This window comes from Triticum aestivum, chromosome 1D (genome assembly GCF_018294505.1).
Source record: "Triticum aestivum cultivar Chinese Spring chromosome 1D, IWGSC CS RefSeq v2.1, whole genome shotgun sequence".
NCBI classification, from domain to species: Eukaryota; Viridiplantae; Streptophyta; class Magnoliopsida; order Poales; family Poaceae; genus Triticum; species Triticum aestivum.
The window spans coordinates 36,786,143-36,858,231 of NC_057796.1; positions in this window are offsets into that span (position 1 = coordinate 36,786,143).

The following is a 72,089-nucleotide window of genomic DNA, read 5'->3' on the forward strand; positions in this document are numbered from 1 at the left end:
CACATCGCTCGGCCCCCGACCTCCCACCGTAACCGGGAACTCCCCGAAATTTTCCTCGCCCTCGATTCTACCATGGTTTTTTCCGTCATGGACGGCCCAAAGAATGTCATGCAGCTGCGTCTCCGGCCCGCCCAGGACGAAGAGCCCATTTTCTGTCATGATTTTTTGTCATAGAAGTAGGAGCCCACGACATCTATGATTATACCGGGTTTTGTCACAATTATCGTGATAGAAGTGTCATATGTATGACAGAAAAAAATTTCGTTCGGCCCAAAATGTCACGGATGTGTCTTTTTTTTGTAGTGTTTCCTATTCACGCGTTCTGGAAATCCTACAAATCAAAGAGGCCCTAGCTTTTTTATAAAAACTAATTTATTTTGAATGAGATGAACTATAAGAATTAAATGAAGGTCTACATCAGGCATATATGACTCAGAGCTTACATGCTATAGTGTGGTATTTATTCATAATTTGGTTGCCAAATCTCATGCGTGGAATGCACGTGTACCTTACTAGTACTTCGAGTATGTGCAAACACGTAAATTAGAATTCCAATGGCACACCACACAGTGTCTTCTCTTACAGTTCATGAAGCTACGTGGCACATGTGGAGGCGTTGTCGCGACCTCCTTGTGTGCATTGATCACAGTGATGTGCTGCTGCTTCCAGAAGAATGTACTCGTCCTCTCTGAGCCACACTGGCGGTACATGCACGAAGCGAAGCTGTGCACGCACGCCACGCACTCACTCATTCCCTCGCACACACACGCGGGTACACGGGGCGACACATTTTTGTATGAAGATCCACCCCATGTGATAATTTGACGTGTGTAAAGTCCTTCATTCCATTGATGGTGAATTAATACAGCGCATGCAAATTGAGTGGACGTGAGGGAGGAAGAAAGACATTACTACTCCACTGTGCGCATGCGAGTAGTTAAATCATGGGGTGCCAGTACTTCCATTGGTCTCCTTCGTATTTTGTGCCAATTTTTGACCATATTTGTAAGTAACATAATATTTATGCATGACATAAAAAGTGGCACAAAAAAAGGGGGCCAATAAACCAGGACGCAGGCAGCATGATCAATTTTTGCCAGGGCTACTGTTGGTGGCCTTTGTATTTAAATACGGATGGAGTGGAGTAGTACTATATTTATCTTAGCCTCGTAGGGCTCTCCCAGCGCCTAGGCTCGCCTCCCCACCTCGCCCACCGGATCCCGCCATGGGTAATCCCTTAGATCCCAGGATCCCGCGGGCTGCCCTCTTGCTGCGGCCGCAGCACTGCCTCCTTTGAGCGAAACCCACATGTGTTTTAGAGGGGATCTATTGCTCTGGAATCACAGATTGGTGGCGCCGGAGGACATGCCAGGGCTGCATTTCAGGTGGTGGGCATCATGGGCAAATCGGATCAAGGAAGTGTCGCATCGATTAGAGAGAAGTTCCAAGGAGCTGCGCATGGCGCAGCACAAGGCGGAGGCGCAAGTCGATCTCAGGGGAGAGAAGCTGAGGGATGTCAGCATCTGGCAGCGTCGCATTCATTTCGAGCTAGGGCTAATGGCAGAGATCATATTCACGAAGTCAACTGTGGAGGAAAGAACGTGCATGCCTGCACAATGGCAAGAGCAGCCGGTGCAACTCTTCAAATGGGCGGTAGGAGAAGCCAAATCCAGGGACCAGTTGCGGCGGCGCCGGTGGGCATGCATCGTAGCGAGGTGAGCTGCCCTCCTTCCCCGGTAGCGATGCAGTGACCTAGTCGGTTGCTCCTGCAGTGAACTTGCAACGGTATGTCGGTTTGCAACCTTGACAATCACTCCATCTATATGTATTGTTTTCCTGTAAAAAATAATTGGTCGTTTCAAAAAAGATGGTAATTGATTTATCTCTAGTTTTATAATGCTTGGTCGTGACAATCAACCGAAGCCACAACCAGAAGTCTCCATCGCGTAAGTACTTTACGGTCGCTCGCACCAACAGACGGTCCATCGGACCCGCGTCTCACCGAAGGGACATGCATCGGCTTGGTCTGACATGTACGACCAGTTACATCACTGACTTGTGCGACCGCATTTGAGTAGTGAAGTACTCCCTCTATCTCAGTTTACAAGTCTTGCATGTGTACCTAGGTCGTTAATTTGACCAACTTAATAAAAGGCATACATTACGAAAAATATATCATTACAAACTTCAAATATTCTATTTTTTTAATGATATATTTTTTATGTTAAACAATTTATGTTCTACTAAACTCATCGGGAGTACTTGAAATTTATGTTCCACTAAACTCATCGGGAACCGTTTCGGGCCTCGAAACCAAAACCATCAATTAATCTTTACCTTGTTCCCATCACATTCCAAAGTACTAGTGCTACAATTAAGTGCAAGCCTGCTCACACCTACCAGTACGTACCTAACCTGAACATGTTCCCACTATGCAGGTTTTAGTACTTGTGCTAGTACTTAGGTTATAAAAAGGGGAACTACCTAACCGAAAATTACTCTACCTTCCTCCTCATAAGTCCTCCTTCTTCGTCCGTCCTTGCCATGGCCGGTCAGAGCTCTTGGTCGAGAACTACTCGTAACAAGGGAGCGACAACCAAGGCTGCAGAAAAAAAAGAGGGCTCGCCGCCACGCAGAGACCTCGAAAGATCTCTCATGGGCAGGCGATGGATCCCAGGAGCGCCCTCACCACGGAGGCAAACATGCCGAGCTGGCGGCGCTGGAGTCATTATCCCTCGACGGCATGCCCGATCAGCTCAATAAGCACCTCAATAAGCAGAAGGAGTTCATCCACGGCTTGGTGGAGCTGCTGAAGGAGAGCCTCGACGACATGCCCGCTGAGCTCAATGAGCAGGGGGAGTTGGCCGCCGGCTTGGTGATGCTGCTGAAGAAGAGCATTGCCTCAGAGAACACTACAAAAAAAAAGACACATCAGTTACATTTTGGGCCGAACAATTTTTTTTCTGTCATACTATTGACACTTCTATGACGATAATTGTGACAAAACCCGTTATCATCATAGATGTGGTGGGCTCCTACTTCCATGACAAAAAATCATGACAGAAAATGGGCTTTTCGTCCTGCGCGGGCCGGAGACGCAGCTGCATGACATTCTTTGGGCCGTCCATGACGGAAAAAACCGTGGCAGAAGCGAGGGCGAGGAAAATATCGGGGTGTTCCTGGTTACGGTGGGTGGTCGGGGTCGAGCGATGCGTGTTTCTCTCATACACGCACGCGCGTGGGTGCGAGGCATTGGGCTCTAACTGAACCCGAGCGAGGCATTGGGCTCTAACTGAACCCGAGCGATTGCACTGCAGGCTACGCGTTACTGAACCCGAGCGATCGATTGATGGCTGTTAACTGAACCCGATCGAGCCGATCGATGCTGCTGCTAACTGAAGCCGATCGATGCTGCCTCTAGATGAATAGTGAGCATTGCTGGGGGGGTTGGATGAACAGTTCCCGGTGGGGGTGGATGAACCGGACCCCGTGGTGTTGCCTCTGGATGAACAGGACCCCGATAAATCGAGCCTATTGGGGCTGGATGAACAGGACCCCGTCGAGGGCTGGATGAAGAGGACCACCCCGTGGAGGGCTGGATGAACAGTAGACGGTGGAGGGTTGGATGAACAGTAGCCCGTGGAGGGGTGGTTGAACAGGAGCCCGTGGAGAGGGCTGGTTGAACAGTAGCCGGTGGAGTAGCGCGCGGTGGAGGCTGGATGAACAGGAGCCCGTGGATGAACAGTCACAGGTGGAGGATGGAGCAGGTCGACGGTGGATGAACAGTAGCTCGTGGAGGCTGGAGGGGCTCAACGGTGGAGATGAACAGTATCCCGTGGAGTCCCGTTTTGCGGTACGCCACACCCCTCCCGATGAAAAGGACCCCTGTTTCAACCGTAGCGCTCCAACACAAGTCCGTTTCCTCCGTGTTGCGGTACGCCTCACCCCTCCCGATGAACAGGACCCCCGTTTCGACCGTAGCTCTCCAACACAAGTCCGTTTCCTCCGTTTTGCGGTACGCCACACACCTCCCGATCAACAGGACCCCGTTTCGACCGTAGGAGGTCCATTTCCTCCGTTTTGCAGTACGCCAGACCCCTCCCGATGAATAGGATCCCGTTTTGAACGTGGCCGGTCAAACACAAGGCCATTTCCTCTGTTCTGCGGTACGCCAGGCCTCGTTTCCATCGGCTGTTCCATCCAAGCCCTCCTGATGAACACAACGACTCATTCCGTTCCGACCCAGCCGGTTGGCTCCCCATGAACACGACGACGCACCCCTGGCCGGACGTATGAGCGAGTAGGCGTTCGAGACCCCGCCCGTATGTATGCACGTGGCCGTATTTTCTTTCTTGCACACTGGCTGCTGTACGTACGTGTACATGCTACGTGCGCGCCTCTACTACGACACGTGCGCGCCTCTACATCGACCAGTATGTACGTACACGTTCGCGCCTAGAATGACAACACTACGTACGCTTCGACCAGGTGGGTCCCGACTGTCAGGAACTTCCTTGCGTGCGAAGATGTAGCTGGTGGGTCCTAGCAGTCAGGGGGGCGAATGGTTTTTTTTTTGCCCGGATGCACTTCCTTGCGTGCGAAGATGTAGCTGGTAGGTCCTAGCAGTTAGGGGGAAATGTTTTTTTGTGAAATACGGTTGCCCGTCCGGTGGGTCCCTGCTGTCAGGTGGAGGAATCATTATTTTCCGCGTAATAAGGAGGCACTTCCTTGCTACGGCTGTGGACCCAGCTGTCAGCCTCTCCACGTACAGTCCACGTCCGATGGAAGCCGTTCCTTGACCACGTTGACCACGCCGTGCCGAGAGCACCAGGGCGGTGGACGACGGCGAGGCCTAGGAAGGGGACGACGTGGAGCCGGGGAAGACGCGACAGTGGATGCCCACGCGTAGAGGAGTATGAGGGTTCACTGGTTCGCTGCGGTGTGAGGCTGTCGTCGCCGCAGAATAACAGGGGGTGTGGGTGAGTAGAGGGTTGGCCTGGCCAGCAGTGGGAGTAGTAGGGGGCGGTGTGGCCTCCACGGCATCGCAGCCGGCCACGGGAGGCAGGAGCACGAGGCACGACCGGCGCTTGTTTGGGCGGCTGGAGCAAGAAGACCAGAGGTTGAAGAAGCACTACGGCCATTGGATGGACATCGTACGGTCACTGGAGCTAGAATCGTTCATATTGACTAAGTTGACAAAGCCCTCCGTCCCCGTCAACTTAGTTGGCCCACAAGTCAGCCTCACACTATTGTGGGTCCCAGCTAGCAGGGGGAGCATTCATTTTTTTGTGCGTAATAAGGAGGCACTTCCTTGCGTGCGAAGATATAGCTGGGGGGTCCGAGCTGTCAGCGGGGGTAACATTTTTTCGCGAAATACAGAGGCCCTTTCGATGGGTCCCAGATGCCAGGTGGAGGAATCATTATTTTGCGCGTAATAAGGAGGCATTTCCTTGCGTGCGGCCGTGGACCCAGCTGTCAGCCTCTCCACGTACAGTCGACTTCAGATGCATGTCGGTCGTTGACCACGTTGACCAGGCCGCGCCGAGAGCGCCAGGGTGGTGCACGACGGAGAGGCCTACGAAGGGAACGACACGGAGGCAGGGAAGACTCAGCAGTTGTTTCCCACGCGGAGGGGAGTACGACTGTACGAGGGTTTACTGGTTCGTCTGCCATCGCCGGAGAATAACAGTAGGTGTGGGTGAGTAGAGGGATGGCTAGGCCAGCGATGGGAGTACGGCGGGGCGGTGAGACCTGCGCGGCAGCACAGCCAGCCATGGGGAGGAGGGAGCAGGCAGTCCTGCCGGCGCTTGTTTGAGCGGCTGGAGTAGGAAGAGCAGACATTGAAGAAGCACGACGGCCGTCGGATGGACATCCAACAGTCACTACTTGTGCGTCAACCTTTTTTTTAGGAAAGCCTCAAATCTATGAAAAATAGCATACAACCCATCTGCCATTATTTCTAATAATTTACAGCCCATTTGCTAATTCTTACGGTTTTTCTGGAGCCCATATTATTTTTGTTAGCATTGCAGCCCATATTGTGGCCACGGTTAAAAAATTGTACGAAATTTTGCATATTTCGGTGCCGTCCGAACTGTTTGTAATCCCGAAATATTGAGTCACATTCAAATTGATTTTAAAAATAAATGTATATCAATATAAAATCCAACAAATTGTCCACGCATAAAAATCAATGCAATTTAAAATCTCAAAATGAAAAAAAGAAATTTGAAACTAAGTGTCGGTTTGAGGTGTTTTAAAAATGTACAACCCATTTCTCATTACTGGCAGACCATTTTCTCGGCCAGCTGAATGAAGCTCTCCTCGTCTTGAAAGATTTGCAGCCCAACAGGCCTAAGAAAGCGACTTACTTGGCAAATCACAAAAAAACCTGGGCTGTGGCCGTGGACCCAGCTGTCAGCCTCTCCACGTACAGTACTCTTCCGAAGGAAGTCGGTCGTTGACCACATTGACCACGCCGCGCCGAGAGCACCAAGGGGGTGGACGACGGCGAGGCCTAGCAAGGGGACGATGTCGAGCCGGGGAAGACGCGGCAGTGGATGCCCACGTGGAGAGGAGTACGAGGGTTCACTGGTTCGGCTGCGGTGTGAGGCTGCCGTCGCCGCAGAATAACAGGGGGGCGTGGGTGAGTAGAGGGATGCCCTGGCCAGCGGTGGGAGTAGTAGGGGGCGGTGAGGCCTCCGCGGCATCACAGCCAGGCACGGGAGGCAGGAGCAAGCGGCACGACAGGTGCTGGTTTGGGCGGCTGGAGCAAGAAGACCAGAGGTTGAAGAAGTACTACAGTCGTTGGATGAACATCATACGTTAACTGGAGCTAGAATCGTTCATATTGACTAAGTTGACAAAGCCCTCCGTCCCCATCAACTTGGTAGGCCCACAAGTCAGCCTCCCTCTATGCTGCGTTCCAGCTGGCTGGGGGAGTATTCATTTTTTTGTGCGTAATAAGGAGGCACTTCCTTGCGTGCGAAGATAGCTGGTGGGTCCGACCTGTCAGCGGGGGGCACGTTTTTTTGCGAAATACAGAGGCCCTTTCGGTGGGTCCCAGATGTCTGGTAGAGGAATCAAAGACTTGAGAAGGCGTACAGAACAAGCTAGTGTACCAATAAAGAGACGTTGCTGAGTTTTAGAAAAAAGAGAGACGTGCTCCTGTAGCTGGTTCGAATCCAAACCTAGACTATGACTATATATGGTGCTATGCTACTCTACAAGTAATAAAACTGACGTATCCAACGTTCGCCTTCTCCTCTTCTCTACTTACTCTGCCTAGCATCAGAAGCTCTGGCCGCAACAACCATGTCCGCTGGCTGCTCGTCCACCTGCTCTTCAGCAGGCAACAACCAAATATGCGCCAAGCCGCCACCCGTACCATCGCCTGTGGGTCTCATCACACCCCCGCCGGCACGCGCATCACAGCCGGTTGCTCATCGCAACCCGCTGCCGTTGGTGTGGTGCCACTGCTGCAAATCACACAGAGTAATCCATCGCCTCTCAACCACAATCCTCAACCCTGGCCGAGTCTTCTACAAATGCCCGAATCAGGGGTAATAATATGTTGAAGTGTTGTTCTGCTGCTTTCAGTTGCTGATTTTTTTAATAGTTTGGTTGATGATCTTCCAATTTGATTCATGTAGAAAAGGGAAGATCCGTGTGATTTGTATTTCTGGGAAGTCGCTGATGTGGGGGAGTGCAACTACGCTGATTATTTGGTTAGCCGAGGAATCCCAATACCAGCAGGTTGGGGTGTTGGACAAGTAACTGAAGGAACGGCAGAAGAGGAAGATGTAGAGCAGAAGGTTAAAGATGCAGTTCCTCTGATCATGGCCAAGCAACAGCTGCTGAACGGCCTTGACAGCAATGAGGAGATGAAAGAGCTTGCGAAGATAATGGGCAAAATCGATGTGCTCTGTAGGATGATTGTCTCTTTATTTGCAGTGTATGTAGCACTCGTGATGTATTCATTGGCTATGACATGAGCACTTTGCTGAAACTAGTAATGAATGAAACTTGTGTAGCAGGCTGGGCGTAGTGTTGTGAACATCTAATGATTTCTATTAACGGAAATCATGGGGTATCCCCTTTTGCTCATAAATAAATAAATAAATAGTAGAGGCCCTTTTGGTAATAAATAAATAAATTAGCAGAGGCCCAGTCGGGTCAGCTTTGTTCTCATTCGATGATGTCGAGCAAATTGCAGTGCAACAACAAACCATGTCATCAAATTCAAGTTTCACAGCCAAATATGAGTACAACTAAACAACAATGTCATCATGTTTTAGTCGTCATACAATCACCAAACATAAATCAACATACATAACAAGTGTTGTTCTCACAGTAAAATACTAAACAACAAGTTCATCAAGTTTCAGTTGTCATTGAAGGAAATATGCCCTAGAGGCAATAATAAAGTTATTATTTATTTCCTCATATCATGATAAATGTTTATTATTCATGCTAGAATTGTATTAACCAGAAACATAATACATGTGTGAATACATAGACAAACATAGTGTCACTAGTATGCCTCTACTTGACTAGCTCGTTGATCAAAGATGGTTGAGTTTCCTAGCCATAGACATGAGTTGTCATTTGATTAACGGCATCACATCATTAGGAGAATGATGTGATTGACTTGACCCATTCCGTTAGCTTAGCACTTGATCGTTTAGTTTACTGCTATTGCTTTCTTCATGACTTATACATGTTCCTATGACTATGAGATTATGCAACTCCCGATTACCGGAGGAACACTTTGTGTGCTACCAAATGTCACAACATAAATGGGTGATTATAAAGGTGCTCTATAGGTGTCTCCGATGGTACTTATTGAGTTGGTGTATTTCGAGATTAGGATTTGTCACTTCGATTGTCGGAGAGGTATCTCTGGGGCCTCTCGGTAATGCACATCACTATAAGCCTTGCAAGCAAGGTGACTAATGAGTTAGTTACGGGATGATGCATTACGTAACGAGTAAAGAGACTTGCCGGTAACGAGATTGAGCTAGGTATTGAGATACCGACGATCGAATCTTGGGCAAGTAACATAACGATGACAAAGGAAACAACGTATGTTGTTTGGCGGTTTGACCGATAAAGATCTTCGTAGTATATGTAGGAGCCAAAATGAGCATCAAGGTTCCGCTATTGGTTATTGATCGGAGACGTGTCTCGGTCATGTCTACATAGTTCTCGAACCCGTAGGGTCCGCACGCTTAAAGTTCGGTGACGATCGGTATTATGAGTTTTTGTGTTTTGATGTACCGAAGGTAGTTCGGAGTCCCGGATATCATCGCGGACATGACGAGGAGTCTCAAAATGGTCGAGATGTAAATATCGATATATTGGAAGTGTTTCGGGAGGTTTCGGACATTTACCGGAGTACTGGGTGGTTACCGGAACCCCCGGGAAGTATATTGGGCTTAATGGGCCTTAGTGGAGAAGAGGAGGGGCGGCCAGGGCAGGCCGCGCGCCCCCTCCCCCTCTAGTCCGAATTGGACAAGGAGGGGGGCGGCGCCCCCCTTTCCATCCCCTCTCTCTCCTCCTTCCCCCTTCTCCTACTCCTACTAGTAAAGGAGGAGTCCTACTCCCGGTGGGAGTAGGACTCCCCCCTTGGCGCGCCCTCCTTGGCCGGCCGCCTCTCCCCCTTGCTCCTTTATATACGGGGGCAGGGGGGCTACTCTAGACACACAACTTGATCTGTGGATCTTTCCCAGCCGTGTGCGGTGCCCCCCTCCACCATATTCCACCTCGATCATATCGTAGCGGTGCTTAGGCCTAAGCCCTGCGTCGGTAGCAACATCATCACCGTCATCACGCCGTCGTGCTGATGGAACTCTCCCATGAAGTTCTGCTGTATCGGAGTTCGCGCGACGTCATCGAGCTGAACATGTGCTGAACTCGGAGGTGCCGTACGTTCGGTACTTGGATCGGTTGGATCGTGAAGACGTACGACTACATCAACTGCGTTGTTCTAACGCATCCACTTTCGGTCTACGAGGGTACGTGGACAACACTCGCCCCTCTCGTTGCTATGCATCACCATGATCTTGTGTGTGCATAGGAATTTTTTTGAAATTACTACGTTCCCCAACGGTCATAGCAAACACAATTTCACATAGTAGATAAAAAAACGTCTCCTGACAGGCAAATACGACAAAAGCAATGTAATCATCATCCGCAGCAGCAGCGTCAACAACTTCACCATGTGTATCAGTCTGAACCATAATTCCCCACGGTGTCATCTTCTTCGTCCTCAACGTCCTCGAACGTTGGCGTCTTCTTGATCAACTCTTGGATGTCCACAGCATGATAGGCAATCTTTTCGCCGGCATCATTGATGTGATGGTTCTCAAAGATATTAGGAACATCTGTGTTATCTTGTACACCAGGAGCAGTGTAAGCATCATCTTGTTGTGCAACTTCATTAACCGAATTCCTCTGCTCAAACCTTTGCAATACTCTCCAGTCATCGCTACGTGCAAATGTGTCTTGCAAGAAAAATATCTGTGTTGCTTGATTTGTCAAAATAAAAGGCTCGTTGGTCTGGTACGCCGCCTTGACATTGATGGATTTGAAATAATCATCAGCTCTGGGTTTTGCGATCCTGGAAAACAGGTTATACCAACGACAGCACAACAGAACCACACACCGATGATCCTCAAAACTGGAGATATACTACAACTGAACAATGTCTATTATGTTAGCATACATTTCGGTTGTCTCTTTGTCATACGTATCCGTGCTCAGGATGGCACTGTTTTGTGTCTTCCTGCCTTCGTCTCGTGCAAGGGTGTTGTAGCGCACATCTCCAACAAAGCAAGATTCATAATGTCTTACCCGAGTATCAGGACCCATTGCTAGTGAGTAAAGGGCATCATCAACTGCCTGCCCATCCTCCCGCATCTTCTTAACCTATGGTTAGAAAATAGACAAGCTGATCATCCTATGTACTCAATATATTAAAAAAACTGACAATGCAATTCAAAAGCTTACATGGCTCTTGAACCATTTCGCAAATCCCGCCATAACCAGTTTGTCAATGTTTCTTGGATTTTGCGGCAGTAACTCCTTTTTGTAGATGGTGCACAACATAGTGATCGCGTCAAACATCTGAATATATAAGAATGTGCTGCAAGTTTAGTAGATTATGATGTATAAGCTGCATTACTTAGCACTTACTTGATATAAGGTAGTATCTCTGGACAGTTATTCAACACATACCAAACCATTTTGTCCAAATCTTTAGGTTTGTCATCTTGTGGACTCTTCCCTGTAACTCGAACAGAACAATCGTAAACATTGAGCCCGGGATTGTCTTCATCCACCTCTTTGCTAAGCTGATCAGCAGTTTCAATGTATTTTGAGCAGAATGTCAACGCTTCTGTAGCAATGTAGGCCTCTGCAATGGAACCCTCGGGTCTAGCTCTGTTCCTAACATAGACCTTGAAAGTGCCTAGCGACCTTTCAATAGGGTACATCCAGCCATATTGTACTGGACCTCTAAGTAGTGCCTCATCAGGTAGATGAACAACCAAATGCACCATCACATCAAAGAAGGCTGGAGGATATATCTTCTCAAGGTCGCATAGGATAGTTGGTATCTTGTCTCTAAGACGCTCCAAAGCATCTATCCTGATATTTCTACTTCAGAGTTCCCTGAAGAATTGTCCCAACTCTGCAACTGCTCTGTATAAGTCAGGGCGGCCCAATCCTCTAAGGATAACAGGTAAAACCCTTTGAAGTAGGATGTGGCAGTTATGAGTTTTCAACCCTTGTACCTTGTTTCCATCTGCACTGACTGTCCTTTCAGGGTTGGAAGAAAATCCATGTGGGAATCTCACACGTGACAGGACCTCGTAGAATTCTTTTCTTTTTACCTTGTCCAAGACGTACACAGCTGGTGCCATATCCCGTGGTTTACCTCCATCTTGCACCTGCAAATCCTGTCTGATACCCAGGTGTGTCAAATAAATCCTAGATTTTAAGGTATCTTTCGTCTTGCAGTCACATATGTTTTTCTCGATGTGCATCACATCAAGATTATGCTGCAGAGCCAAATCTTTCCAATACTCCAAGTCCCACAAAGTGGACCTGCGGCTAAACAATAATCTCTCTTCTGCCTTGCCATGCTTCCTTTTCCCGCTACCATTACCAGGATGGTTTCCTGGTGTAATATGCCTGACCTTCTCTAATTCCACTTGCAACTCATCGGCGGTGAGCCTCTTTGGCGCATCACGGTTTTCATGCTTTGCATTGAACACATGTCTTCGGTATTTTCTAGGATGCGGCTTGTCCTTGGCAAGGAAACAATAGCAACAAGGATCGAGTATAAAACGGGGTAGATCTATTCACCTAACAGATTGGCTACTAGACCATGGCAATCTACATCACAATAAATATATGGGAGGATATTTTAGCAACTATTCGGCCTTGGCATGCCATCTTAGCTAAGCAGATTGAGTGCAGAACAGAGCAAGGAAGCTTCTTAAGCAGAGCATATTGATTGTAAACTACTTTGGCAAACAGTGAGATTAACAGCGTCTATCAGCTAACATTCAGCGCTACACTGACATGCACGGGGCCTCAGTCTAGAATGCGCATACCTTGGGAGAAGCTGACCGCCGTGCGTCTCCACACGAACATTGCCAGCGGCGTGGCTAGAGGACGGCAGACTACGAGAACGTATTGTGGGAGCGAGAGGATCGCCGTGCATCCCCCTCGATGAACCGCGACGCCGACGTATCGGTGCGGCGGGGAGGGCGGCTTTGGCGGAGCGAATGGAGTGCAGGGGGACGGGGGGAGGGGGGTTTGGGGAATATTATTGGCTAGTTGGCCGAAGGGCGGTTGACTCTAGGATTTGGGGGGAATTTTTGGGTGGGGGGGGGGGGAGGATTTTCGCGCGGTGGGCGGGGGGAGTTTGGCGCATGGTTGGTTTCTCCAAGTGCAGTCCCACGTGTCAGTGAAGAGGCAAGCCGAAGTGCGTTCCGTTTGCGTGAGCCGTGTGCAGGACCGAACGTGTGTGGGGTGCAATGCGACCGCGACAGGGGTGCTGTGAGTGTACCGCCTTTTTCCTTTTAAACTAGGTGCTTCGCCCCCTCAAAAAAAACTTATTGCTTCGCGCGATCCATCGATACTACTACTAGTAATCCGGTAATCCCGACTAAAACGGCGCGGCCGGGTCATTTCCCGCGCGATATGCTGGGAGGTTGGCTTAGTTGGGTTTTTAGGACGAGTAATGCTACACCTACGTAATCCCAGTTACTCCCAGTTACGTAATTAATGTAATGTGAAATGTGTGAGCCATTGATTGTAGATTGGGGGGAGGGAGGGGCCCACCACCATGAAAATCAGGGGAGGAGAGTGAGAGGCACTTTACGTTAACCCTTTCGTAGGTTCCCGTAGATGTAGAAAGATGTGAAATGCGTGAATGTGTAGTGGACGTACTATTGGAGTGCCTAAGATAAATTGTGTATGTATACACCCTATGTGTTTATTTTACTTCGCATGTTAGCTTTGTCTCGGTTCAATAAAAAACAGACTTGGTGATGATGATGTGCCTGTCATCCTGCAATATAGGCCGTCCGATCTATATCTAATAGATAGGAAGGAAACTATAACAATTTACCCGCACTCCTCTCCACATTTGCCAATAGGCCTTCTCTCGTTCATCCTTTTCTCCCACAAGATCTTGATCTTCCGTGCAACGCACGGGCATCTTGCTAGTACTCCTACAATATACTATATTATTGTGAAAGTTCATATACACCGGCCGAGATTCATGCCAACACGGCAGATTTTCATTACATTTCGAACTTTTATAGGACAGAAAAATAAAAGAAACCTGACCCTAAACCTATTCTACGGAGGCGACCGACGTCCTCCATCTGTGATCTCTATGTACAGGGGCGGGGTTCAAGACCCGTGAAGTGAAGGTGCGGTCTCCGGCGAGGAAGAGTAGAACACGGGATACGGACCGGCCAGTTGGCACACATGGCCCTGCCGCCTCCCATGCCCGACTCATCCTCGAAGGAGTCCCCGACCTCGGCGGTGCCGGACGTTGGACGGCGGCAAGTAGGACGAGTGGCTGACGGTGCTCCCGTCGTCGGCCGCCAGCGTGGCCATCGCTTGTGCGGCCGCGTCCGCGTCCGGCTACGCCGCTATTGCGTCGCGAGAGGTGACTTGAGCGAGGGCGGCTCCCTCAAGCTTCATCCCCGAAGACAAGCTATCCCGCAGAGCGTTCGCGCTTGCGGTCATGGCGGATGTGGTGCCAGGTAGGAGGACAATGCGCTATGGTGTGGAGGTTAGCTGGGCATTGCCGCTTTAAGTAGCGCATTCCGGTGAGGCCAAGCGTCCTGGTGCGTCATTAAGTCACCGGAGTTGGTTCCTCGGGCACCGAGCCTCTCAACGACGGCATACGGACGGACGGCATGAATGCGGGCAGCTGGCGCCGGCTGGGAATGCACCGTGCGACGGCGCGAGGGACAAGGGTTTATGGTGTGCCAGGGTAGTCAGCTACGGTCGTGGCAACGTTGGAGATGCCCTTAGCTCACATGCGATCGACGCATGGCATTGAAAAAGCAAGACGACCCGGTTTCCCTGTCGCTCACCGCGGTCGCCATATCCAGATGCGGTGCTGGAGCTGCGCCACGTTGTTGGCCCCCACGACCCACGTGAACGGTTGCCGGTGGCGAGGAGGTCATGGGCCAGCTCCTCCATTGGACTAGTCTGCACTACGTCGTCCCGACAGGTGTGCCCCACATGTCGGTTTCCCTGTTCTCCCGGCCATATTCGAGCATCAGTGCTCCGCGTTGCGCATTAGGCCTTTCACTATGTAGGCCAAGCGAGACAACTTATTGTTTATTTGAGCCGTTCAAGTATAATCATGTGGCGTTTTCTTATTTCTCATTCCTCTCCAACCCTCTTCTCCATTGATCATGTCGCCCTCTGGTCGAGTCCATCCTCCCGCATGCCTCATTTGAACATTCCGCCAAGTATCACTCGCATGTGGGCCTAGACCATGCTTGTATTTCCAATGTTTTTTAATTTGTCCGACATGCATACAAACAAACGGTTCATTTAAAGTTTCACTTTGCCTCCACTACGTGTCACTTCGCGTCTTTGTTTTGACATCCCATTCGGTTCATGCCCCGACACATGTTGACGAGATCATAGAAATGACCCGCGGGGGGGGGGGTGTCTCTGGGGATCAGAGGGAGTATATTGTACGTTCATAAGAGAAACGAATGTATTGTACCCACCCTAGTCCTCTTTCAGTCGATCTCCGGACCCCGAGATGAAATCGAGAGAGAACGAGTGGGGGCATGTGTGATACCTAAGGCGGATTCAAAATTTTGAACCGGTGATCATAGCAACCGCAAATCATAGATAAAGGGTATTCAATGTTCGTTTCTTTTTGAACGTACAATATACTCCCTCCTATCCTTTCTAGTTTACATATAAGTTTTATGTGTAGTCAAAGTATCTCTACTTTGATCAAAAAAGTATCAACATTCAACAACGCCCAATCAATATTCTTAGATTCGTACGTACTCCTAGATTTGTACTCGAGATGGTTTCCAATTTGTTTTCAACCACGTGAATGTGCTTGTTCTCGCGCATGCTCTTCCTACTAGGATTTCGCCACGTATAGCCAGTCCAATAGTAACTTTTTTAAGCTCCCTGTCCAATAGTAGTAGTGGAGTACTGACAACATCTGTACTAGAGTATACAGTGCTCATAGTAGTACTCCCTCCTTCCTTTATATAGGGCCTATGTGGAGGAGAGAGATGTGAAAAAGTATGGGGAGCGAGCTCTCATGCAAGAGCCTAGCTATATACGCATTCCTAGTTAAATACAACAAATATGAAGAAAGAGATGGAGAGGAGATGGAAAAAGGTACTAAGACAATAGCCAACCTTATAATTTTTTTGCGGGAAATAGCCCACCTTATAGCGCACACTACTGTATGAGTGCATATAATAGATGATGGCTATAGATGACATGGCAGTTCCACGTGTACGAGTAGCTAGAGGTCGAGGACAACCACGGTGCGGAGACACACGTCGGCAGCTACGGCTGGTTCGCGCGGGCAGACAAAGACGACGAGGCTGTCTTGTTCCGCGAGCGGTGATAGTTTTTCTTTATGTTGCTGTTTTTATGGATCTTTTGCTGTGTTAAAACATATATTGTTATGCAAGTCGCCTGACTTGGGTTAGTCTACCATTTCAGGCGGTTGGATCAATATCCTACATCTCCTAACCCTTCTTCCTCACCTCTTCTTCTTCTTCCCCAACAGACCACCTCATGGGCCGTACGGATACTCCCCAACATGCGGTTGGATAAACATACTCTATGAACGAAAATTATGTGTCAGCGGTAGGATGGTTGAGTTTGGTTTGTTCACATGCGACAGCATGTGTCAGTGAGGGTGTGTTTCCTTGGTTGGGTTTGCGGCGTGCAGGAGCGACTGTGTGAGGGTGCGGTGCGACCGCGGCGTGCAGGAGCGACCGTGTGAGGGTGCGGTGCGACCGCGAGAGCCGTGCGCAAGTGTACCTCCTTTTAATTTTGAAAACTTTAGGCAAGCTTGGCCAAAATGTGTGGCGAAGTATGGCAATGCAAGGCCTAGACGCAAATAGGATAAGTACGTAATACGTACTAGGATTACTAGTGTTAAAAAAGAAAGGCGGGGTTTTCCTTCGCGGGATTAATCGATACAAATCCTCATTTCACATGTCAATTAATGCGTATTTTTCTCCAAAGCCCAAAGAGCTAACCATCTCACGCCTCTCGCTTGATTAATGCAGCGCTATGCAAACCAACCTTCTCACTTCTGCATGCATGCAGGGGATATTAATGTCCTTGGTTGCTACTACGAGGCAAACCCCATCAATTTTGCCTCGATTAGTGTTAGTGGCCATTTGCAAACAATAATTTTGATATACTGGCCTTGTGTACAAAAAAAAATGGAGGTAGTAACTATATTTGACTTCCTTCCCCATTGCGGTGACGTCGACGATATCTCGAACGTTGTGGTTTGGTGAAGTGCGTTCGATGGGGAACACCATTGAGGGAGACCACGGTAAGTCGTTCGCAAGTGCCGCCTGCAAGCCAAGACAACCGCCTTATTTGGATCCAGGAAGTCCGTTGAACCAAAGGACGTGTAAATGTACTAGTACTACTCGTACACAATAGTGTCGTCCGTCCAGCTTAGTGCGGTGAGATGGTTTCTCGAAGAACACGATGGAGAAGCGGAGTCAGCGAAGAGTGAGATGATGGTTGCTTCGTCCGTGCTTTGTGATTTCACGCCTCACTGCTTTGTGATTTGTGATAGAGGGACAGGGGAGTAGACTCTGCGCTCTATACTGTACATGCGTCCAAGCACGGGAGAAAGAGGAGAGACGTTGCATTTTTGTATTCCTTCAATCAATCAATCAACGAGCTTCGGTTCCATCCTTTTGGCTTTGGCAACACCGTCCACAATGGTTCCCACGATGCCAAAAGCTATTTTTACATTTGGCTACACATTGTGGATGCCCTTAACCGTACCACTTGGTTTTGCTCATGTGTGCTATCTATATAAATCTCAATTATATTGACCTAAAAAATTATAGAATCAAGATTAGTAAAAAGGAGGTGATTTTGCCGCGCGGATGGCGGGGGAGGTTTCTTATTTTTAGAGGACATTGTCCTGGCGGTTTGCTAACATGCGGTCCCACGTGTCAGTACTTTACCAAGCCGATCCGCGTCCCACATGAGGCAGAACAACGGTAGAAGCAACACGTGGTTAACTTGAAGAAGATGAGGGAGAAGCGGATTCAGCAACGAGTGAAATGATGGTTTCTTCATCCCTCCAACTTCTCTTTTTAGCATTATTACTTCGTCCCTCCAACTTAACTGCAGGAAAGGTGCAGCTTTGTGATTTGATGCCTCATTGCTCATTACTACGCCGGCGCCATGACTGGGTGCTTCACCCCGGCTGCTCTGCACTGTATTCCGGTATGGCACGTGGACCCGGTAGCTTGATGTCCCACATGTCGGCGAAAGGGACTAGAAGATTTATGAAAGCGAGCACTCCACTCTTACGACCGAGGAGTACACGACACAACGGCCCAGTGAACTGTCACTTGTACTGTATAGTACTATAGTTTTGCTGTTTCGCACGGTCCATCGATACAAACCCGATTAAACAGGAAAGGGCGGGATTTTTCCCGCGCGGTATATGATACTGGCCATACATTTGAAAGGCAATTTTAATGTATGCAAACTGAATAATTAAGTAACAATATGATATCTAGTAAAACTAAAAACACATATGATTTATTTGATTAGAGTGTAGTAGTAGTGTTGTATTGCATAGTTGTTAGATGTAACATGCGAGAACGTGTAGAGATGTAGTTTCGGAGGGCCTACAGCGAGAAAAGCGTAATACATTCACCAAACTTCAGAATAAGCTGATTACGGTCACTATATACGTTTTGCGGTGATTATCCAGTTACTTGCTCACGGTCCAGCATGAGATTGCACTCTGTGGACCGGCCAAATAGTCTGCATGGCACCATGTTGACTAGTTAAATTGACCACGTTCCTTGTGGGTCCCACCTGTCGGTTTGCATACGGAAAAGGTCAGATAAACACAAATTTACGCAGCCGCGACAAGATTCCAACCCGTGCGGGAATCACCTGGTTGTGTATGTGTCTGTCAGGGCTTGATGTGTGTGCATGCACCTGTAGGTTGAGCACTCGAGCGTGAGAGTGTGTGTTGGTCGTGTGGTATACTGGTGTGTGCATGCATGTGTGCCCGCGGTCTTGACTTCGAACCACCGTCCAATATTTTTTTGTCGTTTGTTTTCATTCTTACTAGCAAGATGCCCATGCGTTGCACGTAACATGAAGATGCATTTGTATGACTAGTTTATCTTGTGAGAGAAAAGGATGAATGAGGGAAGGCCTTATTTGCAAATGTGGAGAGGTGTGTGGGTACCTTTTTGCAAAATTGTCATAGTTTCTTTCCTATCCGTCAGATATAAATCGGACGGCCTATATTGCAGGATGGCAGGAACACCATCATCACCAACTCTGTTTTTTTAAGAGTATATTTTATATTTTATAAGAGTGTAGATATAGAGTAGATACAAGCCGACAGGTGGGCCCGATGGTAGTGAGATAATGTGATGCAAGACTAGAGGTGCCACGTGGAGTGTTTAACTGGTCAACTAGTCGTGTCTTGAGCAAATACAGAGTTGTACGGTGAGCCCGTGACTGTATAATAACCACAAAACGTAAATGGTGACCATAATGAGTAGATTCTGAAGTCCAATGTACGTATCATGCTTTCGCTTCAAATACAATGATCGTCACTGTATATATCGCGAGAGAAAGATGAAACATGCGTGAATGTGCTGGGGGCTTACTTCTAGAGGACCTGGAGATAGTTTGTGTGCGTACGTGAAAGGGGCGTAGAGGGGGGGTATGCGAGGGACAGAGAGATGCTCTTCGTTTCTCTTTATTATGACTAACTTCATATATAGTATAAAAATATACAAATTCACAGTGCGGAATAAATATCATTGTGGGCACCATGCAATGCAAATTAGCGTTCATACTCCTCCATATAACTTTGTAATGTTGTATATATGTAGAAATTCTAAAATAATTTTTTGGCCACACTTTATTCAAAAGGAGTGTTGTATGCGAAATAAACTTGCAGAGAGGGCTTTTTAGATCAATGGGGTACGTGATGTAAGATGTGTGAATGTGTAGTTGATGCATTTGGCAGGGCCTAGAGAGGTATGTGTGTGTTTTACGTATTCGAGAGAGGCATGGATAGAGGGGCCGGCGGGGGGGGGCGTGGGAGAGATAGCACGAGAAATGAGAGTGGTCTAGAGAGAGAGAGACGAATATGACGTCACGGCGAGAGATTCCCTTGAGTGTGTATATGCAAGGGGGAGTGGATAGAGGCACCCGGAGAATATATTTTTTGTGTGTGGTGACTTTGTTATTATGTGTGGGTGTGAGAAGATAACGAGACGTGGGGGCAGAGGGTGTGTCACCGCGTGAGGTCCGGTGGGTCGAGGTGAGGCCCTTCGTTCGGTTCCGTCCTGCGCCACATTGGTCGGCCCGTGACGCATTTAGGGAGACCCATGGATGACTAGTCGTACAAGACAAAGATAGCAAAATTGTGAAGGAGACTGTGTCCACTGACAAAGCCGGCTAGGATTTGTAACCCTAGGTTCTCCGACTATGGTAACCCCTTTATCTCTGATATTACTATTCATCCAACCTAACATTAAGGGGCATCCTACAGAATGCTCTGCTAGAATCATACTCGTCGATTAGGAAGAGAGTTGTGAGACAATGCGTGAGAGACAGGCCTAAAGATAATGTGCGTACAGGAGCGATGTAGGCAGGTCTATGTATATAGAAAGGGTCGATGGGGATTGTGCGTGTGTATGCTTGCGAGAGGAAGAGTGCTTGTGATAAAGGTTAGTGAAAACAGTCGTAAATGGTTACGAGAGGGAGGGAGGGTTATATCGAGAGCATGTGTGCGAGGAAGACACCTCGGGAGAGAGTGTGTGAGCATGTGTGAGAGACCACCTATGGAGAGTGAAACTACACGTAAAAGACTGTTGTACACATTGATTAAAGATATAAATTGTATCCAAATATTAGGATGGGATCATGATATTTGCAATTCGCGTAAGGAACGGTCATTGGTCGATCAGACATCTAGATTCTATCGAATTTGAGCATATCTATGTTATTATTCGACACAATTGATCCACATAGTTAGTATTTTGAACTCCAGACAATGCATCGCTTTACCAATCGAATATAAACGTGAGTATAGTTCATGTTGTGTGTGTAAAGCACATTATACATACGAAAGTTACACAATGAACATTATAAATAGCTAGCTATGAACTAGCATACATTTGAATTCAACTTAAGGTGGTTTGAAAAAATCGAATTCAACATGAAGTCCATTCAATTCTTTGAATTTGATATCATGGCATTCGTAAATCATACCTAAATTATGGGGGCACCAATCTTTGCTCTGATTTCGTACATAATAGCATATGTAGTCGTGTACAAAATATATTCAAATTTAGCTCCTCCATTCCAAAATAATCGTAGTTATAGGATTTTCAAGTGTCAAAATTTCAAAAAAAGCGGATAATTTAATGAGGTTTTCAAACATACAAGGTCAAATTTAACGTTGTCTATTTAGGTCAATCCTCAAAGTTCAAGAGTACTCTAAATGTGAATGCTTGAGTTTCAAAATTTCGAACGAAGCGCCAAAAGAGCCTCTACTCGCCCAAAACCGCGTGAGACCCATGTTTGCTAGTACAAGGAAATTACTTTTCTAATAACTCCGACCCGTGAAACCTACTAGCCCGACGTCCAAAGGTCTAAACCGTGGTAGGTTTGTAGCTTCATCTAGACGCCACGCAACCGCCTCCGAAAAACATTCATACACAATGGCCGCTTAAGCACACATGCGCGCGGCCGAAATCGCTCCCGCCCACTATTTGGGACACCTGGGGTTACCATCCTACCCCCGACCCGTAGTAGGTCCGAAATTTAAGAGGGGGGCAAAGTTTGTACTTTCCCCAAATTTCAAACAAGCGCGTCCCATCTTCTGTTCAAAATAGCCAAAAACAAGCGCGTCCTAGACCGAAACATGGTTCTCCCCTCCCCCCCGCCCACCCATCCGATTCCCCATTCATACTCCGTGGGCGCAAACACTACCTCTCCACCAGCCGCAAAACCCAAGCGTCCTCCGTCCGCCACCCCATCTAACGTATCAACCGCCACCCTCCTCCATCACGCCGGAGCCGATACCCCGAAGTCGTCGTCCACCACAACCTCAATCGCAATGCCCTCCACGGCTGGTAGTTGAAGCCGAGGCCGAGCCGTCCGTACCCGAGCCAGTTCAACCACGCCGTCCTGCGCCTCACCGCTGCCGCTCCAACTTCGCCACCCTCCACCGCACCGGAGTTGTTCCTGCTACGCCGTCCTTTGCCGCCTCGGATCTGCTTCTCCTGCACCGATATACGGCCACGGCAACACAGTCAACAATTTGGCCATGGGTTTGTCCAAGGATCCACGGTTCTCCAAAACATCGGTTCCCTCGGGAGAAAAAAGAAGATCACCGCGACATATGGAGGAGACCACACATGCAACCGATAAGGGTACTCCTCTTCCCTTATTCGTGCAAATCTTACGTGTCTGCTTGCACGGTATTCATCCCACAGAAGACACTAGTTGACCGCTTATTCTTGATACTAGATGTTCCTAGTAACTCGCGATGCACAAGGTTTCTCCTCATATACTATTTCACCTTAGCTAGAGGTCCGTCGCCCCCCTGAATTTCAATTCCTGGTCAATTGATTCCCAATTAACGGAAGCATTCCTCGGCGTAACAGGCGGTAGTCCGCCGGGGAAGCAGTGCCTCGGTGTTTATCTTAGGGGCGTGTGGGGCCTAGAGCTACTGGTGGCCGATCTGGAAGTCGGTCGGGATTAAAGGGATGGCCTGGGGGCGCTGCCAAGCACGGCGGTGGTGTGAGGTCGAGGGGAGGGCCGGGCGGCGGAGGCAGGGGTCTGGGCCGGTGGTCGCTGGCGGTTCGAGAAAGATCGTCAACAGTGACTGGAGGGAGGTAGACGAAGGCCATCTGCCCGTTCCTTATAGATCAGACGGTTCATTAAAAAATCGACTCACCTATTTATTTTCAGTCGACTGTTATCTGGATATGATCACATGTGGTGGTGTGCTGGAGGAGTACCTGCATTTCTTGTGCTCATATATTACAAAATCATACGGAGTAGAATCTAATTTTTTTGCCATGCAATGTTGTAGAGCTATCATATGTCTCCTGTCATTTATTTTTCAGCCACCTGCTATCTGCTACTTTTACAGTGCACTAGTTCTGCACACACTTCACCCATACTCTCACTATTGTGTTTTTATGCAAGGGTATCTCAGAGTCTGCCTCGAGAGAAGCAAAAAAGAAAAGAGAGAAGTTGCTCCAGCTTTCTACGCGGGTAAGCACGACATGTTACAACGCTATAAAGGGTGCAGTGTCAGCAGATGGAGACGGTAAACATAGGTCTGGAGTTGATGACCTCGCTCGCAATGAACCACCATGCCAGGTGCTTGCTTTAAATTCGCGGTGTCATATGTGGTTGCATGTTCCATATGGTGTCTAGCTTGTATTCGAAAGGCCGAAGTCGGTCTTTATTAAGATAAGGAAAGATATTTTTTACATGAACCACCATCCCGTGAGCACCAGAAGACAAATAGCTAGTCAGGGCACTGGCCGAGCCAGTGACAAGCCCAGCAAGACAGGCATCACCTGGAAGCCAACCAAAAAGCCGCGATGGTGGCGAAGCAGCCCGACTCCCACCAGGCTCTCAGGTCCTAGATGATCATGCTCACCAATCCAGCCGGATGTCTAGCTTGTATTGCTTCCAATTTGCTTAAATTGCATCTGCTTAGCTTACACATTATACCTTTGAATATGACATGCCTTTCTATTTTTGGTACATACTAGTACATCTGTGTATTAACCATGTTCTTACCCCAAACTAATGTTCTTGTGTATTCCTCATCAATCACTTATGATGAGGCAGTTGGGCAAGTGGACTACTCCTCATTTAAAGAATGCAGCGTCAGCCTCCCGACATGATTCTCAAGAAACAACAAAGCTGGATGAAGATAGTGAACGTAGCTCTGTAGTTGATTACCGCATTTCCCCTACACTAGCATCGCAGGTGCTTGCTCTAACTTGGCAGCGTGATATGTGGTTGCATGTTGCATATGGTGTCTAGATTGTAATTCTTCCAATCTGGTTAAACTGCATGTGATATTCTGCTTAGCTTATACATTATACCTGTTAATGTGACATGCCTTCCTGTATTTAGTACATAGTACATCTGTCTATTAAGCATGTCCTTACATAAAACTATTGTTTTTTTGTATCCTGCATCAATCAATATGACGAGACACCTTTAGTATATGCAGTGCGATATTAGTTGCATCTTTCATATGATTTTTAGCATGCGCTGCTTCTAATTTGTTGAAATTCCATTTATGATGGGACGCTTTTAACTTGGCAGAGTCATATTGGTTGCATCTTTCATGTGGTGTCTAGCTTGCATTGCTTCTTATTTGTTGGAATGGTTTCTGCTTAGTTTACACAAACAGTTGTGAACATGCCATGCCGTCCTGTTTTTCGTACATATTCCATCCTGGTATCATGTGTTTGCCTTACATCAAAGTGGTGATTGTCAGTATCATGCATGAATGAGTTCTGAAGAGATAATTTTATTGTTTTTTCTTGTCGGTTTTACTTGACAACTCAAAATCAATAAAGCGGAAGGAAGTTAGCAAGGCAGCGAATGAAGGTGCTCCTTCCAAACGGAGGGCCTCTACAGTTTCTACTCCTCCATCCCCCCAAGATGATTTCCAAGACAACACATGCATAGACACTCAACGTAGCTGTGTTTATGATGAACATGTCTCCCCTAGTGCACCATCACCGGTGCTCCCTCTAACATGGCACTGTTATATGTGGTTGCATGTTATGTGTGATGTCTAGCTTGTATTGCTTCTAATTTTGTTGAATTCCATCTGCTTAGTTTACACATTTTACTTGAATAAGACACGTGTTCCTGTTTCTAGAACATACAATATCTGTCTATCACACCATGTTCTTACATCAAATTACTACTGTTGTGTAACCTACAACAATCACTTATCATAAGACACGTTTGACTTCGGAGTGTGACATAGGTTACATCTCGCACTCTTTTCTAGCTTATACTACTAATTTGTTGACATGGCACTTATGATGAGACAGTTTTAACTTGGTAGAGTGATATTCGTTGCATCTTTCATATGGTGTCTAGCTTTCATTGCTTGTAATTTGTTGAAATGCCTTCTCCTTAGTTTACACATAATAAGCTGTGAATATGCAATGGCACTCATGAAGAGAGACCTCTAACTTGGTAGTGTGATGTTATTTGCATGTTGCATATGATTTATTTCTTGTACTGCTTCACATTTGTTTAAACGCCATTTATGATGAGACACTGTTAACTTGGCAGAGCGATATTTGTAGCATCTTTCATATCGTGGCTACCTTCCATTGCATTGCTTCTAATTTAGTGAAGTCTTCTGCTTAGTTTACACATCATAGTTCTGGTTATCTCTTCCGTCCTGTTTTTTCATACATATTACATCCTCCTATCATGTGGTTGTCTAACATCAAAGTTCAATTCATCTGTATCACACATCAACTAGTTCTGAAGAACTAAATTGTTATTTGTTTTTCTTGTCGGCTTGACTTAACATGGCACAGAGAAAGAGGAAGAAACACAGAATTGCAAGGAATGGGAACCGGAAGAATCCTGTAGATTCTGCTCGTACTGATGGTGCAATAGAAGGTCAAAGTCCAGCGGAAAATTCTACAAACAGGGTATCCCAATGTACACGAGCTGCAGAAAAAGCCAAACAGAAACAAATAGCTACCACCAAACAAGCAGAGACATCCCTAGTTCTTGCAACACCTTCCACAGTACTACCAGCTCCACGAGTTATTCGTGCGTCAACTGAGCTAGCAGCACGTTCCCAAGCTCCCTTGCCACCTGACACTACTTCCCAAGCACTCTTGACACAAGACGAGTTGGCAAGATTAGATGAACCTTGTGAGCTTCAACAACAAGAAGGTAGTTGCTGGAGTCATGTTACAGTTGCATGCTTCTTTATATGTAGTCTCACAGTTTGATGTACACTAACACTTCCTATGTTCGTTGTTGGACTAGCACCTAGGCGCAAGAGGAAACAAACATCAGGGATAATGCTCGATAGATTAACTAAATCTAGAGGAGGAAGAATGGAGATCCGTTTTGAGGCAGGTTTAAAAAGGCCACGTGATGCTACAGAGTCAGCCAAGTTAGTATCAGAGGCAACGGTTGCCGTTAGGTGTCATGTACGTATCCTCCCAACATGGATTCAGTACAGGAATGACAAAGACGAAACCCAGTTCAACACCTTCCTCGACCATTTATCTGTAAGTATGGTTATGTATGGAAACTAGTAATATCGTCTTGCTCTGTCCCATACTTTCTAGGTTGCTGATAATGAGACTCCCATAATTTTCAACAAATGAGGTTCAAGTTGGATAGCCAAGATGATTCAACCAGACAAGCTTGCACCCATATTTTCAAGTCTGCTCTGCGACAGTATTGGTATAACTTGAGGAAAACTCACTTTGAAGGCAAGGCTAACAGTGAACTTGCCCAAACATCTCTGGTGGAAAATATATCGGATGAAGACTGGAGAGGCCTTGTTAAACACTAGTCTGATCCAAAGTATCAGGTATAATATATATATGTGATCAGATCACATGTTGAAGTCCTATTTACGCATGTGCCACACAAATCTATCTTCTTGTAGGTGAACTGTTCAAAGAACAAGGCCAACCATACAAAAGTGAAATTCGAACAGACGCATGATCTCGTAGCTATATTGCACACCGCGAGGCTCTTGTAATTAGCTATTGTTTCACTCTTTTCGTTGTACCATATTATCAGATCTATATTGACTTGTTCCAAATGCAGAGGAAAGCCTGCAAGGACCAAAAAGTACCTGAACCAAATGTTGTGGAAATCTTCAAGGACTGTCGTACCAGCAAGAAGAAGGGCATGACTACACCAGTCAAAGCCGCTGTTGTAAGTCCTTAATCCTCATGCCTTTTAACTACTACTTACTCTGACTTGTGCCTTGAACTGCATGGTTTGCAGCCAATGTCTTTTACTCTTTTCAATTTTATACACAATTGTCTTAGCGTATCATTGCACCTTACAAGGTTTAAAGGAGAGGAGTGATGTTCCTTTGATCTTAACCTGTAATCTAGTTTCGTGCTGGACTTGCCCACACAACGTTACAATTGCCAGTTTATCTGTTCTTAGTTGTTTTGTGATATGAATGATGTCATACTATGCTTACCGTGTTATAAACTTCGTCTCTTTATCCTTAGCCCTCAATACAATGTGAAGAAAGACACAATACATTAAAGATGGTACATGGTCATATGTTTGGAACCTGGTTTTATTATGTACTTCGCAATAAAATACAACTAATATTTTACATGGGTTCACCAGAATAAGTTCTGTATATAGACCAAAGCTATTTTGTTTGGTTTTGCTGCCTCCTTAATATCTTCTGTTCTGGCACTACTAATGTAAAACCTCAACTTTTCAGCGAGCTATGGAAAAAATGGTGGAACCGCCACCTTCTGAAGGTGGCGAGGCAACTATAACCGCAATGTCAGCTCTTGCTGCAGTGGGTGAGTACCTGTCCACTAACAGTGCCAAAAGCACATTCCTGCGTAATACTGGGTTGGTTGTTAAGGCAATCTCGTCCAAACTGCCTCATGATTAAGATATGCAAGCTCCAAACAATGTTGTATCTACGCTCCAGACACAAGTCCATTCCCTAACAGAGACCCTTTGTGAAACAAGGAGAGACATTGTTCGATGTTGTCAAGACATGCATGGTTTTTAAACCAGACTATCAGACATTTGCTATGTTGTTTAGGAGCCTTGGAGAACTAAAGGTGATGGTTATGGTGCTCCATCGGACAATACATCATGAAAACATAACAGTCAGGTCAAATGAACTGAGCTTCTGAACTTCTGGTGGTGCATTTATCTACTAGACTGTTAACTTTTATGCCAGCCTTCCTTTTGTTTTATAGCTCTAATTAGTTTTGGTGCGATACAAAATTTGTTCTTAACATGCAGCCACCGGCTAAAGAAAACATCAAACCATTTTTGTATAGTGTAGGGCGTTCCCTATATTTGCACTGGTGGCGAACTTTGATGCCCAGTGGATGTAATATGTGTAATAGCCGTGATAGCCTAGCGTAAGTTGCTTGCTTATTTATTTCCTTATTGTCTTGTTTTCTTGCAGTCAGTGCAGTTCTTTTTCCGTGGTTTGCTAGTGGCCGCAATAACCTATTTTTTAAAACTAGGCCACATTAACCATGGGCTACATATTTACTGTAGTTAACATGGGCCTCCTACGGGCCGTAGAAACAATGGGCCTTCTAAGGGGCGTAGAAACAATGGGCCTTCTATGGGGCGTAGAAAAAATTGGCCTTATACGGGCGGTAGACACAATGGGCCTTCTACGGGTCGTATCATCAATGGGCCTTCTACGGGCCGTATGATCGGTTGGCCAAACATGGGCCAATAACAGACGACATTATGGCCGTAAATGGGCTAGAGTTGAAATCGTCCGTTCATGGCCCGACCATAATGGGCCGTCGTTAATCGGCCATATTTGATGACGCTATGAAAACGGCCCAACGTATTAACGGGCCACAAACGGGCCGACTGTAACCCCGGGCTAAATTTGGTCCCCAAGCAGAAAATGACAGTAACGAGCCGTAAGTAAACGAATGCTGGAAATGAGCCCAAGAATAAATGGGCCTTGAGAAGGCCGAAAGATAACATGGGCTGGAAACGGCCCAATGGAAGAATGGGCCGTTAATGGGTATAAAGTGATACACTGTTCATGACGGGCCAGTTTTACCACGGTCCATTAAATGGCCGAGGGTTACTAAGGGCCTCATATGGGCTGAAAGACGTCATGGTCCATACATGGGCCGGAAGTTAAAACAGGCTGGAATTATATTGGACGACCCAGATGACGCTACTGGGCCTAATTCAGATAGGCCGTAAACCGGCCCTGGGTTAGCGGGCTGTAAATGGGATATATGCGAACAGGCCATTAACAGGCTTGCCATGGGCTGGCCCGCCACCTTTTGACCAAGTCAAACGGGCCGGCCTTTTCACAGGAATGGGCCTCTATTGGGCCGTGCCACGTGTTGACGTATCATAGGTGCTTTGGGTCCAATGAATGGATGACATCTGTCCCAACGGTGAGCCAACACGTGTTTCCTCCAGCCAATGATGATTTTACACGTGGAAAATCCCCATTGGTCGGGGCTGTTAACGGGTTATCGGATCCCAAACCGGACCCGATAGCTTAACGGCGTTCCGTTACGATGGATGCCACGTGTCGGTCACCCTTGACGAAATCACTTCTGTGACGCGCGATTTATCGTCATGGAAGTGGACACTTCCGTGATGATAATTTTGGTAATGTCGTGGAACACTTCTATGACAGCACAGGTATGACTATCTTGATTCTGTCATAAAATCGTCATGGATGTACATGCATGATAGAAAATGTGACCTACTGTGACAAACACGTATCATCACGGAAGTGTATTTTTTTGTAGTGGAAGAAGGCGACCGGCGAAATCCTGCAACTTCAGGAGGACAAGGCGAAGCTCTGCCACGAGCTCGACCTGCTGAAGGAGGAGAACGCTGGCTGGAAGAAGCTACATGAGAATAGTAGTTCCTCGATGAAGATGCTGCAGGCCGTCGTCATGGAATAGAAGGAGGAGTTGCCGAAGCTCCACATCGAGCACCCGGCTGCTGTCAACGTACGTAATGCGGCCGTGGAACAGATGATGAAGGCTTGCGTCGAGAAATCCCGCGTCATGTACACAATGAAGAAGATGGCGGAGGAGACGCGCAAGGAGATGGAGGTCGTGGAGGCGATGAAGAAGCAGTTACGACTTGAAGGAAATATGCCCTAGAAGCAATAATAAAGTTATTATTTATTTCCCTATATCATGATAAATGTTTATTATTCATGCTAGAATTGTATTAACCGGAAACATGATACATGTGTGAATACATAGACAAACAGAGTGTCAGTAGTATGCCTCTACTTGACTAGCTCGTTAATCAAAGATGGTTATGTTTCCTAGCCATAGACAAAGAGTTGCCATTTGATTAATGGGATCACATCATTAGGAGAATGATGTGATTGACTTGACCCATTCCGTTATCTTAGCACTTGATCGTTTAGTATGTTGCTATTGCTTTCTTCATGACATATACATGTTCCTATGACTATGAGATTATGCAACTCCCGTTTACCGGAGGAACACTTTGTGTGCTACCAAACGTCACAATGCAACTAGGTGATTATAAAGGTGCTCTACAGGTGTCTCTGAAGGTACTTGTTGGGTTGGCGTATTTCGAGATTAGGATTTGTCACTCCGATTGTCGGAGAGGTATCTCAGGGCACACTCGGTAATGCACATCACTTAAGCCTTGCAAGCATTGCAACTAATGAGTTAGTTGCGGGATGATGTATTACGGAACGAGTAAAGAGACATGCCGGTAACGAGATTGAACTAGGTATTGAGATACCGACGATTGAATCTCGGGCAAGTAACATACCGATGACATAGGGAACAACGTATGTTGTTATGCGGTTTGACCGATAAAGATCTTCGTAGAATATGTGGGAGCCAATATGAGCATCCAGGTTTAGCTATTGGTTATTGACCGGAGACGTGTCTCGGTCATGTCCACATACTTCTCGAACTCGTAGGGTCCGCACGCTTAAAGTTCGATGACAGTTATATTATGAGTTCATGTGTTTTGATGTACCGAAGGTAGTTCAGAGTCCCGGATGTGATCACGGACATGACGAGGAGTCTCGAAATGGTCGAGACATGAAGATTGATATATTGGACGACTATATTCGGGCACCGGAATGGTTCCGGGGGTTATTGGATATATACTGGAGTACCGGGGGGTTACCGGAAACCCCCCGGAGGTTATTGGTCCTCATGGGCCCAAGTGGTGGAAGCGGTGAGGCGGCGAAGGGGCAGCCGCGCGCCCCTCCCCCCTCCCAAGTACGAATTGGACAAGGAGGGGGGCGGCGCCCCCCTGTCCTTTCCCCCTCTCTCTCCTTCCCTCTCCTCTCCTACTCCAACATGGAAGGGGGGAGTCCTACTCCCACCGAGAGTAGGACTCCTCATGGGGCGCGCCAAGGGTGGCCGGCCCCCTCCCCCTCCTCCACTCCTTTATATATGGGGAGGGAGGCACCCCCTAGAGACACAACAATTGATCCCTTGGATCTCTTAGCCGTGTGCGGTGCCCCCTCCACCATAGTCCACCTCGGTCATATTGTAGCGGTGCTTAGGCGAAGCCCTGCGTCGGTAGAACATCATCATCGTCATCACGCCGTCGTGCTGACGGAACTCTCCCTCAAAGCTCGGCTGGATCGGAGTTCGAGGGACGTCGTCGAGTTGAACGTGTGCTGAACTCGGAGGTGCCGTGCGTTCGGTACTTGATCGGTTGGATCATGAAGACGTACGACTACATCAACCGCGTTGTGCTAACGCTTCCGCTTTCGGTCTACGAGGGTACGTGGACACACTCTCCCCTCTTGTTGCTATGCATCACCATGATCTTGCGTGTGCGTAGGAATTTTTTTTGAAATTACTACGTTCCCCAACAGTGGCATCCGAGCCAGGTTTTATGCGTTGATGTTATATGCACGAGTAGAACACAAGTGAGTTGTGGGCGATACAAGTCATACTGCTTACCAGCATGTCATACTTTGGTTCGGGGGTATTGTTGGATGAAGCGGCCGGACCGATATTACGCGTACGCTTACGCGAGACTGGTTCTATTGACGTGCTTTGCACACAGGTGGCTGGCGGGTGCCAGTTGCTCCAAATTTAGTTCAACCGAGTGTGGCTACGCCCGGTCCTTGAGAAGGTTAAAACAACACTAACTTGACGAACTATCGTTGTGGTTTTGATGCGTAGGTAAGAACGGTTCTTGCTCAGCCCGTAGCAGCCACGTAAAACTTGCAACAACAAAGTAGAGGACGTCTAACTTGTTTTTGCAGGGCATGTTGTGATGTGATATGGTCAATGCATGATGCTATATTTTATTGTATGAGATGATCATGTTTTGTAACCGAGTTATCGGCAACTGGCAGGAGCCATATGGTTGTCACTTTATTGTATGCAATGCAATCGCCCTATAATTGCTTTAGTTTATCACTAAGCGGTAGCTATAGTCGTACAAGCAATAGTTGGCGAGACGACAACGATGCTACGATGGAGGTCAAGGTGTCGCGCCGGTGACGATGGTGATCATGATGGTGCTTCGGAGATGGAGATCACAAGCACAAGATGATGATGGCCATATCATATCACTTATATTGATTGCATGTGATGTTTATCTTTTATGCATCTTATCTTGCTTTGATTGACGGTAGCATTATAAGATGATCTCTCACTAAATTTCAAGATAAAAGTGTTCTCCCTGAGTATGCACCGTTGGCAAAGTTCGTCGTGCCCAGACACCACGTGATGATCGGGTGTGATAAGCTCTACGTCCATCTACAACGCGTGCAAGCCAGTTTTGCACAAGCAGAATACTCAGGTTAAACTTGACGAGCCTAGCATATGCAGATATGGCCTCGGAACACTGAGACCGAAAGGTCGAGCGTGAATCATATAGTAGATATGATCAACATAGTGATGTTCACCATTGAAAACTACTCCATTTCATGTGATGATCGGTTATGGTTTAGTTGATTTGGATCACGTGATCACTTAGATGATTAGAGGGATGTCTATCTAAGTGGGAGTTCTTAAGTAATATGATTAATTGAACTTAAATTTATCATGAACTTAGTACCTGATAGTATTTTGCATGTCTATGTTTGTTGTAGATAGATGGCTCGTGCTGTTGTTCCATTGAATTTTAATGCGTTCCTTGAGAAAGAAAAGTTGAAAGATGATGGTAGCAATTACACGGACTGGGTCCGTAACTTGAGGATTATCCTCATTGCTGCACAAAAGAATTACGTCCTGGAAGCACCGCTAGGTGCCAAACCTGCTGCAGGAGCAACACCAGATGTTATGAACGTCTGGCAGAGCAAAGCTGATGACTACTCGATAGTTCAGTGTGCCATGCTTTACGGCTTAGAACCAGGACTTCAACGACATTTTGAACGTCCTGGAGCATATGAGATGTTCCAGGAGTTGAAGTTAATATTTCAAGCAAATGCCCGGATTGAGAGATATGAAGTCTCCAATAAGTTCTACAGCTGCAAGATGGAGGAGAATAGTTCTGTCAGTGAGCATATACCCAGAATGTCTGGGTATAACAATGACTTGATTCAACTGGGAGTTAATCTTCCGGATGATAGCGCCATTGACAGAATTCTTCAATCACTGCCACCAAGCTACAAGAGCTTCGTGCTGAACTATAACATGCAAGGGATGGATACGACGATTCCCAAGCTCTTCGCAATGCTAAAGGTTGCGAAGGTAGAAATCAAGAAAGAGCATCAAGTGTTGATGGTCAATAAGACCAGCAGTTTCAAGAAAAAGGGCAAAGGGAAGAAGAAGGGGAACTTCAAGAAGAACAGCAAACAAGGTGCTGCTCAGGAGAAGAACCCCAAGTGTGGACCTAAGCCTGAGACTGAGTGCTTCTACTGCAAGCAGACTGGTCACTGGAAGCGAACTGCCCCAAGTATTTGGCGGATAAGAAGGATTGCAAGGTGAACAAAGGTATATGTGATATACATGTTATTAATGTGTACATTACCAGAGCTTGCAGTAGCACCTGGGTATTTGATACTGGTTCTGTTGCTAATATTTGCAACTCAAAACAGGGACTACGGATTAAGCGGACACTGGCTAAGGACGAGGTGACGATGCGCGTGGGAAACGGTTCCAAAGTCGATGTGATCGCCGTCGACACGCTACCTCTACATCTACCTCCAGGATTAGTATTAGACCTAAATAATTGTTATTTGGTGCTAGCGTTCAGCATGAACGTTATATCTGCATCTTGTTTGATGCGAGACGGTTATTCATTTAAATCAGAGAATAATGGTTGTTCTATTTATATGAGTAATATCTTTTATGGTCATGCACCCTTGAAGAGTGGTCTATTTTTAATGAATCTTGATAGTATTGATACACATATTCATAATGTTGAAGCCGAAAGATGCAGAGTTGATAATGATAGTGCAACTTATTTGTGGCACTACCGTTTGGGTCATATTGGTGTAAAGCACATGAAGAAACTCCATACTGATGGACTTTTGGAATGACTTGATTATGAATCACCTGGTACTTGCGAACCATGCCTCATGGGCAAGATGACTAAAAACGCCGTTATCCGGAACTATGGAGCGAGCACTGATTTATTGGAGATCATACATACTGATGTATGTGGTCCAATGAATGGTGAGGCTCGCGGCGTGTATCGTTATTTTCTCACCTTCACAGATGATTTAAGGAGATATGGGTATATCTACTTAATGAAACATAAGTCTGATTCATTTGAAAAGTTCAAAGAATTTCAGAGTGAAGTTGAAAATCATTGTAACAAGAAAATAAAGTTTCTACGATCTGATCGTGGAGGAGAATATTTGAGTTACGAGTTTGGTCTACATTTGAAACAAGGCGGAATAGTTTCGCAACTCGTGCCACCCGGAACACCACACCGTAATGGTGTGTCCGAATGTGGTAATCGTACTTTATTAGATATGGTGCGATCTATGATGTCTCTTACTGATTTACCGCTATCGTTTTGGGGTTATGCTTTAGAGATGGCCGCATTCACGTTAAATAGGGCACCATCAAAATACGTTGAGACAACGCCTTATGAACTGTGGTTTGGCAAGAAACCAAAGTTGTCGTTTCTTAAAGTTTGGGGCTGCGATGCTTATGTGAAAAAGCTTCAACCTGATAAGCTCGAACCCAAGTCAGAGAAATGTGTCTTCATAGGATACCCAAAGGAAATTGTTGGGTACACCTTCTATCACAGATCCGAAGGCAAGACATTCGTTGCCAAGAATGGATCCTTTCTAGAGAAGGAGTTTCTCTCAAAAGAAGTGAGTGGGAGGAAAGTAGAACTTGATGAGGTAATTGTACCTGCTCCCTTATTGGAAAGTAGTTTATCATAGAAACCGGTTCCTGTAACGTCTATACCAATTAATGAGAAACTTAATGATGATGATCATGAAACTTCAGATCAAGATGTTACTGAACCTCGTAGGTCAACCAAAGTAAGATCCGCACCAGAGTGGTACGGTAATCCTGTTCTCGAGGTTATGTTACTAGACCATGACGAACCTACGAACTATGAAGAAGCGATGGTGAGCTCAGATTCCGAAAAATGGCTTGAGGCCATGAAATTTGAGATGGGATCCATGTATGAGAACAAAGTGTGGACTTTGGTTGACTTGCTCGATGATCGGCAGGCCATCGAGAATAAATGGATCTTCAAGAAGAAGACTGACGCTGACGGTAATGTTACTGTCTATAAAGCTAGACTTGTTGCAAAAGGTTTTCGACAAGTTCAAGGGGTTGACTACGATGAGACTTTCACCCGTAGCAATGCTTAAGTCTGTCCGAATCATGTTAGCAATTGCCGCATTTTATGATTATGAAATTTGGCAAATGGATTTCAAAACTGCATTCCTGAACGGATTTCTGGAAGAAGAGTTGTATATGATGCAACCGGAAGGTTTTGTCGATCCAAAGGAATCTAACAAAGTGTGCAAGCTCCAGCGATCCATTTATGGACTGGTGCAAGCCTCTCGGAGTTGCAATAAACGTTTTGATGGTGTGATCAAAGCATATGGTTTTACAGACTTTTGGAGAAGCCTGTATTTACAAGAAAGTGAGTGGGAGCTCTGTAGCATTTCTGATATTATATGTGGATGACATATTATTGATCGGAAATGATATAGAATTTCTGGATAGCATAAAGGGATATTTGAATAAGAGTTTTTCAATGAAGGACCTCGGTGAAGCTGCTTATATATTGGGCATCAAGATCTATAGAGATAGATCAAGACGCTTAATAGGACTCTCACAAAGCACATACCTTGACAAAGTTTTGAAGAAGTTCAAAATGGTTCAAGCAAAGAAAGGGTTCTTGCCTGTGTTACAAGGTGTGAAGTTGAGTAAGACTCAATGCCCGACCACTGCAGAAGATAGAGAGAAAATGAAAGATGTTCCCTATGCTTCAGCCATAGGCTCTATCATGTATGCAATGCTATGTACCAGACCTGATGTGTGCCTTGCTATTAGTTTAGCAGGGAGGTACCAAAGTAATCCAGGAGTGGAGCACTGGACAGTGGTCAAGAACGTCCTGAAATACTTGAGAAGGACTAAGGATATGTTTCTCATTTATGGAGGTGACAAATCGCTCGTCGTAAATGGTTATGTCGATGCAAGCTTTGACACTGATCCGGACGATTCTAAATCGCAAACCGGATAGGTGTTTATATTAAACGGTGGAGTTGTCAGTTGGTGCAGTTCTAAAAAAAGCTTCGTAGCAGGATCTACATGTGAAGCAGAGTACATAGCTGCTTCGGAAGCAGCAAATGAAGGAGTCTGGATGAAGGAGTTCATATCCGATCTAGGTGTCATACCTAGTGCATCAGGTCCAATGAAAATCTTTTGTGACAATACTGGTGCAATTGCTTTGGCAAAGGAATCCAGATTTCACAAGAGAACGAAGCACATCAAGAGACGCTTCAACTCCATCCGGGATCAAGTCCAGGTGGGAGACAAAGAGATTTGCAAGATACATACGGATCTGAATGTTGCAGACCCGTTGACTAAGCCTCTCCCACGAGCAAAACATGATCAGCACCAAGACTCCATGGGTGTTAGAATTATTACTGTGTAATCTAGATTATTGACTCTAGTGTAAGTGGGAGACTGAAGGAAATATGCCCTAGAGGCAATAATAAAGATATTATTTAATTCCTTATATCATGATAAATGTTTATTATTCATGCTAGAATTATATTAACTGGAAACATGATACATGTGTGAATACATAGACAAACAGAGTGTCACTAGTATGCCTCTACTTGATTAGCTCGTTAATCAAAGATGGTTATGTTTCCTAGCCATAGACAAAGACTTGTCATTTGATTAATGGGATCACATCATCAGGAGAATGATGTGATTGACTTGACCCATTCCGTTAGCTTAGCACTTGATCGTTTAGTATGTTGCTATTGCATTCCTCATGACTTATACATGTTCCTATGACTATGAGATTGTGCAACTCCCGTTTACCGGAGGAACACTTTGTGTGCTACCAAACGTCACAACGTAACTGGGTGATTATAAAGGTGCTCTACAGGTGTCTCCGAAGGTACTTGTTGGGTTGGCGTATTTCGAGATTAGGATTTGTTACTCCGATTGTCGGAGAGGTATCCCTGGGCCCACTCGGTAATGCACATCACTTAAGCATTGCAAGCATGGCAACTAATGAGTTAGTTGGGGGATGATGTATTACGGAACGAGTAAAGAGACTTGCCGGTAACGAGATTGAACTAGGTATTGAAATATCGACGATCGAATCTCAGGAAAGTAACATACCGATGACAAAGGGAACAACGTATGTTGTTATGCGGTTTGACCAATAAGGATCTTCATAGAATATGTGGGAGCCAATATGAGCATCCAGGTTCCGCTATTGGTTATTGACCGGAGACGTGTCTCGGTCATGTCTACATAGTTCTCGAACCCGTAGGGTCCACACGCTTAAAGTTCGATGACGGTTATATTATAGTTTATGTGTTTTGATGTACTGAAGGTAGTTCGGAGTCCCGGATGTGATCGCGGACATGACGAGGAGTCTCGAAATGGTCGAGACATGAAGATTGATATATTGGACGACTATATTCGGACACCGAAATGGTTTCGGGGGTTATCGGATATATACCGGAGTACCGGGGGGTTACCGGAAACCCCCCGGAGGTTATTGGGCCTCATGGGCCCAAGTGGTGGAAGAGGAGAGGCGGCCAAGGGGCAGCCGCTAGCCCCTCCCCCCCCCCCCAAGTCCGAATTGGACAAGGAGGTTATTGAGCATATGAAGTATTTTATGAATTCTAGAGATCTATTTTTAGCACTTAAAAAAATGTAGTTTCATAGGAGTATAAAAGTGCAGACAATGTGATTCTCAGAGAAGAAACTGCAAGTTTCAGTTTCAGATAAGAAACGGCAAGTTCAGTTTCAGACAAGAAACTGCAACTTTCAAAGGTAGAGCATTTATATTAACACGGCCTTTTCAAACAGGGTTAACATTATGTTGGAAGTTTTATTCATGGTCGAAAATGGAACTACCAGCCAGTTAACATCATGCTAATCAACAGTCATGCATAGCACATCTTCATATGATGCACAGTCAAAAAGATATGCTATTTTCAAAATGCCCACACAATGTCGAGTGTGTGAAAAACAGATAGAACGAGGGACGAAGTTTTGGCAAGTGTTGGACGTGGTGTGCGTAGATGACAATGGGGACCCACATGTCAATAATGGCAGAGGCAAAAAATTTGGAGATATTTTCCCTGCATCAAGTGGAATCGAACCCGGAAGGAACAGCTGTCGGGTAGTGTCACTTGGCCACTGGGCTAGTTCAGTACTTTCGTTACAAATAAGGCACTGCCTTGGGTGGTCCGATCACCTCCTGCGCCTTTGTGCGCTCGCCGCGGCGCCGCTGTCTGCCATTGTGAACATGCTGAACAAACGAGAGGAATCTGGAGAGGATTGTACGTGGAGAGGCGGACAGTCGGGACACACCAGGTCTATGGCCGTACGAAAGCAAGTGCCTCATCGAAAAAACTTCCTCCTAATGCTATACTGAAGTTGGGGCCCACGGGTTTGTCAACATAGTTACATTTTTTTAGGTGCTTCAACGTAGGAGATAAATTCACAACGAAGCTGTGGAGCTGGTGGGTAGTATCATTTATTATCACTGGGGCAGCAAGTATCCGCTGGATTTTGGGCTGCATCGTCTAGGCTTTCTTTTGAGGGTCGTCATGTATCGACCGGCCTATGGACCTCCCATCCGAGGTTTTACCTAAAACATCGGTAGCCCAATTTATGTATTTTTTTTGAAGAAAACACAGAGGTCTGTTCTATTTTTCTATATATTTAAATTATGCATATATTTAACAGATACTGACATATGTAAGAAAACAATATCCCATATCTTATTAACTTATAAAAATAGTTTCTTAACAATGAAATACTGGATTTTTTTGGCAACGAAAATCCTGGTTATTGTGTACAAAAGCTTGGTATGATTTAAGGACCAATGTAATAATAAATCACTTATTATTTAAATATATTTATAACAAAATGCTCAGCCCCTGTTTATTTTTTGATAACATTGTTGTGCCCAACCCCACATTATAATTAGAATCAGCCCAGCAAAATCGTGTATTGCGAGAAAGTGCAAATGGCCTATAATTTTTGAGGAGAAAAATTAATGGGCCGCATGGACGCTACATTATTTGTTCACCCAGCCCAACAAATGGACTGTAATTCTAAAAAAAAAGATCAAATTGACTGTAAATTCTGAAAAAATGGGTTGAATACGTGCCACATTTTTGGAGGCTGAAATGTGGGCCAATAAGTCGAAGGCAACGCAAGTTGTTGTCAACTTAGTCAACAAATGATTCTGACATCGTTAGCCGTTGGATTTACATCCAACGACCGGCATCCATCTTCAATCTCTCGTCTTCTTCCTCTAGCGCCGCTGGGACCACCTGCTCCCGCCTCCTGCTGCTAGCAGCTCTGCTTAGCACACTTCGCTGTGAAGTGCTACCCCACCGTTGGCCAGCCATCCCTCCACCCCTCCACACCTCCTGTTCTTCTCCACCGACTGCCAAACCACACCGCACCAGAACCAGTTAACCCTCGTACACCTCTCCGTCTATGACTCTACTACCGCATCTTCCCATCTCCGGCTCGTTGCTGTCCGGGGCCTCGCTGTCGTCCACCACCTTGGATGCGCTCGGTGCGGAGTAGTCAACGTGGTCAACGAACGACATCCATCAGAAGTAGACTGTGCATGGAGAGGCTGACAACTGGGTCCATGGCTGCATGCAAGGAAATGCCTCCTTATTATGTTCAAAATAATGATTCCTCCACCTGACAGCTGGGACCCATCGGAAGGGCCTCTGTATTTCACAAAAAAAAACGTTCCCCCCGCTGACAGGTCGGACCCACCAGCTATATCTTCGCACGCAAGGAAGTGCCTCCTTATTACGCACAAAAAAATAATACCCCCTGCTAGCTGGGACCCACCATAGTGGGAGGCTAACTTGTGGGCCTACTAAGTTGACGGGGACGGAGGGCTTTGTCAACTTAGTCAATATGAACGATTCTAGCTCCAGTGACTGTACGATGTCCATCCAACGGTGGTAGTGCTTCTTCAACCTCTGGTCTTGTTGCTCCAGCTGCCCAAACCAGCGCCGGTCGTGCCGCGTGCTCCTGCTTCCCGTGGCTGGCAATGATGCCGCGGAGGCCTCACCGCCCCCTACTACTCCCACCGCTGGCCAGGCCCTGCGGCGACGGCAGCCTCACACCGCAGCCGAACCAGTGAACCCTCGTACTCCTCTCCGCATGGGCATCCACTGTTGCGTCTTCCCCGGCTCCGCGTCGTCCCCTTCCTAGGCCTCGTCGTCGTCCACCACCATGGTGCTCTCGCCGCGGCGTGGTCGAACGACTTCCATCGGAAGAGTACTGTACGTGGAGAGGTTGACAGCTGGGTCCACGGCCGCAGCAAGGAAGTGCCTCCTTATTTCGCGGAAAATAATGATTCCTCCACCTGATAGCAGGGACCCACCGGACGGGCCACCGTATTTCGTGAAAAAAAGTTTCCCCCTGACTGCTGGGACCCACCAGCTACATCTTCGCACGCAAGGAAGTGCGTCCATATTACGGGAAAAAAATGATTCGCCCCCCAACTGCTGGGACCCACCAGCTACATCCTCGCACACAAGGAAGTGGCTAACAGTCGGGACCTACCCTGTCGAAGCGTACGTAGTGTTGTCATTTTGGTCGCGAACGTGTACGTACATACTGGTCGATTTAGAGGCGTGCACGTGTGGTAGTACAGGCGCGCACGTAGCATGTACACACTACTAGGAAAAGGCCTACTAATGGCGCACCTAATTTGGCCATTAATGGCGCATTAGTGGTGCGCCATTAGTACCACGCCATTAGTATATTTTACTAATGGCGCACCACTGGTGTGCCATTAGTATCTGGTATACTAATGGCGCACCCCAGATGCGCCATTAGTATATACAACAGTGCGCCATTAGTATGCCTCCCAGGGGGCCATGTATACCCAGGTGCTTTGGCATACTAATGGCGCACAACAACAGGATGCGCCATTAGTAACTTCGGCATACTAATGGCGCACTGTTTAGTGATGCGCCATTAGTATCCTTTGGCATACTAATGGCGCACTATGATGTGATGCGCCATTAGTATGAATATTAGGTTTTTTTTATTTTTTTATTTTCTGTTTTTTGTACAGGTTACAAAATGTATAATTAGACAAAATATAGACAGCACACATCAACAACAGATTCATCGAATACAATAGAAGATTAGTCTCTGAATACAATTCATCATTTTAGTCTCCGAATACAATTCATCATATTAGTCTCCGAATTGAAAAGACCGAACAAAGATAGAACATTATATTACAAGTCTCGAGACCGCGAGTTTGTCTTCACATTACAAGTCGATATCGATCATCTAAACTACCATCACATAGAAGAGAGCTGCGGTCATCACGATGAAACTCGTCTTCATCCGGTTCCTCCAACGCTCCCTCCCCTCTCCCGCTAGATAGCGGGCGTATCTAGATTCGGCCTCGGCCCTAGTGGCGTACCCTTTGTAACTGTTACCGCTGAATCGGTGAACCTGTCTCCGACACTCCTCCCAGTCGTCGTAGACTCCGGGAACCTTACCCTTGTACACGACATACCACGGCATCGCTATGCAGTAGCCAAACGAAACGTTAGTACCAATTCACAGACAATACATAAGCAATATATAAGTATGCAACAGAACGATCGGAAGAGAAAAGCAAGACATTAATAGCATCGATTACATCTAAGTTGAACGACTCTCGAAACCAAAGAGACATACTACAAGTTCATTAAAGTTTAATTACAACATGAGCCAATCGATGTTTCAGAACTAGACACAGCATCACTGCTTTCGACTCGACTCAAGGGACCGGAGCGTGGATGAAGCCGCCGTCTATCGTGGGAGTCATGAAACAACGGGCGTTGTCAGCCTGCATTTGTAGGATTGTGTCGATGTCACTGTTGGACGGTTGATTTCTGAGGTAGAACTGCCCCGAGGTACGAAGGACATCTTGATGGATGATTTCCGCAAACTCCGACTGGATGCGAAAGAATTCTTGTCTGATGTCCGCGTCCTGGATTGCCGACACGCTCGCGGCCCAATCTTTGAGTCTACTCGGTAGCAGAAGTTGATGATGGTCCCGTACGATCGCCCGCATGTGATGGATGGCGTAGTAGGCACCCTTCTGACCGCCAGGCGGCTGCTTGACGCAGCAGAACGTCGTATTGTGGGAGAACACGTGCTTGCCGTACTTACGAATAGGCCTGGTGAAGGTGCCTCCAGATTTGACGTAGCCGGGGAGAACATCATCAAGAACCTTCTTGACATTTGTGTAGTCTACGTTCGACTGACGGTCCGGGTCGAAATACGTGGCCATGGAATATTTGGGGCTTAGGAGGATGAGCGTGCAATGTGTGTCACTGCAGAAAACACGGAATGTTAAAAGAAAAACGATCGAAATCTAAGAATTCATATGTTACGGGGCGGTTGAGGGGAGGACTTACTCGGGAAAGTAAGGCACGAGGAAGTTATCCTTATCTTGGTTTGCCAGAATGACGCCTTCGAGGTAAGAACTCGCGACTTGCCGGTCCCCAGCGCTGCCCAAGATCTTGGCACGCATGTAGAAGGGGTCGACTATCACGATGTCCGGGGTCTTGTCGCGAATGATCCGCATCTCCATACTCAGCGAAAATAGCCGAACGAAGGTGTAGTGCAGCGGATGAAGGTTCAACATAGCGTGGATGTCATCAAACCGCAGGACGATCGTACCCCCGATGGAGTTATCCACAAAGCCCTTGCCCTCTGGCACCTTGGCCGCGAAAACCGGGTATGCCACATCCTTCTCTCCGAGACGCCGCTTCTCCAAAGAAAGAACACTGTCATGCAGACTCCGCATAGCACCGGTTGCAGCATCGAGCATATTTCTCGGTAGCATCGGCCTACCCGCCACATGCACCCTCCTCGAGATATCCTCAGTTGAAGGTGGCCCGTCCTGAGCACGGATCGTACTCGGTGCCGGCTGGCCCGCACCCTTGTTAGTCTTTCTTTTGCGTGCCTTCTTCTTCTCCTGTAATGGGACCGAGTTCTGCTCACAGACCGCCTTCTTGAGTGTGTTGGGGCTGATCATATTTCGCACCTCGCCTATCTGAGGCTCGGTGAAGTCGGCAGCTGGAGGCGTCTCCTGAGAGCTGAACTGCAGACGACGCCTGTTGCAACTTGGCTTCTCCGCGGTACCAGCTAGATCGCACACGTCTTTTGTTGGGTTGGGTTCTTGAGAAGGAGGCCCCATGAAGTCGCCACCGTACCCATGATCGGCAAAGTACTGATCGACGTTGGCAAATGTATCGTCGTCGTCGTCGTTCTGATCCTGTGCCATATGCATGTTTGGATCCAGTGGCATAGGGATGTCCGGCACCGTTGCGGCGGTCTTGCCATGGGGCCGACTTGGCGCCGGCACGACTGGCGGTGTTGTCTTTGGGGTGGTGTCCCCCGCCCCCAAACGAATCTGGCTCTTCGGCCAAAGCAGGGGCCAGCTCAGGCAGGCGCTGAGGGTCATCACGTCATCATCGTCGGCCCCGATGGGTCGAATCGGAGGTAACAACTCGTCGCAGCCTGGCAGCACCCGAACCAGTTGAACCCTAAACAAGTTGGGTGGCATCTGGGTACCGTGGAACAAGGGGTTGCCCGGTTGAACGATTTTGCCCTTGGCGACATCGACCAACTCGTTGTTCACGAAGTGCAGGAGAGTGCACGGAACGTCGGCGGCGCCCTGCGAAAACATGTAGGGCGTTAGGGATGCCCAGTCAAAGGCAAGGAGATGAAGTCCTCGGCCGAGAGAGGCTTAATTAGTTACCGTGATGATGGCGTCGAGCTCGGCTAATGTCGAGGCACCGCCAACGGCGGGCGTGCAGTTGACGGAGGGGCCGCTTGCTGCAGAGGTGCCGGCCGGCGTACACCCGGGTGCATTAAGCTCCCGTGCCGGCGTCGGAGACACCAATGCCGCCTCCGCCGGAGACACCAATGGCCCCGCCATCGCGTTCTGCGAGTTGCTGGCCGTGAAGCTAGGAATCGGGGGCGGCCCCTGTTGGCCGCCCGCAATCCACGCACTAATCCCCTGGATCAAGGTAGGCACAATGGCGGTGATCGTCGCTCCGAGTTGTTGTTGCACTTGCTCTTGGACAATCTCCGGAATCCGCGCCACCTGTGCCCTGAGTTCTTGAACCTCGCGCGCCTGGCTTTCCGAGCTGGTCTTTTTCTCCTTTCGCCCACCAGTGTTATAGTATGACGACCATTTTGTCGACAAGCCTTTGCCGGCCACACGACCAGCTGACGTCGGCTTACTGAGCTTATCCTTGTTCTTCATTACATTCAACGCCCTATTTAGAGTGGTGTCCCAAGGGTTGCTCTTAGTCGACCCCGCGCTACTGCTTTCAGTCGCCTGCGGAAGGAATGTGAACCATTTAGAAATTTGGCTTCATTAATTAGAATGCAACCATATGGAGCTAATTACGCGGGGGTGTATTCCTTACCAGAACAAGCTCAAGCGCCCTGGTCTTCGGATCCGTGGTAAGCTCCTTTGTTTTCGGGTCCTTCTTGTACCGGGCCCTGACAAAGTTCCTGGTCTGCTTGTCACCGTATTTATCGAAGAGGGGCGGTAGGCCTTGCTCGGCACGGTCCGCCTCCTCCTTGTCCCATATAGGCTCCGCCACTCTGTAACCGCCGGGACCGAGTGTGTGTTCCCCTAAGTTCAGCTCCCGCATTTCTTTCCCCCACTTACTTGATTCGGAGTTTGCGGTGCTCGAGCAATTGATCTTGAAGTCGTTGTAGTCATCTTCGGTGATCGAAGGATTTTCTCCTTGATCTTCTCATAACTCTCACCTTTCTCGATCATTCTCTTCACATTGCTTTTCCAAGTAGACAGGGCCTTGCTCATCTTCGTGAGGGCAGCATTGTTCACTTTATTCCCTTTGAGGCTTGTGTTTTCAAATTCAGCGGGGAACTTGTATCGTTCGTGCAGCTTCGTGAAGAGGAGGTTGCGCAAATTCCCTCGGTCAGGATGCCTCAGGTTCTCGGTGTTGATCGAGACGGTGCTCCGGAGAATGCACCCGAGCTGAAGCGAGTACCCCTTGACTATTCGTTCGGGCGCCGTTGGATTCCCGTCGGAGTCCACTTCAGTAACTTCCTCCTTGAGGGTGCGGAGCACGGTCGGGCGCCGGTCCTTCCGTTGCCTCTTCGGTTGGCTGCCATCTGTGCGTGCGCCGCCATCATCAGTGGTGGCATCCTCGGCGGCACCATCAGTGGTGGCATCAGTGGGGTCATCCTCGGCGGTACCATCAGTGGTCTCAGGATCGGTGGGGAAGGCGGCGTCCTCATACAAGTGAGGTTGTTCCTCCATCTCCTGGGACAGCTTCCAGAATGCCTTGACGCCCGAACCCCCGGCCTCATCGTTGTTGGCCATGTTTCTCTCTAAATAGGAACAAAGTTTGGTCAAAAAGTTGGTTATTGTCAAGGAACAAGATCATGGTCTCATCATTTAGGGTTTGTCGACACCGAGGCATCCTAAAAGCTAAGCTTTTATCATTGAGGGTTTTTCGACGCCGAGGCACCCTAAAAGCCTAAGCTTTCATCATTTCGGTTTTTATCGACACCGAGGCACCCTAAAAGCCATGCATTAGTCACAAGTACGCCGGGGCACTTGATCCTACTTAATTAACTACTAAGATACCCCGGCCCATGCATTAGTCACAAGTACCCCATATGTCCTATTTTTAGCAAAGTCATGCTAAAATTCACGGAAAATTTCAGCATGACCTTTGCTGAAAATAGGACATATGGAGTACCCGAATTTGCCGGAACGGAAGTTAATCGACATTCCGGCAAACTCAAGGGCCTCTCGGGTGGACAAGGCAAAAAAGGCCTCCATCACAACATGGAAAATACATTGGCATGTGAAGAGGTGAAACAATATATGCATCTCCAAGCAGTATCATTCAACATTTTGGACAAAACACTACAAGCAACATGAGACACTGAAAACAATTGCTACCAATGAATCTACACTTCTATAACAAAATAAATCAGAAACTTAGTCTGTCATCATTAGGCAGCCACCATTAGTTATTCCGTTATGTTAAAGCAGAAATAGAAAAATAGACTGAAAACACTAAAATCAGAAACAAATCCAACTGTACAGGCCAATGCATATAGGAAAAGTGAGGGGTTGAACTTCATTTTTTTTCAGGTTTTCTTGGGTGTATGAGGTCTGCTCTAATTTGTTTTGAAAAGTGAACCTGCTGTACTGGCCAATGCTTATAGGAAAAGTGAACCTAATGTACAGGCCAATGCATATAGGAAAATTAAGTCATGGAGAGTTGTTCATGATGTTCCTTGCCTTTTTTTGTGATACATAAGGTAAGGTTCAACAGCTTCAGAACTTTTTCTGTGATACAAATACTGCTTCAGTTTAAGAACATGTCTTAGTTTTGAATTCTCTTAGTGAAAACCTACTTCAGAGCATCAACACAAGTTGGGATACACAGCCAGACAGACGCACATGAACATAAATGGCTAGTTTAAGCGTGAACCGCATCATACAAAATAGAAGAACTTCACTACACAACTGAAACTCAATTAAGCTAGTTAAATGGAGTTCATCTACTCACTAGCAGTACTACTAACTGGCAGTACTTAAACAAGTTAAGCTACTCACTACAGTATTGGCTACTCACTTAAGCTAGAAGCTACAAGTTAAACACATTTTACCAAGATTGGCTACTGAAAGATTGGCTAATTTCATCCGAACTGTCAAACAGGTTTTGCAAGAAGCAGTCGTGTTTCCAACAAGCAGAAAACTAAAACATCCGTGAGAGAAGTTTCATTTCTCAATATATATGTACCAACACATTAATGATTAATAAAAGTACAGATAGACTCCTCAAAATACTTGGTCCAGATGCTGCACCAGTGCTATAGAATGATCAAGGTATAGTGCCACAAGGTTTTACCTAATCTAATTTTCCACCCTTCCCTCTGTTTCAAACCTACACTTGTTAACCTTGCGGCAACTGTGGAGTTTTGCAGTATGCTGGTTTTATTTACATGAACAAAATTTATGTTGGGAGCAGGGAGTATCCCTGCTGTACGTGTCAGAAAAAATATGGTTGATTCTAGAGCTAAGTTGATACTCCAAGAGGTGTTCTACGCATGGGAGCTCCATTTAAATCAAACATAGTATGTAGTTCCCAAACAAAATGTACTCAGGAGTCCAAAAGCGAAGTTCAGAGACAGATTGTTGTATTAGGAACATACACATGAGAATGTCATGGCACCACGAACCCTGTTGGGAAACAAAGAGAACTCCATAGAAGCTAATTCCAAAACAATAAAAGTGAAGAATTTGTATAGCTAGACCTATATGGACTGACATAGGATAGACTGAATACATAATTCAGCTAGTGGTGAGGCAATCAATGGTACTTCAATGCCAATAATTTCCAGAATTTGAATCATCTCTAAACCACAACAACGAAAACTCAATAACTTCAGCTCAAGAGCTAAACTCATTAACGAAATATGAAGAATAAAATAGAGAATCATAAAGAGAAACATCTGATAATCATAAAGCAAGGTAACAATCCTAAAAGACCGATTGTGCATACACTGTTCGGGGAAAGAGAACTTGAAGCAGTTGGGGAAGATTTTCTTTTAGCATAGTACACCTAGCTGACCACAAGGAAATTTTACGAATAAAATAGAGAATCATAAAGAGAACATCTAATAATCATAAAGCAAGGCAACAATCCCGAGGGAAGAGAACACTAAAGCCGTTGGCAAAGAATATTATTTTAGCATATAATACAGCTAGATGATCACAAGGAAGAAGTAATCGAGCATGGGAATATAAAGCGACAGACATCTCAATGACATCATTTACGCAAACTGGGAACACAACCCTAGGTTTTTGTGGTAATTAAACTGTTCCACAACTAAGTACAAGCAAATTCCCGCATTCCAGATAGGCTTGAACTGTTGGCTAATCTTACCATGAGTATAGCCCATACATAAGGACCAATCTTGGCATCACAATCAACAAATACAGATGCCCTAAATACCTATAATCACCAAGATGAACATAAAATCATGATTAATAGGCTACTTAAGCAATTAATTTAGGGGACCAGTACTACGACCCTGTTACAGACGGCAATTCCTCTACAAAAATGCAGTGCGAAAATTCAGTTAACACACTGTCAATACATTCAGTTTGAATTATTTCTCATGGCGATCCTCAATGAAATCTTATGACAGAACTACCAACTTTATAAACCCCAGATAAACCCTAGGAAGAATTAGAGAGGGAGAGGTCAAGGAGGGAGGAGCAGAGAGGGAGAGGTGGGAAATGGAGGCGGGGGTGATTTGGATGGGGTACCTGCAGGCGTAGAAGACGGGGGCGTCGACGGGGACGAAGACGTCGACGCTGTGGATGTTGGTGGTGGTGCGACGAGGTCCGGGAGGCGACGAGGTCCGGGTGGTGGTGGTGCTCCGAGGAGACGAGGAGAGCGGCGCCGAGGAGACGAGGAAGACGGGGCGGCGGGGCGGCGGCGTCGGGAGAGGAGAGGGCGGCGTCGCCGCGTCGGGGCGTCGGGGCGGAGACGAGGACGACGGGGCGGCGTCGAGGCAGCGGGGCAGCGGCGTCGGGAGAGGAGAGGGGAAGGGGATCGAGGGCGAGGGCGAGGGAGAGAGAGGGGATAGGTTTGGGCCGGGGATAGGAGAGGGGAAGGGGATCGAGGGCGAGGGCACAATACTAATGGCGCACCACCCCTCGGTGCGCCATAAGTACATCCATACTAATGGCGCACCTCACCCTGGTGCGCCATTAGTATTTTTTTTGATTTCTGCTCGAGCCAACAGGTTATCTTCCACCTGACCTGATCCACACCAAGTTCCCTCTACTAGCTCGACTGGTCAGCAGCCAGTTCTCACACCAGGAGGTCCTGGGTTCGATTCCCAGGCTCCACAATTTTTTTTATGCATTTAAAATGCTGTTTGATATTTATTTGTGTTTAAATATGTTCAAACTTGTTTAAATCATAACAGTAATATTTTTTTATAAGACAGTAATAATTTTTTTTAAAATATCATCAAACAGTAATGCCGGTGGAGCGGGGGAGGGTGCGCGGGGTGCGGGGGGCCGGTGGACCCGGGGGTGCTCGACGGCGAGGGGGACCGGATCTGGCGAGGTGGGATAGCGATCGAGATGGAGGGGGATCGAGATCGAGTGTCCATGAAATTTAAAAATATTCATGATAGTTCAAAAAGTGCCCATGAAATACAATCGAGAAATGAAGGCTACGATTTAAATACAATCGATCTTAGCTAGCTATCTGTTCACAATCTTCTTGCCCTTCTTTTTCGCAAATGGAGTTCTTCTGTGGAACGGACGTCCTTTAGGTAGGGTGGTCCTGCTTCTTCTTGTGGTGTATGCTGCTACTTCATCATCGTCGTCATGTTCGATTCTCGGGTCGCCGTACTTGTCGAAGTCTTGCTCATTGGCTACTCCATCCATTTCCGATGATCTTCCTTTTGCCTCTCCTCACGACAACACGACTGGGCTTTGACGGGTCGGTAATGAAGAAGCATTGGTCCACTTGGGAAGCCAGTACCCATGGCTCATTTTTCGCGGTGACGTTTGCGCCTGCGGTCTTGGATTTGGCTTCGGGTATAACCATGGTGGTGAAATACCGGTCTTCTTTTAGGACGCTCTTGGCCCATCTGACACGGAACATCGGGACCTTCTCTCCAGCGTAGCTCAGCTCCCAGATCTCCTCGATCCTTCCGTAGTATCTGTCCTTGTCGTTACCGGTGTAGGATTCCATCGTTACCCCGGAGTTCTGATAACCATCGCTCTTCATGTCCTTGGCCTCGGTGTAGAATGTGTAGCCGTTGATATCGTACGCCTCATAGGTCATCAGGTTGTGCTCGGCGCCCTGTGACAAGGCGAATATGAGTTGTTCTTCCGCGGAAGAATCCTCATGTAAAGGGTACGACAGAAGCTTCTGCTTGAACCAACGCGTGAAACATGAGTTGTGCTCTTTGAGTATATCTCCGTCCGTCCTCTGTTGGCCTCGGTCATTGTACGTCTTCTTAATAAAGGTTTTGTGCTCTACCACCCAAGGATCGACCACGTCTATGTGTTGTAGCGCGACTAGGTTTGCTCTTTCAAAGTCGGCGAGTCGACCCTCGAAGTCGACATGCATTTCGCGGCGACCCTCACGGTGACCCCATCCAGCGAGCCTGCCGAGGTGCCTGTTGACGGGCAGACCAACGGGGTTCTCGATGCCTAGATAATTCGTGCAGTAGGAGATGCACTCTTCGGTCAGAAAGCCCCTGGCTATGCTTCCCTTTGGACGTGACATGTTGCGAATGTATCCTTTGATGACACCATTCATCCTTTCGAACGGCATCATGCTGTGCAGGAACGTCGGCCCGAGTTGGATGATATCGTCCACGATATGGACCAGCAGATGCACCATAACGTCGAAGAATGCGGGCGGGAAGTACATCTCAAGCTCGCATAGTATCACCACGATCTCTTCCTGTAGCCTTCTGAGTTGCCTCACGCCAACAGACTTCCGAGAGATGACGTCGAAAAAGTTGCATAGGCCAAATAGCGTTTCACGGACGTGCTCGTCCATGATCCCACGGATTGCAACTGGAAGTATCTGCGTCATCAGCACGTGACAGTCGTGAGACTTCATCCCGCTGAACTTCAGCTTCGCTAGGTCTAGGTATCTGCTTATCTTCCCCGCGTAACCGTAAGGAAGTTTTACTCCTACGAGGCAGGTGAAAAACTGCTCGATCTCCTCCTGACTTAGAGTGAAGCACGCGGGAGGGTAGTCATTTCCGGTCTTCTTGGCCTTTTTGCCTTTGCGACGACTTTCCGTGTCCTGCTTCGCCTCATCATCATCATCATCATCATCATATATAGCGTGAAGCTCCTGCCTGATGCCCATTGATTTCAAGTCTGCCCTTGCTTTCGGCCCATCTTTGGTCCTCTCTGGCATGTTGAGCAGGGTACCAAGCAGACTCTCGCACACGTTCTTCGTGATATGCATGACATCAAGGCTGTGAGGCACACGGTGGATCTTCCAGTACGGCAAGTCCCAGAAAACAGACCTCGTTTTCCATACCTTCAGCAGCGGCTCTGGCGCCTTTCGCTTCTTTCCCGGCTCTGGCGCCTTTTGCTTCTTTCCCGGTAGTGGGCAGTCTTTCCAATTTTTCAACAGCTCGTCTATTTCCTCGCCGCTCCTCGTACGCGGGCGTCCTCGGGGTTCGGTTTCACCATCGAATAGATCCTTGCGTTTTCTCCACGGGTCATCGTCGCGGAGCCACCTTCGATGTCCCATGAACACGGTTTTCGAAGACTCGGGATCTCTATCTAGCTGGCGATACGTTGTGTCATCCATGCACCTGACGCATCTAGAAAATCCGTGGACCACCTGCCCCGCGACATATCCGTAACAGAGATAGTCGTGCACCGTCGTGAGCAGCGCGGCTCTCATAGGGAAATATTCTTTCTCTGCGGCGTCCCACGTATTGGCTGGCGTTTTCCACAGCGTGTCAAGCTCCTCTTTCAGCAGCCCCAGATACAGATTGATGTCGTTCCCTGGTTGTTTCGGTCCTTCAATTAGCATACTCATGTGAATGTACTTCCTCTTCATGCACAACCAGGGGGGAAGGTTGTACATCCACACAAACACAGGCCAGGTGCTATGTGTGCTTCTCTGGCTGCCAAACGGATTAACTCCATCGGTGCTCGCGCCCAGCATGATGTTCCTTGGATCGTTCCCAAATTCTAGGTCTTCGAAGTTCAACGCTTGCCACTGGCTCGCATCCTTAGGGTGACTCAGCATATTGTCTTTTTTATCTATCTCCGGATCATTTGCGTCATCTTCTCGCTTCCTCTCCTCCCTATCCGCGTGCCAACGCAGGAGCTTTGCTACCTTAGGGTCCGCGAAATACCGCTGCAGACGAGGAGTGATCGGAAAGTACCACACCACTTTTCGAGGAGCTTTCTTCCTCTTCTTGTATCGAGTGACGCCGCACACCGGACATATGGTAGACTCCGCGTGCTCGTCCCGATAAATGATGCAATTGTTCATGCACACATGGTATTTCACGTGCGGTAAATCCAGAGGACACACGATTTTCTTCGCCTCCTCCAAACTGGTCGGGCACTTGTTCCCCTTGGGAAGATGTCCGTGCCAGAATGACATGTTCTCGTCGAAGCATGCGTCGGTCATTTTGTGTTTTACCATCATCTCCAGAGCCATGAGCGTTACTTTCAGGCGAGTATCCTCGGGCCTGCATCCTTCATACAATGGAGTAACCGCGTCTAACTCAAGTTGATCCATCTTGGCTTTCTCTCGGGCGGCAGCTCTTGCGTTATCCGTCTGCTTGAGAAGCAGCTCTTGAATATGAGGGTCCTGCACCCAGCCCATCGATGGTCCAGCGTCGTCTGCTCCGCCGGCATCATCATCTTCATGATCATGCCCGTCGTCTGCTCCGGCATCTTCCTCATCATCATGTCCTGCATCTTCTACATGATGACTGTGTACAGCATCACCGTCGTGATCATCTCCTGGGGATTCTTCGTCTTCTCGCCCGCCCAAGCCGCGGTGGTTGTCTTGCTGCCCTTCCTCATTTCTTGCCCGGCCCCCATGGACGACTTCGTAGTCATCTTCATCACCTTGCCACCGATAGCCATCCATGAAACAACGCAAGAGCAGGTGGTCCCGCACCTGCCCGGATTCCGGGTCCGCAATAAGGCTCTTCAGCTTGCATCTTCGACACGGACATCTTATCTCCGTCTCGTTCTTTTGAAGCATCTCGGCCTTCGCGGACCTCAAAAACCTATTCACGATGCCTTCGATCATCATGCGGACCATGGTCGCCTGCGGGGTAGAGCAAAACGATATTTTAGAACCAAGAAAAATTTTGGCATGACTTTCCCTAAAAATAGGACCAAAAAGAATGCTTAATGCCAAAATTCTCGCCGAAACGGAAATGAATCAACATTCCGGCAAAATATTGGCAACTATCGCATTTCAAATACCGGTACACCTCCAAACACAAACACATATGCAACACCACAAACATATGCAACACCACGAACATATAGATCTAGCTAGGCCATAAAAAGTGCATGTGCACATTGTTGTAGGGAGAACAACATAAATATAGCTTCCCCCCTTACTTACCTATCAAAACAAGGTAATTTAACCACTTAAATTGAATGAATCTATGGTGGAAATGAGGTGAAAAAGAGGAGGCACCCGAGACAAGGAGGAGGTGGAGAGAATGAAGTGGGGAGAAAGTGAGTGTGGGTAGGAGAGGCTGTCCAAAATATCTTGTTGCTGCCCACTTACTAATGGCGCACCAACTCTAAATGCGCCATTAGTAATCCAGGTTACTAATGGCGCACCTTTTGGTGGTGCGCCATTAGTAGTTTTGCAAAAAAAAACATACTAATGGCGCACTGTTCCACAGTGCGCCATTACTAATTTAAACTAGTAATGGCGCACGGTGGAAAAGTGCGCCATTAGTAGTTTTGCAAAAAAGGGAATAAAAAATATAATAGAAAAAACAACATTAGTGGCGCACTTTCCGGCAGGTGCGCCATTACTACTTACAACTAGTAATGGCACACTGTGTCTGGATGCGCCATTAGTATGTTTGGACAGGCGCACTAGTTAAAAAAAATTGATACTAATGGCGCACCCTGGGCCAGGTGCGCCATTAGTAGTTTCAACTCTAATGGCATATCAGAAGGTGGTGTGCCATTAGTATATACTAATGGCGCACCGCTTGTCTGGTGCGCCATTAGTGTCAATCCCATCTATAGCCCTTTTTCTAGTAGTGACACGTACGTACAGCGGCCAGGGTGCAAGAAAGTAAATACGGCCACATACGTACATACGAATGCCTACTCGCGCATACGTACGGCCAGGGCTCGTGTACATGGCTGGGGCTGGGTTGGAATGGAGAAACTGCGTCGTCGTGTTCATGGGGAGGCAACGGAATGCGTCGTGTTTACCAGGAGGCAACGGAACGCGTGCTGTTCATCGGGAGCCAACCGGCCATGATGGAACAGCCAATGAAAACAAGGCCTGGCGTACCGCAGAACGGAGGAAACGGCCTTGTGTTCGACCGGCCACGGTGGAAACGGGATCATGTTCATCGGGAGGGGCCTGGCGTACCACAAAACGGAGGAAACGGACTTCTGTTGGACCTCCTATGGTCGAAGCGGGGTCCTGTTGATCGGGAGGGGTGTGGCGTACCGCAAAACGGAGGAAACGGACTTGTGTTGGAGCGCTACGGTCGAAACGGGGGTCCTGTTCATCGGGAGGGGTGTGGCGTACCGCAAAACGGGACTCCACGGGATACAGTTCAGCTCCACCGTCGACCTCCTCCAGCCTCCACGGGCTACTGTTCATCCACCGTCGACCTCCTCCAACCTCCACTAGCGACTGTTCATCCACGGGCTCCTGTTCATCAAGCCTCCACTGCTCCTCCATGGGCTACTGTTCAACCAGCCCTCTCCACGGGGTCCTGTTCAACCACCCCTCGACAGGCTACTATTCATCCAGCCCTCCACCGGCTACTATTCAACCAGCCCTCCACGGGGTCGTCCTGTTCATCCAGCCCTCCACGGGGTCCTGTTCATCCACCCCTCCACTGGCTCGATCGATCAGGGTACTGTTCACCCAGCGGCAATGGCCTCTACTACCACGGGGTCCTGTTCATCCAACCCCCCCACCGGGAACTGTTCATCCAAACCCCCCAACAACGCTCACTGTTCATCCAGAGGCAGCATCGATCGGCTTCAGTTAGTAGCAGTAGCGAAGGAATCACTCGGGTTCAGTTAACAGCAAGGGATCGATCGATCGCTCGGGTTCAGTAACGCGTAGCCTGCAGTATAATCGCTCGGGTTCAGTAGGCGAACGCCTTGCTCGGGTTCAGTAACGCGTAGCCTGCAGTATAATTGCTCGGGTTCAGTAGGCGAACGCCTTGCTCGGGTTCAGTTATAGAGCCCAACGCCTCGCACCCACGCGCGTACGTGTACGAGAGAAACGTGCATCGCTCGGCCCCCGACCGCCCACCATACCGGGAACTCCCCGATATTTTCCGTGCCCTCGCTTCTACCATAGTTTTTTCCGTCATGGACGGCCCAAAGAATGTCATGCAGTTGCGTCTCCGGCCCGCCCAGGACGAAAAGCCCATTCTCTATCATGATTTTTTGTCATAGAAGTAGGAGCCCACCACATCTATGATGATACCGGGTTTTGTCACAATTATCGTCATAGAAGTGTAATGAGTATGACAAAAAAAATTGTTCGGCCCAAAATGTCATGGATGTGTCTTTTTTTTGTAGCGTTGTTCCGTCCAAGCCGGTTGGCTTCCGATGAACACGACGCATTCCGTTGCCTCCCGATGAACACGACGATGCAGTTTCACCGTTCCGACCCAGCCATGTACACGAGCCCTGGCCGTACGTATGCGCGAGTAGGCATTCTAGACCCTGCCCGTATGTACGTACGTGACCGTATTTACTTTCCTACACCCTGGTTGTACGTACATGTACATGCTACGTGCGCGCCTCTACTACGACACGTGCCTTCCTTACTGAGCCACAGTTCATCACTGTAGCATGCAGAAAGACTAATCGACCAGTATGTACGTACACGTTCACGACCAGAATGAAAACGCTATGTATGCTTCGACCAGGTGGGTCCTGACTGTCAGGGAGGATAAGGAGGAACTTCCTTACAGGCGAAGATGTAGCTGGTGGGTCCCAGCAATCGGGGGGAAACGATTTTTTTGTGAAATATGGTGGCCCGTCCCGTGGGTCCCTACAGTCAGGTGGAGGAATCATTATTTTGCACGTAATAATGTGGCACTTCCTTGCTGTGGCCGTGGACCCAGCTGTCAGCCTCTCCACGTATAGTACTCTTCCGATGGAAGTCGTTCCTTGACCACATTGACCACCCCACACCGAGAGCACCAAGGCGGTGGACGACGGTGAGGCCTAGGAAGGGGACGACGCGGAGCCGGGGAAGACGCGGCAGTGGATACCCACGCGGAGAGGAGTACGGGGATTCACTGGTTCGGCTGCGGTGTGAGGCTACCATCGCTGCAGAATAACACCTGGCCAGCGGTGGGAGTAGTAGGGGCGGTGAGGCCTGCGCGGCAGCACAGCCGGCCACGGGAGGCAGGAGCAGGCGGCACGACTGGCGCTAGTTTGGGCGGCTGGAGCAAGAAGACCAGAGGTTGAAGAAGCACTACAGCCGTTGGATGGACATCGTACGGTCACTGGAGCTAGAATCGTTCATATTGACTAAGTTGACAAAGCCCTCCATCCCCGTCAACTTAGTAGGCCCAGAAGTTAGCCTCCCACTATGGTGGGTCCCAGCTAGCAGTGGGAGTATTCATTTTTTTGTGCGTTATAAGGAGGCACTTCCTTGTGTGCGAAGATATAGCTGGTGGGTCCGAGCTAACAGTGGGGGGCGTTTTTTCATGAAATACCAAGGCCCTTCCGGTGGGTCCAAGCTGTCAGGTGGAGGAATCATTATTTTGCACGTAATAAGGAAGCATTTCCTTATGTGCGGCCGTTGACCTAGCTGTCAGCCTCTCCACGTACAGTCCACTTCCGATGGATGTTGTTCGTTGACCACGTAGACCATGCCGCACCGAGAGCACCAGGGCGGTGGACGACGACGAGCCCTAGGAAGGGAATGACACGGAGCCGGGGAAGACTCGAAAGTGGTTGCCCAAGCGGTGGGGAGTACGAGGGTTTATTGGTTCGGCTGCCGTCGCCGGAAAATAACAGGAGATGTGGGTGAGTAGAGGAATGGCCTGGCCAAGGATGGAGTAGGGTGGGGCGGTGCGGCCTGTGCGGCCGCACAGCCGGCCACGGGAGGCGGGAGCAGGCAGTCCCACCGGCGCTGGTTTGGGCGGCTGGAGCAAGAAGATCAGATACTGAAGAAGAAGCACGGTCGTTGGATTAACATCCAATGGTCACTGCTGCTAGAATCGTTTGTGGACTAAGTTGACAAAGCTTTTCGTACACGTCAGCCTAGTAGACCCACAAGTTAGCCTCAAAATCTGTCCCAAACAGCATACAACCCGAAATTTCTAGCCAGATTCAAATTAATTTAAAAACTAAACATACCTTAATTTAAATCCAACAAAATTTTACCAGCACAAAAACAATGAAATTTAAAATATCAAAATCCGAAAGAAAAAAGTATTTTGGAACTAATTTCCTGTTTGCTGTATTTTTTTCATTTTACAGCCCATTTATTATTACTTATAGCCCATTTCTTATTACTTATAGCCCATTTTCTGGGCAAGCCCGAATGCATCCCTCCTCGTCTTGAAAGATTCCCAGCAGGGCGTAGAAAAGGAAGTAGGCCTACGCTAGTTATTCTGCAAAAAAGTAAATAGCTGGCCTAGCCATTTTCAGAAAGGAAAAAAACAAACTGGGCTAGTGATAACCCACAAGTATGGGGGATCGATTGTAGCCTTCTTCGATAAATAAGAGTGTCGAAATCAACGAGGAGCTAAAGGTAGAACAAATATTCCCTCAAGTTCTATCGACCACCGATACAAACTACGCACACTTAACGTTTGCTTTACCTAAAACAAGTATGAAACTATTTTGCAAGAATAAAACTACGAGTACTTTGCGAGAATAAAACTATGAATAAATTGCAATGTAATAAAAGTGGATAGCTTTTGTCAATAAAAAATTCATTTGTCCCTAGGCAATCGATAACAAGTATCGGTTATCATTCTTGTAATTCTATATGAGGGAGAGGCATGAGCTAACATACTTTCTCTACTTGGATCATATGCACTTATGATTGGAACTCTTGCAAGCATCCGCAACTACTAAAGATCATTAAGGTCGTTAAACCCAACCATAGGATTAAGTATCAAGTCCTCTTTATCCCATATGCAACAACCCACCTACTCGGGTTTAAGCTTCCGTCACTCTCGCAACCTACCATAAGAGAATCATGAACGTATTGCAACACCCTACAGCGGGGGGCCCTCACGTTTGCGCGAGAACGGAGGGCACCATAGGACAACACCATAAATAAAATATACAATCATACCAACCAAGATCACGATTAACCCACATGACAAAATGGATCTACTCAAATATCATAGCATAACCATAGATCATTGGGAAATAATATATGTAGTTGAGCACCATGTTTAAGTAGAGATTACAGCGGGGAGAAGGGGTGTTACACCATTGCATAGAGGGGGAGAAAGTTGGTGTTGACGGTAGCAAGATTGTTGATGTAGATCGCCGTCATGATCCTAGCCCCGGCTGCACTCCGGCGCCACCGGGAGAGAGGGGGGGAGCCCTCTCCTTCTTCTTCTTCCTTGGCCTCCCCCCTAGATGGGAGGAGTGTTCCCCCTCTGTTCCATGGCCTCCATGGCGGTAGAGGGACGGGAGCCCCTCCGAGATTGGATCTCCCTCTTTGTTCTCTTCTGTTTCATGTTCCCAGATCTGGCCGAAAACCGTTTCTTATATTCCAGGAGATCCGTAACTCCGATTGCGCTGAGATTTTAATACAATTTTTTTCCGGATATAAGCTTCCTTGCACCCGAAGTAGAGCTCCAACCGACGTACGAGGTGAGCACAAGCCTCCACCATGAGCCAGGCTTCTCTGGCGCGCCATGGTGTCTTGTGGGTTGTGTGGGCCTCCATTTGCGGTGATTCCAACTCCCAAAAATCACATATATTCCAAAATAATTCTCCATAAAATTTTAATCCATTTGGACTTCGTTTGATACGGATTTTCTGCGTGCAAAAAACATGCAAAAACAGGAACTGGCACTAGGCACTGGATCAATAGGTTAGTCCAATAAATCATATAAAAAGTTGCCAAAAATATGTGAAAGTTGTATAATATTGGCATGAAACAATCAAAAATTATAGATACAACGAAGACGTATCAGCTGGTCATGCGGTAAACATATGAAATAAAAGCCTGGGCTAGACAGGCCATAGTTCTCGGACAACCCAGTTGATACCCTTCTCCGCCCCAAAAAACAATTACTGCGCGCTGCTGGGTCCCTACTGTCATCCTCACCATGTACAGTCATCTCCTTATTCCTCTCGGTTGTTGACCATGTTGATAACACTGGAGGGCGGCGCCGCGGCGAGCTAACCAAGGCGGAAGATGATGGTGAGGCCTCGGACGGGAACAAACAGGAGCCGGGGAAGATGCACAAAGTTTTAGGGTGTGATGTGGCCACAATGCGTGCGTGGCAGCACAGCCAGCCGTGGGAGGCGGGAGCAGGCGGTCCCGCCGGTGCTGGTTTGGCTGGCGGCTGGAGGAAGAAGATACTGAAGAAACACGAGAGACGTTGAATGTCAATCCAACAGTCAAGGTTGGCACAATCGTTTGTTGACTAAGCCGACACCAAGTAGCATACTTTTTTATATATAGGGAAAAAAGAAAACTGGGCTCCTTCGCCTGATAACATTCCCGAAACTGCGACCGTTCGATCTTGCGTCGCAACTAAAACTGCGAGGAAAATGCGTTTGTCTGCCGTCCTCCTCCCAGGGAACGTTCGCCACATAAGTGACTAGGACCCTTGGTTTTCAACCGAGAGGTCTTGGGTTCGAGTCCCACGAACTCTCAATTTTGTCCTCCTTCCTTCCTCGCAAAAAAGGGAAGAAAATCAGTGACTTGAGAAGGCATACAGAACAAGCTAGTGTACCAGTAAAGAGACGTTGCTGAGTTTTAGAAAAAAGAGAGACGTGCTCCTGTAGCTGGTTCAAATCCAAACCTAGACTATGACTATATATGGTGCTATGCTACTCTGCAAGTAATTAAACTGACATATCCAACGTTCGCTTATCCTCTTCTCTACTTACTCTGCCTAGCATCAGAAGTTCTGGCCGTAGCAACCATGTCTAATGGCTGCTCGTCCACCTGCTCTTCAGTAGGCAACAACCAGATATGCGCCAAGTCGCCACCCGTACCATCGCCTGTGGGTCTCATCACACCCCCGCCGGCACATGAACCGCCGCCGGTTGCTTATCGTAACTCGCTGCCGTTGGTGTGGTGCCACTGCTGCAAATCATGCAGAGTCATCCGTCGCATCTCAACCACAATCCTCAACCCTGGCCGAGTCTTCTACAAATGCCTGAATCATGGGGTAATAATATGTTTCAGTGTTGTTCTGCTACTTTCAGTTGCTGATTTTTTTAATAGTTTGGTTGATGATCTTCCAATTTGATTCGTGCATAAAAGGGAAGATTCATGTGATTTGGATTTCTAGGAAGTTGCTGATGTGGGGGAATACAACTACGCTGATTATTTGGTTAGCCGAGGAATCCCAATACCAGCAGGTTGGGGTGTTGGACAAGTAACTGAAGGAACGGCAGAAGAGGAAGATGCAGAGCAGAAGGTTAAAGATGCAGTTCCTCTGATCATGGCCAAGAAACAGCTTCTGAACAGCCTTGACAGAAATGAGGAGATTGTGGGCAAAATCGATGTGCTCTGTAGGATGATTGTCTCTTTATTTGCATTGTATGTAGCACTCGTGATGTATTCAGTGGCTATGACCTGTTTAGCAGGCTGGGCGTAGTGTTGTGAACATCTAATGATTTCTGTTAATAGAAATCGGGGGTACCCCTTTTGCTCATAAATAAATAAATAGCAGAGGCCCTTTTGCTCATAAATAAATAAATTAGTAGAGGCCCTGTCGGGTCAGCTTTGTTCCCATTCGAAGACGTCGAGCAAATTGCAGTCCAACAGCAAACTATGTCATCAAATTCAAGTTTCACAGCCAAATATGAGTACAACTAAAGAACAATGTCATCATGTTTTAGTCGTCATACAATCATCAAACACAAATCAACATACATAATAAGTGATGTTCTCACAGCAAATTACTAAAAAACAAGTTCATCAGGTTTCAGTTGTCATAGCAAACACAATTTCACACAGTAGATAAGAAAGTCTTTTAACAGGCAAATACGACAAAAGCAATCTAATCATCATCCGCAGCAGCGTTGTCAACATCTTCGCCATGTGTATCAGTCTGAATCATAATTCCCCACAGTGTCATCTTCTTCTTCATCCTCAATGTCCTCGAACATTGGCTTCTTCTTTATCAACTCTTGTATGTCCGCAGCCCGACAGGTAATCTTTTCGCCAGCGTCATTGACGTGATGGTTCTCAAAGATATTAGGAACATCTGTGGAATCTTGTACATCAAGAGCAGTGTAAGCATCATCTTGTTGTGCAACTTCATTAAACGAATTCCTCTGCTCAAATCTTTGCAATACTCTCGAGTCATCGCTACGTGCAAATGTGTCTTCCAAGAAAAATATCTGTGTTGCTTGATTTGCCAAATAAAAGGCTCGTTGGTCTAGTACGCCGCCTTGACATTGATGTATTTGAAATAATCATCGGCTCTGGGTTTTGCTATCCGGGAAAACAGGTTATACCAATGACAGCACAACAGACCACACACCGATGAACCTCAAAATTGGAGATATACTGCAACTACACAATGTCTGTTATGTTAGCATACATTTTAGTTGTCTCTCTTCCGTATGTATCGATGCTCATGATGGCACTGTTTTGTGTCTTCCTGCCTTCGTCGCGTGCAAGGGTGTTGTAGCGCACATCTCCAACAATGCAAGAGTCATAATGTCTTACCCGAGTATCAGGACGCATTACTAGTGCGTAAAGGGCATCATCAACTGCCTGCCCATCCTCCCGCATCTTCTTAACCTATGGTTAGAAAATAGACAAGCTGATCATCTTATGTACTCAATATATTAAAGAAACTGACAGTGCAATTCGAAAGCTTACATGGCTCGTGAACCATTTCGCAAATCCCTCCATAACCAGTTTGTCAATGTTTCTTGGATTTTGCGGCAGTAAATCCTTTTTGTAGATGCTACACAATATAGTGATCGCGTCAAACATCTAAATATATAAGAATGTGCTGCAAGTTTAGTAGATTACAATGTATAAGCTGCAGTACTTAGCACTTACTTGATATAAGGTAGTATCTCAGGACAGTTATTCAACACATGCCAAACCATTTTGTCCAAATCTTTAGGTATGTCATCTTTTCGACACTTCCCTGTAACTCGAACAGAACAATCGTAAACATTGAGCCCGGGATTGTCTTCACCCACCTCTTTGCTAAGCTGATCAGTTGTTTCAATGTATTTTGAGCAGAATGTCAACGCTTCTGTAGCAATGTAGGCCTCTGCAATGGAACCCTCAGGTCTAGCTCTGTTCCTAACATAGCCCTTGAAAGTGCCTAGTCGCCTTTAAATAGGGTACATCTAGCCATACTGTACTTGACCTCTAAGTAGTGCCTCATCAGGTAGATGAACAGCCAAATCCACAATCACATCAAAGAAGGCTGGAGGATATACCTTCTCAAGGTCGCATAGTTTAGTTGGTATCTTGTCTCTAAGACGCTCCAAAGCATCTATCCTGATATTTCTACTGCAGAGTTCCCTGAAGAATTGTCCCAACTCTGCAACTGCTCTGTATAAGTCAGGGCGGCCCAATCCTCGAAGGATAACAGGTAAACCCCTTTGAAGTAGGACATGGAAGTCATTAGTTTTCAACCCTTGTACCTTGTTTCCATCTGCACTGAGTCTCCTTTCAGGGTTGGAAGCAAATCCATGTGGGAATCTCACAAGTGACAGGACCTTGCAGAATTCTTTTCTTTTTGCCCTGTCCAAGACGTACAGACCTGGTGCCATATCCCGTGGTTTGCCTTCATCTTGCACCTGTAAATCCTGTCTGATACCGAGGTGTGTCAAATCAATCCTACATTTTAAGGTATCTTTCGTCTTGCCTTCAATATTAAGAAGTTTGCCGATAATGATGTCACATATATTTTTCTCGATGTGCATCACATCAAGATTATGCCGCAGATCCAAATCTTTCCAATATTCCAAGCCCCACAAAGTGGACCTGCGGGTAAACAATAGTCTCTCTTCTGCCCTGCCATGGTTCCTTTTCCCGCTACCATTATCAGGATGGTTTCCTGGTGTAATATGCCTGACCTTCTCTAATTCCACTTGTAACTCATCAACGGTGAGCCTCTTTGGCGCATCATAGTTTTCATGCTTTGCATAAAACACACATCTTCGGTATTTTGTAGGACGCGACTGGTCCCTTGCTAAGTATTGCCTATGACAGCGGATTTCTGTCGCAGTGAACACATGCATTGTAACCATGTGTCGTTCGCCCTAACATAGTGCCCAAATCCGGATAATCATGGATGCACCAAATTATAACAGCACGCAGAAAGAAATCAGCTGGTGGGCTGCTATATAGGTCTCGAGTGAGAACACCCCTCCATAGCTGTTGAAGTTCCTCCAGAAGAGGCTCCACGAATAAATCAAAATCCTTTCCAGGACTTTTTGGACCTGGGATGAGCAAGGCCGTCATGTAGTTTGATTCTTTGGTGCAGACATTTCGAGGCATGTTGTAAGGGATAACAAGCACTGGCCACATGCTATATGTGGCGCTCTGGTGGCCAAATGGGTTAAATCCATCTGAAGCTAAACCAAGTCTAATGTTTATAGGTCAGCAGCAAACTTTTTGTGTTTCTGATTGAAGCTTTTCCAGTCACTACCATGAGATGGATGGCTCATTACATTCTGATCTATGTACTCCTGGTTCCTAGAATGCCACAGTACATCCTCTCTTGTTTCAGCATCATGAAACAACCTCTGCAATCTTGGTATAATTGGAAAATGTCTCAGAACATTATGAGGAATCCTCTTCACAACATCGCCATCTTTCCATCTTGATGATTTGCATTTTTGGCATTCACTTAAGTTGGCATAATCCTTCCGGAACAGAACACAATTATTCTTACAAACATGGATCATATCATATCCAATTCCAACTTCATGAAGGAAATTCTTCATTTTACTGTAGGTGTGTGGCAGCTCAGATGCATCTGGGAAAGATTTGCCGAAAGCAGCCAACATCACATTGAATGATTTGTTGGTCATCTGCTTAGATGTCTTCACGTGAAGAAAGGTGACCATAGCTGAGAATACTGACAGCTTATTTCCTGGGGTGACAGCCACATTGCATTGTTCCAACATGCGGGCCCACCATTTTTCTTCGCTAGGTGTAAGTTCACAAATGCACGAGCATTTCGTAACACTGTTTCCATGTTGGTCAAACACACTAGCTCCGCCACCACCACCTCCTCCTCCTCCTCTTCCACCTGAGCATCAGGCAGATCAAGATGGTGATCTGCTGCTTCCACATAGTCAGTAACATTGACGTTCACAGCTTCACCATGATGAACCCACCTAGTATATGTGACCGACATCCCATACAAGTGTAGATGATTTTGCACAGTTGATCGGGGTCTTGTAAGTTAATTGATACAACTGCTACACGGGCAGAGCACATCTGATTTCGGACCACCGTACTCAGCTCTAATAAAGTTCATGAAGTTTTCAACCCCCTCGACATATGCAGCGGAGAATCTTCGAGCAGAAGTTATCCAAGTCATGTCCATCTGTTACACATACAAATTAGTTCTTTTACTAGATATTACAGGAAAAACATATATGCTTTTTTATGAAGTCCAGAAAAAATACCTAGGACGATGTCTAAAGCTATGGCAAGATATTTGGACAAGCATATCTAAGTAACGAAATATATGTAAAGCTAATTCAGCAAACAGATTTGAGTGCTAAATTATGGCAGGCTGTTTCAACAGTCAATGAGGCCGAGCACACAGCCATCGAACTGTCGAAGGCAACCTCGGCAACAAAGATCGAGTATAAAATCGTGTAGAGCTATTTCACCTAACAGATTGGCTACTAAACCATGGCAATCTACCTCATAATAAATATATGGCATGATATTTTAGCAACTAATCGGGCTTGGCATGCCATCTCAACTAAGCAGTTTGAGTAAAGAATAGGGCAAGGAAGCTTCTTAAGCAGAGCATATTTACTGTAAACTACTTCGGCAAACAGTGAGACTAACAACGTCTACTAGCTAACATTCCGTGCTACACCGACATGCACGGGGCCTCAGTCTAGAACACGTGTACCGTGGGAGAAGCTGACCATCGTGCGTCTCCACACGAACGTTGCTAGCGGTGGTGGCGCTAGCCGCCGTGCGTATCCACAAGAACAGCGCCAGCGGTGGCGGCACGGCTAGAGGACGACAGTCTACAAGAGCGTACTGTGGGAGCGAGAGGATCGCCGTGCGTCCCCTCGACGAACCGCGACGCCGACGTATCGGCGCGGCGGGGAGGGCGGCTTTGGTGGCGCAAATGGATTGGAGGGGGCCGGGGGGAGGTGGGTTTGGGGAATATTATTCGCTAGTTGGCCGAAGGGCGGTTGAATTTGGGATTTGGGGGAACGTTTAGGGGGGATTTTCGTGCGGTGGACGGGGGGAGTTTGGCGCATGGTCGGTTTCTCCAAGTGTAGTCCCATGTGTCAGTGAAGAGGCAAGCCGAACCGCGTTCCGCTTGCGTAGGCCGTGTGCAGGATCGACCGTGTGTGGGGTGCAATGCGACCGCGACAGGGGTGCTGTGAGATACCTCCTTTTTTCCTTTTAAACTTGGTGCTTCGCCCCCTCAAAAAAACTTGGTGATTCGCGCGATCCATCCATACTACTAGTAGTAATCTGGTAATCCCGACTAAAATGGTGCGGCCGGGTTTTTCCCACGCGATATGCTGGGAGGTTGGCTTAGTTGTGTTTTTTAGGACAAGTAATGCTACACCTACGTAATCCCAATTACGTAATTAACATAATGTGAAATGTGTGAGCTGTTGCTTATAGATTGGGGGGAGGGAGGGGCCCACCACCATGAAAATGAGGGGGTAGAGAGAGAGGCAAATTTTGTTAACCCTTTAGTAGGTCCTCATAGATGTAGAAAGATGTGAAATGCGTGAATGTGGAGTGGACGTACTATTGGAGTGCCTAAGATAAATTGTGTATGTAGACCCTATGTGTTTATTTACTTCGCATGTTAGCTTTGTCTCGGGTCAAACCTTCTAAGTTTATACACGCAAAAACGAATCATCATTCCATATACTCCTAAAATATATCTTACTATCATTGTGAAAGTTCATATACACCGGACAAGATTAATGCAAACACGACAGATTTTCATTACATTTCGAACTATTATAGGACAGAAAAATAAAAGAAACCCGACCCTAAACCTATTCTACGGCGGTGACCGACATCCTCCATCTGCGATCTCCATGTATGGGGGCGGGGTTCAAGACCCGTGAAGTGAAGGTGCGGTCTCCGGTGAGGAAGAGTAGAACACGGGAGACGGACCGGCCAGTTGGCCCAGCATGCCCTGCCGCCTCCCATGGCCTACTCATCCTTGGAGGAGTCCCCGACCTCGGCGGTGCCGGACGTTGGACGGCGGCAATTAGGACGCGTGGCTGACGGTGCTTGCCTCGTCGGCCGCCAGCATGGGCACCGCTTGCGCGGTCGCGTCCCTATCCGGCTACGCCGCTATTGCGTAGCGAGCGGTGACTTGAGCGAGGGCCGCGACCTCGAGCTTCATCCTTGAAGACAAGCTCTCCGCAGAGCATTCGCGCTCGCGGTCATGGCGGATGTGGTGCCAGGTAGCAGGACGATGCGTTATGGTGTGGAGTTTAGCTGGGCGTTGCCGCTTTAAGTAGTGCATTCCGGTGAGGCCAAGTGTCCGGGTGCGTCATTAAGTCACTGGAGTTGGTTCCTCAGGCACCAAGCCTCTTAACGATGGCATACAGACAGACAGTATGAATGCAGGCAGCTGGCGTCGGCTGGGAACGCACCACGCGACGGCGCGAGGGACGAGGGTTTTTGGTGTGTCAGGGTAGTCAGCTGCGGTCGTGGCAACGTTGGAGATGCCCTTTGCTCCCATGCGATCCCCACATGTCATTGAAAAAGCAAGACGACCCGGCATGGTCTCAGGTCCTGGGGATGCAGTTGGCCGCGCTACACCACTCCGCGGACGCGTCGCGACGCGCACACACTTTGGCGCCCCGTGCATTACTACCTCTTGAGCACTGCGTTGGTTTTCCCTTGAAGAGGAAAGGGTGATGCAGTAAAGCAGCGTAAGTATTTCCCTCAGTTAGGTATCAATCCAGTAGGAGGCCACGCACGAGTCCCTCGCACCTACACAAACAAATAAAATCATCGCAATCAACGCAATAAAAGGGGTTGTCAATCCCTTCACGGTCACTTACGAAAGTGAGATCTGATAGATAAGATAAAATAATATTTTTGGTATTTTTATGATAAAGATGAAAAGTAAAATAAAAGAAAAATAAACGGCGCTAGAAATAGCTTGTTGTCGGGAGATTAATATGATGGAAAATCGACCCGGGGGCCATAGGTTTCACTAGTGGCTTCTCTCGAGAGCATAAGTATTACGGTGGGTAAACAAATTACTGTTGAGCAATTGACAGAATTGAGGATAGTTATGAGAATATCTAGGTATGATCATGAATATATGCATCACGTCCGAGACAAGTAGACCGACTCCTGCCTGCATCTACTACTATTACTCCACACATCGACCGCTATCCAGCATGCATCTAGAGTATTAAGTTCAAAAGAACAGAGTAACGCTTTAAGTAAGATGACATGATATAGAGGGATAAACTCATGCAATATGATATAAACCCCATCTTGTTATCCTCGATGGCAACAATACAATACGTGCCTTGCTGCCCCTACTGTCACTGGGAAAGGACACCGCAAGATTGAACCCAAAGCTAAGCACTTCTCCCATTGCAAGAAAGATCAATCTAGTAGGCCAAACCAAACTGATAATTCGAAGAGACTTGCAAAGATAACCAATCATACATAAACGAATTCAGAGAAGATTCAAATATTGTTCATAGATAAACTTGATCATAAACCCACAATTCATCTGTCTCAACAAACACACCGCAAAAGAAGATTACATCGAATAGATCTCCACAAGAGAGGGGGAGAACATTGTATTGAGATCCAAAGAGAGAGAAGAAACCATCTAGCTAATAACTATGGACCCGAAGGTCTGAGGTAAGCTACTCACACATCATCGGAGAGGCTATGGTGTTGATGTAGAAGCCCTTCATGATCGATGCCCCCTCCGGCGGAGCTCCGGAAAAGGCCCCAAGATGGGATCTCACGGGTACAGAAGGTTGCGGCGGTGGAATTAGGTTTTTGGCTCCGTATCTGGTTATTTGGGGGTACGTAGGTATATATAGGAGGAAGAAGTACGTCGGTGGAGCAACGTGGGCCCCACGAGGGTGGAGGGCACGCCCCCCTACCTCGTGCCTTCCTGGTAGCTTTCTTGACGTAGGGTCCAAGGCCTCTGGATCATGTCCGTTCCAAAAATCACGTTCCCAAAGGTTTCATTCCGTTCGGACTCCGTTTGATATTCTTTTTCTGCGAAACCCTGAAATAGGCAAAAAACAGCAATTCTGGGCTAGGCCTCCGGTTAATAGGTTAGCCCCAAAAATAATATAAAAGTGTATAATAAAGCCCAATAATGTCCAAAACAGAATATAATATAGCATTGAACAATCAATAATTATAGATACGTTGGAGACGTATCATGCATCCTCGACGAACCGGGTGTTGATCTGTTGGTCGTGCCACAGCGCTAACGCCACCCTCGGCACACTGAAGCCGACCGTGTCCAGCAACGATGAGCGTGTTTGTCACAGCGGTCGCCGTGTCCAGTGGCGGTGCGGGAGCTGCGCCACGTTGTTGGCCCCCACGACCCACATGAACGGTTGCCAGTGGCGAGGAGGTCGTGGTCCAGCTCCTCCATTGGACTAGTTTGCGCCACGTCGTCCCGACATATGTGCCCTCCATGTCGGTTTCCCTATTTTCCTGGACAAATTCGAGCTTTAATGCTCCGCATTGCGCATTAGGCATAGAACAGGTGTCTTTTGTGCCCTGGTTCAAATGTGGTATAGTACCAAGTTGTTACCCTAGCCCCAAGTGTGGTGGTTTTGGGACGGCACCACCCTTTTCCTATTCAACTAATGAAGTGTAACACTTGATTAAGTAGCCGGATGATGTGCTAATGTAGGTGTCCGACTGTTTGAAGGAATAATTGAGGTGTGCCCGGTCCGTGCCCACATATAGGGGTCCAATTTACCATGTTCCGGTAGTAGTAACTATACTAGTCCCTGCGTACTCCCTCTGTCTTTATTCACTCCACATTTTTGATTTTCTCAAAGTCAAACTTTGTAAACTTTGACGAAGTTTATAGACAGAAATAATAACATATACAATAACAAATCAATACCATTAAATTCATTATTGAATATACTTTCACATCATATAGATTTGCTATTGTAAATGTTCATATTTTTTCTATAAATTTGGTCAAATTTTATGAAGTTTGACTTCAGTCAAACCTAATATGCAGAGTAAATACAAACGGATGGAGTATCTTACTCCGTGACCAAGACGGATGGGAAAACGAGACAACTTATTGTTTATTTGAGCCGTTCAAGTATAATCATGTGGCGTTGCTTATTTCCGATTCCTCTCCAACCCTCTTCTCTATCGATCATGCCGCCCTCCAGTCGAGTCCATCCTCCCGCATGCCTCATTTGAAAATTTCGCCGAGTATCATTCACATGTGGGCCTAGACCATGCTTGTATTTCCAATGTTGTAATTTGTCCGACATGCATACAAACAAATGGTTCGTTTAAAGTTTCACTTTGCCTCCACTATGTGTCGCTTCCCATCTTAGGTTTGACATCCCATTCGGTTCATGCCCCGACATATCTTGATGAGATCTATTGATGTTGAGAGATCAATTGCGTGCCGTGCAAGGAGATAAATGTTTGGTCTATTTCTATGATAGAAATCACCCCCGAGGGGGCTGTGGGAATCAGAGGGAGTATATTGTATGTTCATAAGTGCAACGAACATATTGTACCCACCCTAGGCCTCTTTCAATCGATCTCCGGACCCCGAGATGAAACCGAGACAGAACGAGTGGGTGCATGTGTGATACCTAAGGCGGATTCAAAATTTTGAACCGGTGATCATAGCATCCGCAAATCATATATAAAGGGTATTCAATGTTCGTTTCGCTTTTGAACGTACAATATACTCCCTCCGATCCTTTCTAGTTTACATATAAGTTTTATGTGTAGTCAAAGTATCTCTACTTTGATCAAACTTACAGAAAAGTATCAACATTCAACAACGCCCAATCAATATTGTTAGATTCATACGTACTCCTAGATTTGTATTCAAACAGAGATGGTTTCCAATTTGTTTTCAAACATGTGAATGTGCTTGTTCTCGCGCATGCTCTTCCTACTAGGATTTCGCCACGTATAGCAAGTCCAATAGTAACTTTTTTAAGCTCCCTGTCCAATAGTACTATTGGAGCACTGACAACATCTGTAGTTGAGTAGGTAGTGCTCATAGTACTCCCTCCTTCCATTTATATAGGGCCTAAGAGCAAATCTAAAAAGGCCTAGTCAGCAGGCTATAAGACCTGACATGTCATTAAAATCCTACTTGGAGGACTGGGAAGAGAGAGAGAGAGACAGTGAAGCGGGCTCTTATTCTACAGCCCGGCCATAACACATAGATCAAGAAAAAATAGTATGCATGCAACTCTCTTCCAATCATATACCTTGCTCATGAAAATATTAAATGCTTAGAGCCAACCTAATAGCCATGCCAAGAGCCAACCTATTACTTATGTGAGTATTTTTTATGATGGCTCTAAGTCAGGTGGCATCTCTTCATAGCCAAGAGCCGGCTACATTATTAACCATGCTCTAATGCGTTTTTCAAAACTGCCTTTGACTATTGACAAGATTAATAGTACATGAGATGTATAATGTGAAAATTATATCATTGGAAGCTCGTTTCACATACGAATTTGACCGTATGCTTTGTGTAAGTTGCATGTCATATATTATTACTCTAATATTTGGTCAAAGTTAGCCTCGAAAAATGCATTAGGCCGTGTAGAGATGGAAGGAGGGAGTAGTAGTGGAAGTGGAACCTCTAACGTAGGTATCCCTGCCTTACCCTCCCTTTCGGTCAGTGACTAGTGGGCCCCATGCTTGCTAGGCCCCGCATGTCAGTTACTCAATGGGTTCGGCCACGTCAAGGGATCCTCATCCGTAGTATACTCCCTCTGATTTTATTTACTCCGCATAAAACAGAGGGAGTAGTAGTATAAATGACGTGGGCGGGGGAGGGGGAGCGACGTCGGTTTGCTCTCGACTGCGGTCCCACAAGCGAGCGAAAACGCAAGACGAAGCGCATTCCATTCAGTGAGCTACGTGGAGGGTCCAGCGTGCCGGGGTGCAACGCGAACGCGCCAAGATCGATGTACAGTCAAAACCGATTGACCGGTCGTCACCGGAACCACTATTCACACTAGAACCTTCGCTGCTCGGCCTACGCTAGCCACTACCCCAAAACCACACCTCCTCTCTAGCCCATTCCCCCACCTTTCGGTCCCCTAGCCTGCATCAAGCATCCCCTAGTTCTCCGGAAATCCATGGTGCACCGTAGGAACACATACTACAAGATGCTGGCGCCGGAGCACCGCGCGGAAATCGCGGCGGCGGTCGGCGCCACAGACCTCCGTTCCCAAGCTCGCTTTGCGGCGGGCCAATCCCCGAGTTCTCTGGAGCCAAGCTCCGAGGAGGAAGAAGCCGATCCAATGTTCATGGCGGAGGTCGCGGCGCAGAAGGACCCCGATGCGTATGAGACGATGGACGTCGACTTTGTGCCGGTGTCCGGGTCCCCCATGGTGCAGGCGGACCAGCGGCTCCACCTAGCGATACTAAAGGAGGACCGGGAGGCGGAGGATCAACTCGACGCGGAGCGCGTGCATGCCGCTGCCATCGAGGCTCT